General features: G+C 34.6%; 2 protein-coding genes across 4 annotated transcripts; one reads left to right on the forward strand and one right to left on the reverse strand.

Annotated features, from left to right (window-relative positions):
- Positions 1-7793: 7793 nt before the first annotated feature.
- On the reverse strand, positions 7794-19589 carry LOC115962954. 2 transcript variants are annotated; one of them, XM_031081840.1, is made up of 14 exons: positions 19482-19589; positions 19142-19243; positions 17270-18178; positions 16839-16939; positions 16618-16732; positions 16256-16333; positions 15972-16064; positions 15374-15457; positions 14153-14251; positions 12737-12799; positions 10957-10987; positions 9891-9937; positions 9340-9398; positions 7794-8320 (listed from the first exon to the last, which is right to left on the reverse strand). In XM_031081840.1, the coding sequence occupies exons 2-14, from the start codon at positions 19187-19189 to the stop codon at positions 8086-8088; spliced, it is 1962 nt and encodes a 653-aa protein (XP_030937700.1). In that variant the 5' UTR covers positions 19190-19243; positions 19482-19589; the 3' UTR covers positions 7794-8085. The 2 variants fall into 2 exon arrangements, with proteins under 2 accessions (XP_030937700.1, XP_030937701.1); XM_031081841.1 differs by lacking the exon at positions 19482-19589 and adding an exon at positions 19360-19467.
- Positions 19590-27609: 8020 nt separating this feature from the next.
- LOC115962955 (probable phosphoinositide phosphatase SAC9) lies at positions 27610-54257 on the forward strand. Of its 2 annotated transcripts, none has more exons than XM_031081842.1 (13): positions 27610-27777; positions 31547-32145; positions 34085-34217; positions 35740-36950; positions 38260-38367; positions 41370-41540; positions 45116-45355; positions 47608-48042; positions 49643-50485; positions 51104-51301; positions 52482-52934; positions 53035-53259; positions 53828-54257. In XM_031081842.1, exons 1-13 carry the CDS (start codon positions 27765-27767, stop codon positions 54107-54109), a joined length of 4911 nt encoding a protein of 1636 aa, XP_030937702.1. In that variant the 5' UTR covers positions 27610-27764; the 3' UTR covers positions 54110-54257. The 2 variants fall into 2 exon arrangements, with proteins under 2 accessions (XP_030937702.1, XP_030937703.1); XM_031081843.1 differs by having other exon boundaries at positions 34095-34217.
- The last annotated feature ends 6691 nt before the right edge of the window (positions 54258-60948 follow it).

Below are 60948 nucleotides of genomic sequence, written 5' to 3' on the forward strand. Positions count from 1 at the left end.
TCAACCTTACACTTTCCAATTTATTTAATGTATCTTTCTCTCATCTTTCTTTTCACAGTCACCAAAATTTAATGATTGGTGAATTAATGTCATCAAATATGGTTGCTAACAGCTTGAAGCAACAAATACCATGGCTTGGGATAGTATGTGATATTGCTTTAATGAGGATCTCTCTACCAACTATAGATAAAAAATTGTCTTTTTACCCTTGTAATTTTTTCCAAACCCTTTCTTTGATCTTCCTATTATCAAAGGAATCTTAAATATTTTTCATGTTGTTTCACTTCTTGAACCCATAGGTTGCTTCTGATTTATTCCTTTTATATCACTTCTTTGTGTTTTTAATTGAAAAACATGTTAGACTTCTCTCTAGTTATCTTTTGGCATATGTTTCTTTAGATTGTTTCAAATTGCCCAACATTCTTTCACAGCCTACAAAAGAGTAAATTGCTATTTGCAAATATAGAGTTATTCATCATATAATGTGATCCTATAAATTTTCCGCTTCATCTCCACATTTTAAGGAAGTCATGTAGCCATATGGAATACATTTTAGATACAAACAGAAGCCACACTTTAAATAAAAAATGCTACAAACACAATTTTTTTCACCAAGGTAAATTCTACTAAGATATCCTGAGATTTGGGTTATTGCCAACCAGGTCAAAAGCATTTCAAAACTGACTAATTTGGTCCCTAAAACCAACTTAGTCTCTAAATACTATTAGGAAAGTTAGTTATTTTTTCTCAACTGTTTTAGGGACTAAATTGGTTAGTTTTGAAAAGTTTTGAACGTAGTTAGCATTAGCTCAAATCTCAGGATATGTTAATAGAATTTACAATTTTCACAATATCTAAGATGGTGCATTGTGATTGCTGCAACATCACCTTCACATGAAATCACCACTAACATCACTTTTACCGTATAACAATCATAGCCTATCAACTAAATAGTTGTGAAAAAAATTGTAGAATATATATATATATATATATATAAATCTCGAGCATGCTATAGACACCTGAGCTTCCCACTTAATTAAAAAAAAAAAAAAAAAAAAAGTTCTTGCCTCTGGAGTGAGGAAAACATCATATGCACAATGGCACTAAGAAAGTTGGCGCTTGCTTCTAAAACGAGTTCGGTCCAATTCAGTCTAATTTAGTTTATGCCGATCCATTTCAGTCTACTTCAGTCCCTTTAGGTCCTATTTGATCCACTTGGTTCATTTTGGTCCACATTAGTCCACTTCCATCTATTACAGTCCATTGCGATCTACTTTGGTCCCTTCTGTCTATGTCAGTCTACTTTGGTCCATTTAGTCCACTTCAGTCTATTCAGTCTAATTCTACATATTATCATTCTTCCCATGTTCTGTACTCTTTTTTGTATTTTTGGTAAGCAAGCCCAACCAACCATACAATTGACATATAACAAAAATGCTATGGGTGAAAGCCCAAGAGTGGAAACTGTTCTGGTCCAATAGATTGCTTGGCCCATCAATGCACTAGCTGGGCTACAAACAAATGGGCCAAAACCACCTCTATTTCCAATCTTCTATTCTTCTTGTAAGTGGGTTTGAAGCCTACTACAAGTTTCATGAAATTTTTCCCTTGGACAGATTCTATAATTATGAGCCTATAACATATAAGTTGACACTGTAAGCTTTATATTTTATTGACTACTCATTCTAGCATTTCTTCTTCATATCTATCAAAGGTCTTTGCATCTTATGGAAGGTGTTCAATTTAAGATATTACCTTGAAAGATGAATGCTTTTTAGCATCCATCTTATGTAAGGTTTTGACAGATCGTATAATAATGAGTCTATGGCATATTTTGATACCATGCATCGTAAGCTTTATACTTTGATTGGCAACTCATTTCAGCATTTTTTTTCTCCACCTTTATCAAGGACTTAATTATTTTGCATGTTTTGGAAGGTTTTCAATTGGACATATTACCTTGAAAGATGAAGGACTAAACATCCCTTAGCACCCCAAAATTTTCACATATACAACTGTTTCCTATTCTCTAATCTATAGACTCCCTTTTCCAATCACCCAGCTCAAGAGTGCTTTTCCATGCATAAGAAGCATTGCCACTTAGTGTAGCTTCAAGGAATGTACAAGATGGAAAATACCTGAGTTTTACCTCTACAAAATGAGTATTGTATTAGTTTTATTCCTGGCTAATTAACAAAATAAAAGCTTTGATACCCCGAAATCCCATTCCTCTTTGCTACTTAATTTGATTAAGGTAAACTTTCCCATTTCAGCATGTGTATCTTTCTCTCATCTTAAAGCAACACAACATGTGTTGGAATAGCTTGTGCTACTTCTTTAAGGAAGATTTCTAGGGATTGATGATAAACTTTTTTTTTTCACCCTTGTAATTTTTTTTTTTCCATATGGTTTCCTTGATTTCCAAAAATATTTTCATTATCTTTTTATAAAAGAGGGAATATCTGTAACTTTTAATATTGTTTCACTTTCTGGACACCCCAAGTTAATTACTTTCTGTTTACCTCCTTCATATAATCATCTCAAATGTTTTTTTCGTATTCTTTCAAGATTTCTTGAATTATCCAACATTCTTCTACCATTGTCCAACAAAAGAGTAAATTGTTATATGCAAAGAAGAAATGTGTAATTTGTATAATACCATTGCCAAAATATTATTGTAGCTTCATCACTTTCACATAGTCCACTACTGACACCATTTATTGTTACCAGTAGCATTGTCTTTTATGGCTTTGGCAGTCAAAAATTCCTCCACACTAGTTACAACAAATTCCCCAGAAATAACCATTCAAGTTGAATGTGAAATACTGGAAAATTTGTAAGCAAAATGTCATAGCGGAATTTAACTTATGAAATATTGATTTTGCAGAGATTTGGGAAATAAATTTTAACACAAAAGATACTTTGCTTTGTTTTGTGATATAACACATTGGGAGAAGAGTGAGAAATCAAGCAAAATAAGCCATATTTCTTTTAATATTAGGATTTGATTTTTCACAAGGTATTTCAGGAAACCTACTTTACAAATGATGAAATATACAATTACTGATTCTACAGAGCTACTAATGCTATGTTATTAGCTGAGCATTTCGAACAAAGCCCTCTTGAGTCCTGACCTCCAACCCCAAGAAGATGAGAGGATTAATGGAATTGATCTAGCCACTGTCATAGATGCAGATAGTCTATGCCCCCATTGGAACAAAGAAATTAATAAGCCACTTAGAAAGCAAACAGTTTGCCAATTCTCCATGCAAAAAAATCAGCGTACCTCATTCTAAATTTGATAATGAATTGACATGGGAGCTTAGATAGACAGTAATATTTTATTGCCTAAGTGTGGCTTTTTATGATGAGCAATTTGATTAAAACATGTACGTTGTCGACTGTGAAAGATGAAAATCGTACACGATTATTGCACATCTATTGGACCTTAGCAACTATTAAAAATTATGCCACAGTAATCACTAGTTATAGGACTTAATGGCTATACCTTGCAACAGCATTGGTGATAAAAACCACAGATGCGATTGTTAGAGCGACCCTCACTAGTCACTACCCAGAAAGTATTATGTTTGGCTTGAAATAAGTTAATGAATTTAAATTTTAGACTAACTTCCTCATTTTCATTAAGAAAACTTTTCTTCATTTGAGACCAACTTCAATTGGATGTCAAATTCGTACTAAACCAAATGCATGAATGATAAAAAATTTTCACTAAAATGGCGTGAGATTGGTTCAATATATATATCCACATGAGTATTCCTTTTAAATTTGTCATTCAATTGCCAGGTACGTGCAAATTGGAAGGTTGCTTAAATTGATAATTTGTCCGCTCTTCATAAATAAAGGACCAAAAGAAAAAACACAGAGAAGTTGACAATGCTAATGTTGTGTTCCCCCCCTTTATTTATATATATATATAAAATAATATATTAAAAGCCAAAACTCAAAGAAAATCTAATTAAATTTCAATTGGATTCTCAATGTGTTAACAATGCTAATGTGCAATTGTGATTATTATTAATTTTCCTCATGCATATGCATAAGGTCACAAGTTAGAAATAATTTATTGTTGAAACTTTTCTTGGACTGGTTTCCTTCTCCAAGTTGTCCGAACATGAAATGCATACTGGTTCCTCTAGCCTTCAAGAAATTAATAACCAATTATAGTTATAAACAATTCGTCAAATATGGAACGAGAAAGAAACAAACATGTATGATTAAGAATAAATAAACACTTACCCGTTGATGGCCTGAGAACCATATTATAGGATACACTCATGATATTCTATCATAAACAATGATCTTTTCTTTGGACCATTAGAATCATTAACACAAAAATACTTGCGACCAAAAATCTCTCTTATAATTGGGTAACTCATAAAAAATATGAACATTTTCAAAAAAGAGGGGTACTCCATCACTATTTCTTTTGAACTCACAAAATTGTTATTCTTTTTCTTTTCTTTTTTGAGAGAGTACAAAATTTTTATTCTTATATTGGACTTGAAACCCTTGGCCTTGGGTTTATATAGGCATAATAAATATATAAATGCTTTCTACACAGTATTTGTTTGTAAATATTAAGAAATATCTTCTTCATCATCATTAATTAATACAGGATATGTTCAATTCTACCTATTATCATTCGGAATACCCATATTTTGTAACTTTCTTTTTTTTCTTTTTTCTTTTTTTGGTAAGCAAGCCCAACCAACTATGCAACAACTAATAAACATTTGTGTTTGCATTAATTCTTGACATTTTACAAAGATATCGCTAAGATTATTTGTTAAAATTAGTTTTTTTTTTTTTTTTTTTGAGAAGAAAAAATTAGTTTGCTAAAATTAGTTGATACACATAATTATTACTATTACATTTTGCAAATGCTCACAAATGTTTTTACTTGAGCATATGTAAAAGGCAAGTAATCTTGATTCCTTTCTAGATAAGGCCTTCTTGATATTCCATGGAGATATTGCAAAGATCACCTACTAAAATTTGTTAGGATTCATAATTATGAACAAATTTTGGAAATGCTGACAAATTTGTTCTTTCTTAAGCATACGTAGAATACACGTAAACTTGATTTCTTTTTAGATAAGACCCTGCATAAGGTTTATCAAATAAATGCATTCCTTTAAAGACTTTCCTTAAAAACACTAATAATTTTTTTGTTTTTGGAAATATTATTTTATTCTTTATTTTTGGATGGTGAGCCTATGTGTTAACGTAATGAGTAACATATGGCAAAGAAAAGCTAGAAGCCTAGAAGTAAAAGCCAAGGAATGAAAACTATTTTGGTCCGATGGGTTGCTTAGCCCATCAATGCACTCGCTAGGCTAGATACAAATGGGCTAAAACAACCCCCATAAGCCTCTTAAGTAATCTCAAACAAGCTATATACACCTAAGCTTTCCACTATAATAAAATAAAGCCTTTAGCCAATTCCTAGGTGGCCTCCAAAGAACTAATTAAAATTCATGATAAGATGCTGGAGTTCTTGCATGTGGAGTGAGGAAACCATCATATGCACAATGGCACTAAGAGCATCCACAGCAGTGGAATTAAAATTTTAGTTATTTAGCTCCATCAAAAGTTACTTTATCTATTTTACCTACACATATGATGCAGCAGTTGATCTATTTTAGCTTTCAACACAATAAAATAATATAAACATCACAATAAAATAATATATCTACTACAATAAAATAATATATTCACTACACACAACCATCACAGCCACACACACAACCACAACCACCACCACCACCACCACAGCTCACTATAAAGAAAAAAAAATCAATCAAGCCCACACCCACCAGACCTACTAGGCAACACCCACACCCACCACCACGAAACCCAACCGAGCCACCACCACGAACACACCAATCTACCCATAAACCCACCCACAACCCAGCCACCCACCGATGTCGATCTACCCACACAACCACAACCACTGACGCTGATCTACTCCATTCCTCACTAGGTAATATATCCACTGATGTCGACAAACCCAGCCACCCACCAACGCCGATATACCCACACAACATGGGTCTATGGCATAGCCGGTGGTGTGGGTCGGTAACCTGGGGGTGGGCTAGCAGCGATGAGAGGAAGTTGAGAGAAAGCTGAGAGAGTTGAGAGAGAGAGGTGAGAGTTGAGAGTTCTGAACGAAAAAGGAATAACAAATAAATAATATTTTAATAGGAAGTGAGAATAAAAAACTATTTTATTTTTTAGCTCTCAACTACAGTGCACACCTATCTATAGATGTGCACTGTAGCAATGAAACTAAAAAAAAAATAACTATAGCTCCACTGCTGTATGGTTATTTTTGTGTTTTGGTGGAGCTAAAATAGCTATATAGCCTTTTAACTCCACTGCTACAAGTGCTTTAAGTAAAGCCCACAAATATATACAATTAGAAAACACTTTAACATTTAAGAAAGTTGGTGCTTGCTTCTATAGTAGAGAGATTATCTGTCTGGAATGCAATCTATTTAGTCCATTTCAGTCTACTTTAGATTATTCAGTCCAATTTGGTTCACTTTGATCTATGTTGGTCCAATTTGGTCCATTTTGGACTATTCGGTCCATTTCTGTCCATTTTGGACAATTCGGTCCATTCAATCAATTTCGGTCCATTTCGGTCTATTTCTATCTACGTCAGTCTATTTAGGTCCATTCAGTCCGTTTTGATTCACTTCAATCCAATTCAATCCACTTCTGTTCATTTTGGTCCACGTTGTCCATTTCAGTCCAAATCTCCACTTTGGTCCATTCAGTTCAATCCGCTCCACTTCGGTTCATTTCAGTCCAATTCAGTTTACTCCGGTTCATTTTGGTCCACTTCAGTCTATTTGGTCCATTTTGGTCTAATTTTGTCTATTTCGGTCCAGATAAGAGTTTCATGGAATACAAAACGGTCATCCAATAATCACGAGTATATGAGATCCTTTGATTGGCAACTCCTCGCTCAAGGATTTCTTTTTCACATCTATTAGAGCACTTACTTTTTCATCTTGTGGAAGGTTAATAATTGGAGACATTAGGTCTAAAGATGAAGGCTTCAACATCCATGTATTGCCTCATATATTTCACACTACACCCTTTGCATATTCTCCATCTACTACCTTTTTCAATTACCCAACGTGTATCGAGCTGCTTTTTCGATGTGTAAGAAGCATCACCACGTATATGGTAAAAAGTAAATAATAAGCATTAGTCTTCAATCTTGTTTGACTAACAAATTAAAAGCATCGGCATTCCAAAACCCCATTCCTCTTTGTTGCTTTCATTCGCATAGCCACTCCAAAATTCATAATGTGATCTTATGAATTTTCCTCTTCATCTTCACATTTTAAGGAAGTCGTGAAGCCATATGGAACACAATTCTACAGACACAGCCTTTTTCACAATATTTAAGGTTGTGGATTGTGATTAATGCAACATCACTTTCATATGATATCACTACTAAAATTACTTTTATTGTATACCAATCACAGCCTGTCAACTCAACAATTGTGACAAAAAAAAAGTGTTGAATTTGTTATATATGTAGAGACTTACTAGTATAAGACCTGTCTCTAGACAGGCTATATATACCTGAGCTTTCCACTAAAAAAGAAACAATAAAAATAATAATAATAATTCCTTCTGGTCAGTTCCTAGATGTCCTTTAAAGAACAAATCAAAATTCATGATAAGATGCTGCAGTTCTTGCTTGTGGAGTGAAGAAAATATCATATGCACAACGCTGCAAATGTATAATCGGTTAGAAAACCACCTTAGCATTTAAGAAAGTTGGTGCTTGCTTTTAAAGTATAGTTTATCTGTCTGGAATGCAGCCAAGTTAATGAAATGTCAAAAACTTGCTTCACTGACAATGAAATGTACAAGGTCACCTTAAATTTCACAAAAGAAGTCAATATGCAATTACTGGTTATTAATAACTCTATCCAGTCACTGAAGTTAACTTGGATTCACTGATAATACAACTCAGCTCAATTCTTGCGTTTGAATGTGAGGCTCGAATTGATGTACTGTACAAGAACCATCTCAACCTTATGCTTCCGATAGATCTACATTCTCAGTAACAGGAATTGTTGATTCAGGAGATGGCTCTTGGATACCTTCGGTATCAGATGGTTGAGATCCATGCTTTGCAGCAGCCTGCAAAACCCGGTTTTGAACATCTAAGGATGAAGGGGATGTTGGTAGTCCAATGCGGTTTGTTTCCAATTTTCCAGCAGCCCATGAAAATGCCTGAGCTCCAACTCTGACAGGAGCAAGCAGCAGCCTTCAAGAAAAATAAGATCTTAGTGTTAGAAAATTATTCAGTCAGATGATTTTTCTTGATAAAACATACTGACAGTAAACATGTGCCGCAAGGCATGACCCTGGAAATAATTAAAAAAAAAACATATTATGTGGTTAGACCACTAGCATTTTGAGAGCTGCATTTCTCTATTTTATTTTCCTCACACCATTTTCAGCAGAATCTTACTAAGGAGCTCATTTTGCGAGAGCAAGCTTGAACAAGCACTAGGCAAAAGGAATAACATTGCCCCAACAAATAAATATTTGAAATCTAAGACTTATTCACGCTGGTCCAAGCACAAACAAATTTAGTAACATATCATAAAACTTACATGCAAGAATATCAATATGCCTTTTCTATCAGCAATGTAGCTTGCTTGGAAAAATTTTGAACAGTCACCATCAAAAAGAAAGTTTGCAATGTTATGAAGTTACACTAATCCATTACATAATCGAGCTTTCACTTGATTTTAATTCTTAATATTATATAAATTATTACAAATCCTAAAAATAGAATGAGAAAAAATAAATTATGATTCTGACATTAATTCAGAATTCCATTCATTAGTGAATAGATAGGATTACTGTTGAGTCCAATCCCAATTTTCAGTGTACCAAGGCAAACTTCTGGCATACATCAAATCCTAAGTCGTGTCTATGTAAATTACAACAGTAAGCACAAAAGATAGCATTAAATAATACACATTAAACATTCATAGATCCAGACTGCCTAATTAACAGCAGAATAATCTGAATCTGAAAACCAAAATTTGGGTTTTAACATAATATTAAGAAACATCCATCCCTCATCAATAAAACAGTCCAAGAAGGAACAAGAGATCCATATGTAAGATTTTCACCACCTTGTGATTGATTCTATAAATAACTATGATTCATCTAAATATACATAAAAACAGGATATCAAATAAAAAGGAATTAATCAGTCTCTCTGCTATCAAGATAACATGATCTTATCAAGCATTATGAAGTAGGATTTACCTCACATCTTGCTTAAAATCTTCAGGGCCCTCATAAGAAGCAACCCGCCGAAAGATGGTCTGGTAGAGTTGCAATAAACCCATCAATAAGGAAAGAAAAAACCACAATGCACAAGGTTTAGGAAACTTAACAGAATTTTAAAAATATTCTTGTGTGTGTATATATATATATCAGACAAATAAGCACCCAGAATCTGAGCCTACCCCACAAAACACTAACAATGGACATTTATTACATTCAAGCTGAAGCAGGATCCATGAAAAGATGTGCTCAATGGCGATTTATGAATTATTGACCCTCCTAGTATAAGCAAAAATGGACCATGATATAACTAGAAGAGCTTCCTCATATTACTATGTATGCAACAAATAACTCAACAATGTCTGTAGATAGGAAGAAAACAAAAAACACTTTAGCCATTGATATGGGCATGCACAACAATACATACATACATTTTTAAACAAGATTTTCAAAATGTTTCATAATTTTTCCAACCTTAATTTGGAAAACAAATTTATATAAACATTCATATGGAGAAGAGAAATAAGCACCTGACCCAGGCCAACAATGCCTATAAGTTGTAGTGTCTTCTCCCACTCTGAGGCAAAGTTAACTTTGGTTAGTAGGAAAAGAAAGGTAAACCAAAAAAAGTATATCAGAGAAAGATTTGAAGATCATCTTAATAGAACCAAGTTCCCTAACAAGAAGTCAAGGTCAAGTTGAAGAAGAATGATATAGATAAGTGTTAAATTACCGATTGTCCTAAAAGTTTAAGCTATTGGGATATGATAAATTTAATCATTTAACCACATAATTCTAACACTCTCCCTCACATGTGGGCCAAAACTACCTTTTAATAGGTGAGGCCAAACATGTAATAATTTAAATAGAAGGTAGAGTGCAGGAGACACGAACTGAACTTAGGATCTCATACTCTGATATCATGTTAAATTACCGATTGTCTCAAAAGCTTAAACTATTGAGATATAGTAAATTTAATCATTTAACCACATACTTCTAACAATGAGCATCAAGAATACACTATCAACTAAGCTTCTTTTAATTTCTTTCTTTCTTTTTTAGGCTAGTATCAAGCACTCAAGCTACAAAAATTCCAGTTGGAACTAGGTAATTATCTAAACAGAAGCCACTCCTTAAGTCAAGTAAAAGAAAGGACAAGCATCCCAAACAAATGATTGCCAATAACCACCAATAATTATTCAACAAATTCCACAAGTACTATCACTATGAGCATGGTTAGGGGAAAAATATTAAGGAAAATTTTTTTTTGAAAATGATCGATTAATATTTATTTATTTTTGATAAGTATGATCAATTAATAATTTGATTAGTTCATGAGACCTATACACATTTACAGAAGGCTATCTACCATAGTCTGGGACCAATAAACATTCAAAACCCACTTACCCAATAGACGTAACTACCTTGGCTCTTACATTTTGATTTGTTGGATGAAACCACAAGAAGCATTAACTCAAGAAATGTCAAAACATGTATGCCAAATATTACTACTTATGTACAAACCATAGACTCAGTAAAGCATATCACATATAAATTGTTATTAAATTGTAAGTTTCATGAAAAAAATGTACACACCTAGTGTTGCATAAAGTGCCACAATGGAACCCTGTAAACACAAAGTCGTCACATTGGTTAGTGAAAGATGAACTTGAAGAATTCACGTAATCAATTTCACATGAAACCCATCATTTTTTTAAAGTAAAAGATTTATTCCATTACCCAGCAAAAAAAGGAAAAAAAAAAGATTTATTCCATTGAAACTAACTCATGAGCGATACAAAGCACAAGAGAGCCTAGAGAATTGTAATTATAGAATTCCAAGCAAAAGAAATCGAATTAGAAAACTTTGTAAGATTCCCACTGTCACTAATACGCAGGATAGATGATCATCCACAGAACGTTTACTAAAACAACCCTGCCAAACAACCAGCAATTCAAGCACTCTAGACAGCATCACCCAATGTACTCCAAAGATACCAAAAACATAGCCCCACAATGCATAGGCCAAAAATCTCATTGAAGTAACAAATGATCCACCAACTCCCCACTACTTCTACACATACAAAACCAATTACAATTGTGAATCCTCTCTTTATAAGATTATTATTCATCAAAATCTTCTCCCAATTTGCTGTCCACTGAAAGCTACTCACCATGGGGCTTTGGCATGCTAAATTTCTCTCCATAAAAAAGATTATCTTCCTTGGGACATGCAACACTCCATGGTAAGAACAAACATCGAACACCCCAATTCCTCTCAAATTCCATCCCAATCTATCTGGACCCAAACTCCTAGGCAAACATGAGTAGAGTAAACCAAGCATGGATGCAACACCATCCAATTCCCAATCATTAAATTGTTGATCCACTGAACATCCCAGTGGCTCTCCCAGCCTTTGGCACTACAAACCAAGTATGAAGATACTAAAGCATTCTAGTCAGGTGCCAATGTGTACAGAAGCGGATACTTTTCTATCAGAGGTTGATCCCCACACCACCTATCATCCTAAAAACGCATTTGTTCAACATTTTCCGCTTCAAAGCACATGTGGTAAGCAAATCTGTCCCACCCTACCTAATTATCTTCCATAAGCTACACTCCTGTGTTCTTCACTTTGGTTTCATTGTCCAACCTCCCCCATCCACCCCATATGTTGAAACCATAACCTATCTCCACAACTAAGTCTCTTCCTCCACAAACCTCCAAAGCCACTTCCTTAACAATAAAGACACCTAATTTATGCACCCCCAAACCACCACTTGCAATTGGGAAACCCACTGCATTCCAATCCACCAAGTGAAACTTGAACTCATCCCTTGATCCACTCCATAAAATATGCCAATGCAACTACTCTAATTGATTTGACACATGAGACAGGAAAGTAATCATTGAGAGACAGTAAGTCGGAATCTAAACAATGATTGTTCAATTATTAACAAAAGAACTCATTTGCATTGGTCATTTAGTCTTAGCTGATCGTAGAATATTCCATTTAATCTTAATCTATCACACAACAAATCTTCCATAAATGTAAACCTAAAATCAACCAAAGAATATCTGGACAACAGAAACACATGATAGATCATATCCTCAAGTTAACTTTTTTCATTAGGTGGATCATGGATAGAGCTTGTTAAAGATGAGTCCCAGCTCATCTACATGCACGAGAGGTGGAGGCCGCATGCTTTGAAAAAAAAAAAAAAAAAGCAATTTACTGATCATGTTCAATTTATCCCTTTGGATTTAGGAGATAATTCTAAAGGTAACTTCTATTGGAAGAATAAGACACCTAAAATGGAATTTAATTGCAATTAACCAATAACTAAGCCACCATACACAAGACCAGAATTTTACCACACCAAACCCAAGAACTTGCACTGGAGAAGGACGGATTTCCTCCAGGATTGCCTCAGCTTCCTGAAATGACCCAAGTATGCATTAGTATAAAGTTTTTTTTTTTTTTTTAATAGAGAGAGAGAGAGAGGAAACTGTAAACAACAAGCACTGTTAAATGTTAATAATATAGATGTGTCAAACAGAAGAAAATGAATTGGAACTTTAAAAGAACCTATCAAAAAAAAAAAAAAAAAAGAATTACAACTTTAAAAGAATATGAAATAATTAAATCCTACAAAAGCAACATATTGACAGGTAATGCAGTTTGAAAACTAGTCTACAGGGGCAACAACCTGCCCCTCCTTAACATTTGACGACATGCAAAACACAGCCACTTCTCAAAAACTATAATGAATTTTAAACTGAGTCTTCCAGAAAATTATAGGAAGCAAATAAAATATTTCATTTATCTCTTCTACCCATATTTTCATATCAGTTTGATATCTGGAACACACTAGTTTTCAACATTACATTACCCAGGATAACATCTTTGATGCTTCTTTTGCTGTATAGCCACTCTGCCTATAATATAATTACTCTAATAGCAACTGCTTAGTAGCCGTGTAATTTTGGATCTAGATTCAAAGACTCACAATCAAATTTAGTTATAAATCAGGAAAACAATTTACACTGATCAGATAGCCTTCTTAAGGCACTGCATACACCTCTCAGTATTCGTTGGAGAGATTAACCCCACCAAATATTGTATGGATTTAACTTTCATTCATTTCAAATTCCCTCAAACTTGAGTGCATATAGGAGTAAAAGGTTAAGTCATATCAAGAACAACAAAGAAATTGTTGTAGTCTGAATTTATCACTTCTGAGAATCCCTCATGTTTCTAAGAGTTCATTAATCCCCACACCTTATTTATGCCAATTGATAGCCTCACATCAGTCACATTACTCAGTATAAAGCATTACTTCTTTTATTTTTCTTTTTTTGATCGGCAGTATAAAGCATTACTTATGAACAATGTATGGAGCCTATCAGATATAAATAAGGTAGTTTAGGGGTGTCAAATATTATAAAGCATTAAAATAAAATTATCCAACCTATGTTTTTCATTAACTTGGTTTTTCCCCCTTTATTTTCCAAAATTTATACTAGCTGACCAATGGCACTCCAGTAGATAAAAAATTTATCAGTACCAGATTTCATCTATCAAATGTGAATATCGGTTGATCCTGGGATTCTAGCCATAATATAGAAATTCCAATCAAATAAAAGGACTCACAGAAGGCACAGTGCCTAGGATTTGAATCTTTATACTTTACATATTGACATAGGAAAAAAGGCACTCAACAGGATATTATATCTCTCAAGGAATTTACTATAGGTTAAGAAAGTAAGCAGCAGGAGTGAAAGAAACACCTCATTGAGTACAGCAAGTGTCGTCTCTGGTTTGAGATCCTTAACACGGAGACCCTGCTTTACCCAAGATTGAAAGCCACCTTGGACCAAGTATGGTTTCTGTCATGTAAAGCAGCAACCAAATCATTAGTATACAGTACGATTATTAGCAATTTTCAAAGACCAATGAGTTAATTTCCTACAGCATAAGTTTCTTTAATGATTCAGGTACTACCAATTTTAGTTAAAATGATTTCCCACACAGCAGGAGTATTTGACCATTTTAGGACAAATGAATTGAAGCTTCATCTTGCATTTAAGTTTCTTGAAATATAGTTTCTTGTTCTTCTTTTTTTCTTTTTTTGATAAGTAAGATTTTTTTTTTCTTAAAAAGACTACTTTCTACAATAAGCACACAGCCAAAAGAAAACAAAAAAAAAAAAAAATGTGCAATAAGAAAGAGGCTCTATAAACATGGGAATGGAGTCACTAGATGTAATTCCCATGTATTGGACCAATGAAACAAAGAGACTACAAATAAGGCCAAATGCTGGTCCTCCAAATCCTCAAACATACGTCTGCTATGCTCCCTCTAAATAATCCACATCAAACATAATGGGACCAAATTCCAAATACCCGAAGAATGCTTACCGAACCAATTCCTCCACCCAAACTAAAGGTCAATCACTCTCCCAGCCTCCCAAGTAAAACCCAAGAGATCCCAAATGACCTAAAAGCAAAGCTCCATAATTGATAGGCTACCCTGCAATGGAACAAAAGGTGATCCCTTGCCTCCCAACTACTTCAGCACACACAACACCAATCCACTGAGGTATAAACTCTCCTCCTAAGGTCATCAACAGTGAGAATCTTCCCTACTCCGCCATCCAGACAAAGAAATAAATTCATCTAGGAGCCATAACACTCCAATTTTCAAGAGACACTGAAGGAAGTAGATCCACCAAAACATAGTAATAAGAACATATATAAAACCCACCATTGCTCTTCAATCTCCACCTCACCCAGTTTCTGCCTTCATTAGGAGAAATATGAGAGTCCAAAAGATGAGTAAAAGCAGCCACCAACTCCAACTCCCAGGAGGTGGGGGAATTTAATTTTCTTGATGAAATAACTCTTTCATTCTTCTTTTCTTTTTACTTGGCTACTTTGATATATTCGAATACTGGAAAATTTAGAAATACTTTTGTTCAAGTAGAATCTTGAAAAGTTTAGAACACTTGCCTTAATCCCAAGATTTCTCAAGGACCTTGCAATGCCTTTGGAGCGAGTACCATCAGCATCAATGACTATGACCTTGGACCTGTCCTACAGGTAGTAGAAAAACAAAATTTTGAGATATCATTCCTCAAGCCAGATCTTAACAGGGCAAATCACAAGAAAGTGCGCGATAAAGGAACCTTATGGCACCATAATAAATCTATATTCTCAACACCATCCATTAGATTCAGTTGTTGGATAAATTACTAGGGGGATTTTTCACACATTTAAAGCATCTTATGGTTATCACTTTGTTCATCTGCATCTTTCTTTCATATTCATCATTGCACCTCCTTAGATTGTTTATAATGAGGGGAAAAAGGCAAGGAAAACATTGATTAATAATTCAGAGCCTAGAGAACCACATGGTAGTTTGAGGTTATAGAGAAGTAAAGATTTGTAATTACTTTATGGTGTCCATAGTGACCAAACCATGGGGATAAAGCACAAAGTTTTTATAGGTCCAAGTCCAAAATGTTATTATGCACTTTTTATTAGGCTTCCCTTTAAAAGTATTAAATCCCACAGTGTTAAGCTATTGAAAAATATCAAGGCGGCATACCTGAACAATCTTCAAATTTCGAATGACAGCAGCAATTAAGGTGTCATCCAGTTCTCTTCCACTCTTTAATAACTTCCTTACAGAGTCATCAACCTGAAATTAACTAACAGTAAGTAACCTACCAGCTCAGCAGCAAAGGGAGTGAAAAGCTGCTGAAATCAAAATATTTGTTTTCATTTAGCCTGTCATTAGTAGCAGCAACACAAAGGTACTGGAATTTCAGTCTTCCTCATCACAAATAAAAAATTTCTTGATACGTCTTCGAAAAAACATTTTGAACCAACCTCAGGAAGAGCTACACTAGCATAACGAAACCGAGCTGCACGTCGAAGATCAGGTATACCATCTCGTTCTCTTAGAACCTTCAACCAAGAAAAATCCCAGCACAAAAGATCAGCAGGAAATTCAACATTCAGAAACTCATAGAAGAAATTTTCTTAACCCTAGGATGTGGAAAGATCTTCCTTTCATTATACTGAAAGAGCTAAAAAGGAACCATGAGTCTCTAACAGCAGACCTAGCGGGGGATAAAAATGAATTTTAACATGTTTTGAGAAGTAAGTGAATCTGATTGATTATTAGCCTGTTTGATGGAGAACCGTGAGTCCTAAAAAATAAAAGGCCAGAACAAATTACAGTCTCTTGCCTCAGGCCGGACATCAATGAGTACAGCATTCTCCTTCCCAGTCAAGACCTCCAAAGTTACTTTAGGAGATAAATCTCCTGAGTAACCACTGTATGTCCACACCCAATAAAAAACCCTGCACATATCTGATAAAAAGTATGAATTTCCCATGCAAGAGATTAAGCTATTCTCCTAGTGTAAATAAATAAAGAAATCTTTTGAGCACAAAAGAATAGTCATACCATAAAGTGGTTGAGGTGCCAAGTAAAAGAACAAATGGAACAATTGGATCCGAAGGATCCAAACCTAAATTTTTCTCCAGCCCCTCAATAGCAATATAAACCTGTTCACAGTAGATAAATTCAGCATGTGATGTATGAACACTATACTGATATCAAAACAACTTTGATCATTTTTTTTAAAATAAAATTATTAGGATGTCTAGAGCAAAAGTTATGACTGATGCCCTGCCCACCAGAAATCAACCAGATAATCCAAACCATTTGGAACTTTTTTGGAAATCATTCTCTATTATTTAAACTAACATAGGCCATATGGCAATTTTCCATTGAATCTGAATTATAGGAAAAATGAGCATCTCACAATATAAAAAATTGAATTATCCAAAAAATTAAGCTATGAAATGAAAGTGAAAAACAATGTATGAGAATACCTGTTGAAAAGCCGTCCTGACTGGCCTCAAGAGTTCTATTGCTCTCTCTTCAGACAAATTCAGAGTATCCCTAATGTTTGGAGGAAGCATCTCCTTAGCAGACCCATAAGAATAAACGATAAAGGAAGTCCCATTTGTCAAAGAATCCTCCACTGCCACAATTGTACGCCTCAATACATCAACAGCAACAACAGATGCTTTACTTGCAGCTTCCTTCAAGTCACTTGAAAAGCTTGTTAATCTATTACCAGCCAATTCTCTGCCTTGATCAGCAGTTGAAAAAACTCCACTAATGGCATTATCCACTGCAGCAGTAGACCTTTTAGTGATAGATGTGATTGATGAAGTAATTGCATCTAGAGAGCTTTTCACAACATTTTCTCCCTTATTTACTGAAACACTTAAGGACTTATTAACACCAGCCAGGAAATCATCAATACTTGTTTTCGAATTTAACAATGTATCGTTATTCATGTCTAGAGAGTCAGATACAGAGGTTGAATACTCTGGTGTCATTTCAGTAGTTGATATGGTTTCAGGTTCTACAGGTCCCAGTAAAATGTTTGAATTTTGAGGTGACTGCTCCATCAAGTCCATGAATTCCTCTTCCACTGCAGCTGTGCTAGAATTCTCTATATAATTCACTTCAACCCTTCCTAAGAGGCATCGCTCATTTATTGTTCCAATTGAAGAACTCCAGACGTTTGAAATCTTGCATCCCAAATAATCTGATTTTGTAAGGCAGGAGTGACTGTTAGAGTAGAAAGACTTTATAGCTTGTGTTTTAAAGATTTCTCCACGGGATTGATTTCCATTTGGCAAGCCTAAGAAAACACTGTCTTCCACAATACATCTGAGCTCAAAGTCCTTCTGGAGTGGAGACAACGATCGCAGTCCATGTAATGAAATCTGCATAATCCATTGTTTTAAAAGTATATCAATAAAGAAGATTACACAAAAATGCATCACATAACATCATGCAAGGCTGATTTATACGTGCTTGGCCTTGGAAGTCAATGAAGCTAAGAGTGCCTTCATTTGCTTCTCAAGAGCAGAAAAATTCTATTTGTTTTGAATCCTCTAACCAATTTTTTTTTTCTTTCTTGAACTTTCAGATGAAAGATACAGAATATTTACATATGCACATTTTAGCTCTATTAGCTCACGGTATAAAGAAAGCTGGTTCAAAATTTTCAATATGTAAACATAAAGTATCAAGAAAACATAAGTTGACCCACTCATTTGATCCAAATTTCCAATTCATAAACTTCTTGTCAGCAGTCAAATTTTAAAATCTATGTACATCATTATCCTCAATTTCACTCCAACTCCAATGCTATTATAGTCTCAATTTGTTGGATTAAAATTAGTTTCAAGGAAATCTTCTGACGCATCAACCGTTCATTTTTGCATCTCTACACATGCCAGACATATAATAGTAGACATATCAAACATGAGATATATATATATATATATATATATATTCCTGATAGTAGAAGACATGTCCAACACATACCATCTGAAACAATATAACAAATGGTGCTTTTTAATAGTAGAAAATTCTGCCACATTAAAATCTCTCACTAATACAGTAACAATATGAAGATGGTAAAACCATCCATTTGACCAAAGTATATTTAACGTTCAATTATATCGGATGAAGGAAAGGGCACCCAATTTCACTTGTACAGAAGTTAAAACTCTAACAACTTGGATGATTACTATTTATGTGTGTGTGTGTGTGTAAGATAAGCAAAGTACTTACATAGTTCAAACTTCATAAAATCAATAAAAACAAAGATATTAATGACATTGATTGTAAATATTTTTACATAATAGCTAGTCGTTTATATTCAATAAATAAAGTCTCACCTGAGAAAGAGAAGCACAGTTTGAGGTGGCCGAGCAAACAGGCAACATTGTCACATCAACTTGAAATCAATACCGAAAAATTTTCACCAAGCTCTCATCTTTCTGCTTAAAACAACACAAATATACACAAAGATCACCAACAAAGAACATCAAACTCAAAATTGACTAAATACAATCACTTAGAACTAAAATCAAAATGACCCATCTTAGTTTAACACCTTAAAGCTTAATTCTTGGACTGGGTTTCTTATAATTCAATCTACAGTGACAGCCAAACAGACAAATAGTGATGAAAGTTGAAGAATTTTATAGAAAAAATGGGTCTGAAACTTGTTCTTACTTGGAAGTACAGTGATCTGGAAAAAATGGGTTTCAATGTTTTTTTGTCAGACACAACTGTCCAATGAAAGATATACTAGTGGATATGAGTATGACGAGGAAAATCGTGTGGCTTGACTAGGCCGTTAGCTTTAATCTTCCATGGCTACTCTTTGCCTCTCGTTTTATTCTTGTGGGGACAGTTCTTTTGTATTTGATTATCTTTTGGAGGTTTTCAAACGGGGCCTTAAAAAATTTTGGGAAATTATCTAAAAGGCACAAATTTATTATATACCATATTTTAAATTATAGTGTAGAATTTTAATTTTTTTCAATTAAAGTCCAGAATTAAGCAATCGTTTATGTTTCACCTTCTATCAAAAAAAAAATTATGTTTCACCTAGGCAAAGATTTTTCTTTAGAAACAGAGTTTTATCTCCCTACACTCTTTGTTACATACCAAATTAATTTATGAGTAAACTCCAGGTAAAATACAAATTCATTTTTAATATTTTTCGGGTTTTTTCTTATCCATTACGATCTAGAATGACAAATGTTAACAAAGCTTCAAATTGAAATGATTTCATAAGTTTGAGACTTTAATTGACAAAGTTAAAATTTATGAATTTAATATTAAATATGGTATAAATTTTAGCTATTCTTATATAATTTCCCTTAAAGTTTTTGTATTCTAATTCATTTCTCCACAATTCTTGTATTTTAAATATAACATAGAATTTGTTTTACAGTGGTAAATAAACAAAGTTCTTTATGGGTAGCTTGAACTCCCGCTCAACTCAAGAAAAAACTTCTTTATGGTCATTTATTTAGTAAAAGTCAATATCAAGCTTATGTTTAGGAGAAAATATATTATGAAGTAGTCTCAAAATAATTTTTCTCAATTTAGATTGACTATTAAAAAATCCAAATTCAAACATAATAATATATTTATGAACAAACTTTCTCTACGCACCTGTGGAATCCACATACTAATCTATATATCCAATAAAATATTATTGAGTGGTATAACAAAAATTTGTGAAATATATATATAATTCTTGAATTTAAATTTAATTGTGGTTGAAGAAAGATAACATTATTGCATAAAAAAATCCACTGCAAGGCAAGCTCATATTTTTTTCAATTGTCATTGGTGGTCACTAGGTGGTGAGGTTATATGGTGGTAAGTGGGGGAGGGGAGAAGAAGAAAGAGAGGATGAAATGATAATATCTTTAATTGTATTTCATTAGATTTTAATCTAAAAATAAATATTTTATTAAAAATAGGTCATATGCATGTCACGTGGTGAGCTTCCATCCATCACACATTTCTCAGACCTTTTACGAGTCAATAAAACTAATCGATGGTATAGTGGTCCCTTGAAGACTTTTTTTTTTTTTTTTTTTTTTTGTGTTGCATTTTGTTGACCACATAATTAAATTTAATTGAGTAATCTAAAGAAACACATATGGAACTTATTTAGAGTCTACAACCTTGATGAGAAATGATCTCAAGAACCACCAAGGGGAAGGTTTTAATGTTCAAGCCTTCAAGGGACTATGTTCACTACAACCACTAAAGTCATTTTAAAAACTTCGAAGGATTTATCTATCCTTCAATATCACCATTAACACTCCTACCCTACACCAATGTTGATTGGATAAGAGACCCTACAGACCGACGTTCAACTATTGGACTTTGCTTTATGTTTGGGGATTTCCTTATCCATTGGTGCAACAAATCAGGATACTGTGGTTCATTCCAACACATAAGTTTAGTATATCTATTGTGACAATCGGAGAGCAATCCAAATTGCACAACGATGTTATTCGTGAATGTATCGAGCACATTAGAATTACCTTCGCTTTGTTCATCACCACCTTACACTTATTTCTTCCCATTTTCAATTGGCTAACATCCTCACGAAGCCACTTCTATTAGGACACTTTAGTGATTTTGTATCCAAACTCAAGTCAATCTCTTAACAATCTACCATAAGTTTAGAGACACAAAAATTTTTACAATTGTGAAGATGACAAGTTGTTATTGGAAGATAAAAAAGCAATGTCAGTAGTAAATCTAGTTAAAAAGTGAAAACTAATAAAAGTTTGTTAACTCAATTATTGTGAAAATTATAATATATAGTATTACACATCAAACTAACATGACGAGGGGCTATTAGAATACGAGCTCAAGACCCCAAGGCCTGGACTATTGCTTGGGTACTATTGTATTGTTATTGTACTGTGATACTGTTTATCCTATTTTGTATGTCTATATAAAGGCATCATCATATGTAGAATTCTACAGAATCTATACACATTTTTTTTATTTTTTTGAGAAACAGAATCTATACACAAACACAAGCACTGAGTCTTTTCATTAGCAATAGGATATTGTTGCTTGCCACTCTTTCATATTTCTAAAGCCTAACACTTAATACAGCAATATAGTCCAAATCAACAAATTTGGCCAGGCTGATAAAATTCATTTGAAAATTGTTAAAATGTAGTTTGCCATGGGCAAAAGCAAACACAGGTCCCATACAATACAACAAAGAAATTAGAATCTCCTATAACTTTAATATGGTCCACTGGAGTCCATGTAGAGTGAATTAGATCAATGGAACTTCCTCCAATAAATAGATGATGGAGATATTTCATCTAAGCCTCACCAGAAGATGTACAATTACCAAGATCCAATGTGAATGTTCCATTCTTCTTATATTTCTTTAAGCAAAGGAAGAGACCTAACAACAGAACTAACTTACATCCACCCATAAATTTATTTAATTAGCTAATTTGCTTTAAAACTTGTTGATTGAAAACATTTTTGATCCATTCAACTTTGGGTCTGTTGTCAAATTGGTATGTAAGGCCTCAATTTTTAGTCTATTTGATTCCTAAAATTTGCGTTTATTGTCAAAATATGACTGAATATCAATTGAATTTTGTGAACAAATGATAAAATATTGTTCCAACTTTTTTTTTTTAATAATTTAAATGAGGAGATTTTTAAATTTAACTCACACGTATGACGTAATCAAAATTTAATAAAGTATGTTTTTTTTTTTTTCCTGATAACTGGATTTGAATAAAAATACTGTGGGGCCAGAGAATTTGTGGTCCCGGCCCACTTCTCGTTAGGACCCAAGGCCCGCGCTGAAGAGAATAGTTGCCTAGAACAAGTATTAAAATACCAAATAGCCTAGGAATGCGGCCAAGGATGACCATGTCCTCGGCATCCCAAGGCCTAAAAGGGAAGAACGACACGTCATCAAAGGCAACCTCCAAAGCGCTCTCAGAAGAAAAGGCGAGTAGAATGGGACACGCACGGGGGTACAGTGTGGGATTGATTCAAGGAGAAGATGTCACTTCCGCATTGAATGCGCCAACAAACATCCTAGCCACATTGATGGGAAAAGACCCCTGAACAGTGTGATTTCGGTTATTGCAACTAACAGAAAGTGGGGGGAGGCGGCTGATGGGATAGACACTCGAGTAGGTATCTGCCTGATTAACAGATGGAAGATCAGGATCAACTAGGAAGGGATATATAATGTAAGGGCTAATGCGCCAAAAAAGAGGCTGGAACCATGGTATCCAAGTAGAGAGAGGAAAAGTAAGAACATGAAACTTCATGGACAAGATCCATGGACAAGCTTAGTTCACCTCTGCGCGTCCACCATGAACACCATGACTAATCACTGCCCGGTGATTAAGGCCTAGCCTTTCAGCCCACACTCTACAAATTATATTGTTTGGGCCCTTAACGTACGAACCCAATACCATTTTGGGGTCATTACAAATTGAGTCCTTACAAATAGCTGTCATGCATTTAATGTGGCAGCTGTAGTCCCTTCATTGACATCCTACACTTTCTTCCCTCTTACGGGCTTGTGAGATTTGTCCCTGCTACTAACACTCGTTGGGGTGAATCTTTATTGCTAGCAGGGGGCGTGTTTGAGCCATATTTGGCATGTCCGAGGAAACATTTCTCCTCGGACCACCTTTTAAACAAGTTTGGGCCCATAAGAATTGGGCCGGGAGCCCTTTTGATACCCATACCTTCTTCTCGGACGTGGTCGAATTCTATATGGGCCCAAAGCCCATTGTATGTTCTGGGGACTTTACCCCTACAAACACCATTATGTTTTATATTTAAAAGTCAACCCACCATTTACACAAGTTAGATAATAAAATTAGTAATAGGTTTAATTAATATCACTATTTTTACCCCTCTAAATTTAATAGAAAAACTATTTACAAAAACAAGAACAAAAATGTCCCACTACAAAATGATTTATTCAATGCATTTGAAAATTCCAAATCTAAACCTTGGAATTTGAATACAATACAAAATTACGAACATTGCGTTTAATACAAACAAAGATCAATTATTATGAACCAAAAACAAAAAAGATATCATCCTAATTGCAAACCAACAAAAAGAATGGTACAAATTTCCACATCTATTTTAAGTCAAACACCCCCCCCCCCCCAAAAAAAAATTTCCATATCTATCAAAAAAATAATTATTTATAGGCATGTTATAAGTAATTAAATTATTTAATTACATGAGACTATTTGTAAATAAACTAATTGGACATTATCATAGTCCTTGAGATGCATTGTATGTGATTTAGTTACAAAAGATATAAATCACAAGTTCCTTATAAACTCAAAAATGTAATTCGTAGTCGGTGATGAAATAGGGCGTTTCATTTGTGAAGACTATAACATGTCAACTAAGATAGTTTGTCTTGATCATGGAAGTGGAGACTTCTAATTGATATGTTGATATGTCTTAAGTGTGTAAGACACATTGAACTAGACCGCTGTGAGATTAATTATTCAATTAACGACTATCATCTGAATAATAAATCTCACGACTTCTATTTTCATAGACTCTCAATCTTGAGAGGTTTGTGAACTCGATCATGAAATGTAGGTTACTTTAATATATCAAGAGTGAGATCTAATTTAACCGTCAAAACCTCAGTATATTGGGTAACAACAACTAGTGTTGAGGGAACATATATTCTCAAAATGGAATCCATAACTCTTTCTATAAAGACACCAAATATCACATTGAGATAAGTTTAATGAGAATTAGTTATTCAGGGCCGACCACTTTAAGAAAGAGTTACTAAAGTTTATATTCAATGAAATTAGATTTCATAAATATGAATAACTAAAAAATTAAACTAGGGACTCGAGGAATAAAATAATTGTTTACAAAGTAACAGTTTATTATGACTTTTTTCACTATGAATGTTTTATGGAGGGGTCAAATGATATTAGACTAGAGTTTTGGGATATAATTTATTACTAAGGCCTAGAATACAATTATATTTTCATAGTAGTACTTGTTATATAATTAATAATAACTTTAAACTTGTCAAGAGTTGACAGATAAGTCTGAAGCCTATTGGAGTTAGATCCTTATTAGTCCCTTTGGTTCCATCCCAAGCCACACACTTAAAGCCCAATTGGGCTGGCCCAAAAGGCTAACTCAATTAGATAATCAATTATTTATTTAATAAGAGTTATTAAATAAAGTAACTGCTTAGGCACTTATTCAGTTTTTAAACAATATTACACATATTTCCATACACTTTTTCACCCATACTTATTTTCAAAAAATACAAACAACGTTATTAAAACAACGTTATCAAACGGTAGTTTATCTTAGCAACATCTTTTGAAAACACTTTTACAAAAAAGAAAACCATCGTACTTAAGAACTAATTGAGAGACTACTCATCTTGGGCACTATGTGGAATTAGAATGAAGATTGAAGGTCTTCTCAAATCTTGTCTTTGAATTTCACTACATCAAGGTACGCTTTCTATTATTATTATTATTATTATTATTTTTTTTTTTTTAATTATAGAATTCAATGTTATATGTTATCTCTTATAAATGAAGTAGATCTTTGTGTTGCTTCCGCTGCTTGTTTTGTATGAGATGCAAAACAATGTTTTTCCAACACAAATTTGGCCAGGCTGATAAAATTCATTTGAAAATGGTTAAAATGTAGTTTTCCATGCAGACACAGGTTCCATACAATACAACAAAGAAATTAGAATCTCCTATAGCTTTAATATGGTCCACTGGAGTCCAGGTGTAGAGTGAATTAGATCAATGGAACTTCCTCCAATAGATAGATGATGGAGATATTTTATCTAAGCCTTACCCGAAGATGTACAATTACCAAGATCCAATGTGAATGTTCCATTCTTCTTATATTTCTTTAAGCAAAAGAAGAGACCTAACAGCAAAACTAACTTACATCACCCCCATAGATTTATTTAATTGTCTAATTTGCTTTAAAACTTGTTGGTTGAAAACATTGTTGATCCATTCAACTTTGGGTCTGTTGTCAAATTGGATTGTAAGACCTTAATTTTTAGTCTATTTGATTCCTAAAATTTGCGTTTATTGTCAATATATGACTGATCAACATCAATTGAATTTTGTGAAAAAAATGATAAAATACTGTTCCTACTTTGGTTTTTATTTATTTATTCAAATGAGGTGATTTTTAAATTTAACTCACACGTACGACTGTGATTAAAATTTAATAAAGTATGTTGTTTTTTGTTTTTGTTTTTCCTGATAACTGAATTTGAATAAAAATATTATATTGATAAAAATTCGAACTTTATAGACACTCAGCACATGTGCTTAGCAGTGGTACACTCATGGTCGCTCCAAGGGCTTATAAACCATGAGTGGGGCGCATCTCTAACCGATGTAGGACTAGGGTGTCAAGCCAATATCGGCCAAAGTGCCTGAGGTGAAAATTCCAAAGACCACACTCGGGGACAAGAAACAAAACATTGCGGGCTTGGCTCCCCAAAGAGGACAATAAGCTTGCGGAGTAAAATACCCCACATAAGTATATTCTTAGGTCATTTATACACACTATATATATGTATTTTTTTATATATATATACTATAGGGCTATACCTACGTAATCTTAATTGCAATAAACCTATTATTATAAAATAAATATTTTTTTTGAGAATCATAAAAATATATATAAAATAAGCTAATAATTTTTTTTTGAGAATCATAAAAAACATATAAAATAAGCTAATAAGTAGTAACTTATATTCAACTATTATTGCATTTAATTATTGGATGTATAGTATGTGCAATAACAAGTGTATGCGAAATATTCTCTAAATTCCAAAGGTACTATTAAAGGCACAAAAATTTACAACATCTTTTGTAATTTGTTGAGGTTTCAAGTTGTAAAGAGTGTATTGTCACTTTTATACAAATTCACAAACATACTCTTATTTTACATTAATTACTAATGACATATTATCTAAATAATTGTCTTTTTTTTGTGTCATTAGAATTAATATTCCAAAGTGTTAAAAACCAAATTAAGGACTTGGACTTGATTAGTTGATCTTAGAATATAGTTCATAAAACTGTTTTATATAAATATGAAGAATATTCATGAAAATGATGTTTCAATTTTTTTTTTCTTGGAAGGAAAAATGAAACACAAATTCAAACAATGATTATTTGAAAAAAAATATTCAATTGGTTTTTTTATTATTGAAATATGCTAAAATTATTAGGAATCTCAATATAAAAAGCTTATAAATTGAAATGTAACTGAATGTGATTAATTTTTTTTTCATTTACACTATTATGTTTTATATTTAGAAGTCAACTCACCATTCATACAAGTTAGATAATAAAATTAGTAATAGGTTTAATATCACAATTTCCCCCTTAAATTTAATAAAAAAAACTATTTACAAAAACAAGAACAAAAATTGTCCTTCTTCAAAGTGATTTATTCAATGCATTGAAAATTCCAAAACTAAACCTTGGAATTTGAATACAATACAAAATTACGAACATTGAGATTAATACAAACAAAGATTAATTATTATGAACCAAAAACAAAAAAAAGATATCTTGCTAATTGCAAACCAACAAAAAAGAATGGTACAAATTTCCACATCTATTTTAAGCCATAACCCAAAAAAAAAGAAAAAGAAAAAAAGAAGACTTTTCCATATCTATCAAAAAAATCGAAAAAGCACAATTAAAAAAAAAAAAAAAAAACTTAATTTGTAATGTATTTTACCAATATCTCTCTTTCTCTCTCTATCTGAATGTTAGTTTTACTTACTTTCATTTCTTGAATCTCTCACATTCAATGCTCTCTTGTCTCTCTCTCTCTCTCTCTCTGCAAATTCTTTCGATGATTGAATTGACATTTCAATCGTAAATCTCGACGGTGCTCTCCAAGATTTTCGATTCTCGCGAGCACATGGACTCTCCTGGTTAGCTTCTCTGTTCTTCGTTTTCCCTATTCTTTTTGATCTTTTTTGAATTCTCAGCCTTCAATTTTACACACTAATTATCTCCGAACCAGTGTTTCTGATCTGTGTGTATATATATGTGTGTGTGAATAATTGTATGTATGATTAGGCGTGTATGTATATGTGTTTGTATATGATCAGAGAGCGAAGTGCAAGAAAAGCCCTAAGAATGAGAGTATTGGATGGTTAATGCGATATTTGCTTGTTATGTGCATTGATACGATCATTTGGATCCCAAAGATCTGCTTTTTACTGTGGCATTACTGAAAACTGGTGTTTTTGAATGCGGAGTAGTGATAACTTGTTTGATGCAAGGTGCGCGGAAAATGGCACGATAATAGTAAGGGTAGGGTGGAGGGTTTGTTCGTGCGTTCAAGATCAACTGCCTGCTTGCGTGCGTGTGTGTAGTTTAACAATGATAATTAGAAGGACTTCGATTAACGATGGGCTTGTATGATCAATGGAGTTGACATTTGGGGTGCACGTGGTTGTAGTGTCGTGTTGGTATTAGGGAAAAAGCTTGTTTAGATCCAAAGACACAGTGGAGATTAAAGTATCTCTAAAAAGTTTGTTTCAAGATATACTTATAAAAAAAAAAGTTCGTTTCAAGAAAGATCTAAATGAGAATGTGGTGTAGGAATTTGTGATGGACAAAGATAAGGTTTATGTGATGTGTGTGTGTGTATATATATATATATATATATTGTGTTTTCATATGATCATTTGGATCCAAAGATCTGCTTTTTACTGTGTCATTACTAAATGCTTTGTTTTTGAATGTTGAGTAGTGATAACTTGTATGATGATATGAGCCTGTGGCTAAATGGCATGATAATAGTAATGATATAATAAAAAAAAGCGGGGTGGAGAAGTTGGTTGTGTGTTCAATACCAATTGCGCGCGTGTGTAGTTTAATAGTGATAATTAGAAAGACTTCAATGAATGATATGCTTGGTTCTTCGAAAATTGCTGCTGAATGAAAGAAAACATGTTGTGTTTTTATGATCAATAGGGTTGACATTTGGGATGCACATAGTTGTAGTGTTGTGTAGGTATTCGGGAAAAAACGTGTATATGACCAGATCAAGTGCAAGGAAAGCCCTAAAAAAGAGACTCTTGAATAGTTAATGTGATATTTGCTTATTATGTGCATTGATATAATAATTTGGTACCAAGGATCTGCTTTTTTGTTGTGGCATTACTAAACTCTGGTTTTTTTGAATTTGGAGTAGTGATAATTTATTCGATGCATGGTACACGGAATGAGCTCTGGCTCAGATGGCACGATAATAATAATAAAAACGGGTGGATGGTTTGGTTGTGTGTTCCAGACCAACTATGTATAATTAGAAAGACTTCAATGAATGTTAGGCTTGGTTCTTTGAAAATTGTTGTTAAAACAAAACATTTTGTGTTTGTATGATCAATAAAGTTGACATTTGGGTGCATGTAGTCTCAGTGTTATGTTGGTATCGGGGAAAAAGCTTTGTCTAGATCCAATCACACAGAGAAGATTAAAGTGTCTCTAAAAAGTTCATTTTAAGAAAGATCTAAATGAGAATGTGGTGGAGGAATTCGTGATGCTAGGGATGAATGTTAGTTTTGATGGCTCTACAGTGGTATGTGTTGGAGAAATTTCATGTGGAAAAATCAGTGCAAGATATTTGTTTACAACTTCTTGCATGGAATGCAAAGGAGGAAATGTTGAGCCTTCTGAATGATGGTGGTAGTGGTAGTAACAATAGTAATAATCATCCTTATGACAATGGTGGCAATGAAAATTGCTGCTGAATAGAGTGGAAACTTTGAGGAGGACCCACTAGCTTGTACAAAATGCAAGATACGATCACATATAATGTGTTTACTTGCTCATCTTGGACTTTTAATGTAGACCATGCAGCGCAAATTACCCTGTACTGTTGGTGCAGGTGATTTATAGAACAAAGAGAACAGTTTCAGTAAGCAAGAATTTTGGCATTTTAGAGAAATATTTGAACCATATGAGGGCATGCAGTTAGGGCATATGCTGTCTAGAAGAGTGTTTAGCCTAAAGTGGATAGAGATAATTATTGGGGCTGGTGAGAGTCTAAAGTCTACAAAAACATTAGGATAATTAGATTCATGAGCTATAGAGAATAAGAGAACAGGATTATTCAAAAAATGAAGACAAACATCCTACCTTTGTAAATGCAGCAACTCTCTGCAAGACCTTTGGGGGAGTGTGGAATGAAGCAGCAAGGAGGACAACCTAGTGGGACAAATACAAAATTAAAAAAGTGTAAAATAGTGAGTTGCATAGTTATTCAGCAGTTTGGAAAGCTTGTTATTTTCTATAAGAAAATTTTGTGTTTTGAGAGAGAGAGATAAGATGGTAGCAACATTCTTGGAACTACCTTAGGGGAAAACCATGCATGGCATTGATACACGTATTGTGGAAATTAGACCTAAAGAAAGAAAACAAAGACATCAATTATCGCAATATGTTTTTAGGGTGTTGCTTAGCTTAGTTACTAAAGTCTCTTGGCTTTGAACTAGAGACATAGGATCTAATATTGCATTCAAGAAGGTGGGAGTGGTTTCCTTATTTTGAAGTCTACAAACTTAATTGGTCTCCAGATTCTCCACTGGATCAATGCTAAACTGTATCAATTTATTTGTCCAATATCTATTTATGTATATGCACAAATATTGAACATTCTATACATAATTAAAAATAAAGAAAAAATTGGATTTGGCCACATGCCTTCACTGAATAGTACATTTGTGGATTCGTTGATATGCATATTTGAACATATATAGAGGCATAGGTTCCAAGGTAAATTGTCTTATCTTTGAATAAGAGTTTTGGAATTCTAATCTCATCTTCACCAAAAAACCAATTGGTGTCTTGGCCTAATATTAAAGTGCAATCATTATAAAGTGGACGTCATAGGCTGAAATTCTATGTATTCATAAAAAAAAAAAATTATAAGGAAATAGTAATTTACATTAACGCTCTATCTGTTTCGATGGAAAAGGTTTTCCACATTATTTGATGTTTGGTACAGTGGAAAATGGAAGTCAATGGAACAAGTTTTCTATGGGCAACCGTCAACAGAAAACAAGCCTAATAGAGCAAAAAAATGTTTTTTGAAATGTTACGTACTCTATAAACCAACGCAATTAAACCCTGCACCACAAAAATTGTCTCACTGGCTATTTCTCCTTTCCCTCTCTCTCCTTTCTCTCTCTCCCCACAAACCAACCATTGATCGCCGCTTATCAGCATTGATCAATTGTAGACTTTTTCAATAGGAATTTTTGGCTCAAGCCATTCGCTTTCCCTCATATTTTTGGGCAAATTCCAAATTTGGGGTTTGTTTTCTGAATGAAAGTTATTGTTTATATTTTTATTTTACCTACCAAAAAAATAAAAATAAAAATTATACATGCAAGTTCAAAGGGCTTTTCTTTAGAAAGGTTCCTTACGTTTTCAAAAAAAAAAAAAAAGAAAAAAGAAAAAAGAAAATAATCCCGTGCAAGTCAAGCAATAAATATGAACATAGCTTTGTCTTAACTCTTAACTAGGTTTTTCTAATTATTAATGTAAAAGGTAAAATTTCTTCCACTCTTAGTTATCTTGTTGCATAAATATGACTGATTCACTGATTTCTGTAACTTCCAAAAACTTTTCAGATTATGACTAAATCCTAATACTATGCATGCTACCCACCCCTTTTTCTTATTGCAGTTGGGGGCTTGAGGGATGCATCTATTATAGTTCTTACATTGGACACTGGTGAAGTACATATCATTGCCAGCTTGTCTTCCAGGACTGACACTCAGGTCATATATGTTGATCCAACAACTGGTGCATTGTGCTACAAAGGAAAGCTGGGTGTAGACATTTTTAAATCTGAAAAAGAGGCTTTCAATTGCATTACAAATGGATCACGATGGCTGTGTAAGAGTGTGGTATATGCCAGGGCGATATTGGGTTATGCTGCCCTGGGAAACTTTGGTTTGCTTCTTGTTGCAACAAAGTTAACTGCCAGCATTCCGAATCTGCCTGGTGGAGGGTGTGTATATACGGTGACTGAGAGCCAGTGGATCAAGATATCACTTCAAAATCCCCAACAGCAAGGAAAAGGAGAAGTGAGGAATGTTCAAGAATTGACTGAGCTTGATATTGATGGGAAATACTACTTTTGTGAGACAAGAGACATCACTCGGCCTTTCCCGAGCCGTATGTCCTTACAAAACCCTGACGATGAATTTGTTTGGAATGGATGGTTTTCACTGCCTTTCAAAAACATTGGGCTGCCACAACATTGTGTCACTCTGCTACAGGTTTATCTTCATTCTTGGTATCTTCATATTGATGCTTATCTGATGTCTGGTTTTTAGGTCTACCTCCTCTACATGTATTGTATAATTTTCTAGTCTTTGCATCATATGCCCATCATAGCTTGTTTTATTGTATGTACCATGTAGTTTTGTAGACACACACACAAAGAATGTGTTAGGTGACCAACTATGAGTTAGTTTACACATTCAGCATTTTATTTTTTGCTAAGATACACATTAGGAACTTAACTTTGTGGGATGAAGTGCTTTACTTGAATTACTTTATCTCATTATTTTCTTCTTGTAAGAACAATGGTAGAGGGTGAGGCCATGGATTCAAGATCCACTATGTGCATGTGTAGTACCAATAATAAAATTGATAAACAACATGTTGTTAACTTTTGATTTAGGGTTCTGCAGTACCTAATGGATTGGTCTAGGTGGAAATTGATGCACTGTATATTATCTCTCTCTCTCTTTGTTTTTAAATGAAAATAACCTGGATTGGCATATTTTCCACTGGAGGATTAGAAAGCCTAGGTGAGATCCAGTTTAGCCACATTTTTTGTCCTCTATTTTTTCTTTAAATGCAGAGGCCAGTACAAATTTTAAATTCTACTAAGTTAATTTTTGGATTTTGGACCTAGTCTGTGACATGGAATAAAGAAAAAAAAAAAAAAAAGAACACTGATGTTCTGTTTCCAAATGCTTTTTGATCCAGGACTTTATTGCTTCATTATTTTTTTTATCAAGAAAAAAAGAAAGAAAACTGATGTCTTTCCAATGACTGTGGAGTGCAGAATGAGGATGATGAGATGACTTTCCTGAGCAACTCTTGGCCACCACACACGGTGGTTGAATCCCCCACAAAATTCCCCTATGGCCATTTGAAACTCATACTGGAAAATCATAAGGCTTGACCACCACACATGGTGGCTGAACCAAACAAAATGATGACACCCATCTAACCCATACTCAAAATCCATTGCTAAATTTTAACCAAACCATGCCAAACTGCCACAACTAATTGGTCAAACCACCATTTAACCCAAACCCATCAGCCCATCCATTGATCTAGGGGAAGATCTAACCCAAATCACCCAAGATTGAACCATTCGAGGAGAGAGAGAGAATTGCTACGGATTTTAAATTTCATTCTCGTCAGCTTATCCAACGATCTAGGTGAAGATCCAACCCAAATCACCCATGATTGAACCATTCAGAGAGAGAGAGAGAGAGAGAATATTTAGGGATTTCAGATTTCTTCCTAACAATTCTCTCTCTAACATAAATTCACCTAAGTTCATGTGGGTAGCATGTGAACTTATTTTTCTGATTTGACTTTTTTTCTTTTCTTTTCGTTATTTCTGTTTGTTGACACATAGGCTCCATGTCATATATTTAACAAACATTAACTCATGTCATTTAAAAATTATTTTTTATACAAAAAATTTGCCACATCAGAAATTTTCGTTATTGAGTTAACAGTGAGGATTTTGTTGAAACAAGGGTTTTGAAAGTTGAAACAGGGGTTGAAGTTTAAGGATCAAATGTGTAATTAAACCTACTTTATGTTTAATTATGAAGCTTTCAGTTAGCAATGCTTGTTTGAGTAAAAAGCACAAGTTAGAAATCAGAAATCGCTTAATTGCTCTATTACATTCAATTTATGCTGAAAATGTGATATTATAAAATTTTTCTTTCTGAAATTTACTTTGAAAATGTTTCTCATCCACAAATCATTCTCACATGAATGTAGTTAAGCAGTGGCTTCTCTTCTTTGGTTGTTGTCACTATTAAAAGTGCGCTCTAAAGGTCCATTTTTTTAATTGAAATTTTATTTTGTTTTGTTTTTCTCCCCAATTCACTTTCACAGTGATTTACCTTATAGCATTCAAATAGAGAACTTATGTGGTGGTTAAGATATGATATTAATGTGTAGGGGTTTGCAGAATGTCGAAATTTTGGAAGCTTAGGTCAGCTAGAAGGGATTGTTGCTTTGACAGCTCGTCGTAGCAGACTGCATCCTGGTACTCGATACTTGGCTAGGGGTCTAAATTCATGTTTTAGCACAGGTAACGTGAGTTATTAATGACTCTGGAAAACAAAATTGCATTTTTTTATTTTTCTTGTTGGAATTTTATAGATTCTTCTGTTTCTCTCTCAGGTATTCCCTTTAGTACACTTCCTGTGTACTTGGGAACTACCCCCTTTTGGGAATTTTTTAGTAACATTTTATTTATTATATAAAAAAGCCATGTTCTTCTGTACCATGCTGAATGGATCTGCCAACGAGCTATAGCTCAATTAGCTCCCCCCTTTTATTTTTTTCTTTTTTTTTTTTAAAGAAAAAAGAAAAAAGTAATGATATTTTATTAATAGGAAAGATTACTTCATGCTCAGGATGATGAATGCAACTACCACTTCCTCCTCCCATAATAATGGGATGGAGTGAGGAGTGAGGTGGGTTCAAGACCCACTGGGTCGTGTGTAACTTACCAATAAAAAAAAAATGCTGAATGGATCATTGTGGGATACTTGGTCAATTATGCAACTCTTTTTCTGACTGCCTTTTTGGTTTAGTCTTAACACTTAATGGATAGGGGCACACACATAAATTCCATGCCATTTAATTCCCTCCCATTTTTAATCCAGATGTAACACACATGTCATTTAAAAAATTAAAAATCCAATGATCTTGAAAAACCAAATAAGCCATAAAAATAATTGCCATGCGTCTCAAATTTGGTAAAAAAATTGGAGGGAATTGGAGGATTTAAATGAGAGGGAATCTTGTCCCTAAACATTTGTATTTCAGATGCACTAGGCTATCATGACATAGTAGGGTGGCTACTATTAAGTTATGCCAGAATATGCGAGAAAATGTTTTCTATACCTCTTGACTTGTCAGTGAAAGATTCAATTGTTGTTACAACTTTTACCTTTAGATCTTTACTTGGCCCATATTTGTTTAGGGAATGGCACCTATTTATAATTTTATGATGTGCAGTGTTGAGATTAATAACTTAATGATTTGATTTCTACTGAAAAGAACAAGTTAATATGGATATGCTCTGGCTTTTTTATATTGGTTGGCATGGAGGAGTTGGAGACAAAAGGAGATGTTCTACATGGAAAACTGCTCCGTTTGTTCTTTGGGGACTGTTTGGACCAAGAGGAGTGGTCGTGCTTCTGATGTGAAAGAGGCACCTGTGTATGAACTGAAAGTTGTTGCCTTTGTTATCTGCATTTTTTTTTTTTTTTTCCTAAAATAAATTCTGTTCTTGTAGATATTAAAAAGTCTTTTCAAGTTTATGTTCTTGTGAGTCTCCTCTGTACTTAAGTAAAAAGAAAAAAAAAAAAGAAGTTTCATTCTGTACTTGAGTGAAGGCATTTTGCCATTATGTGCCTCTTGGGACAAGTGGCATTGCACTTATATGTATATCTGATCTCCTCTCTCTCTCTCTCTGACTCAATATCTTTTTAAAGTTCTATTGCAGGCATTATATCATTTGTTTTATTGCCTTCACTTATCTCAGCTTTTTATTGTATTCCCCATCAAATTCTTTGAACTTAAGAAGAATATGTATTTGACAGGTAATGAAGTTGAGTGTGAGCAACTTGTATGGATCCCCAAAAGGGCTGGTCAGAGTGTTCCGTTTAACACTTACATTTGGAGACGTGGAACCATTCCAATCTGGTGGGGAGCAGAATTGAAGATCACTGCTGCAGAAGCAGAAATATATGTTTCAGATGATCCTTATAAAGGAAGCTTACAGTATTATCAGAGGTTGAGTAAAAGGTATGATGCTCGAAATTTAGATGTAGGTGTTGGGGGGAGTCAGAATAGAAAAGCTCTGGTTCCAATTGTATGCATCAATTTGCTTAGGAATGGAGAAGGAAAGTCAGAGTCCATTCTAGTTCAGCATTTTGAGGAATCTTTGAATTATATCAAATCAACTGGAAAACTCACTTATACTCGCATCCATTTAATAAATTATGATTGGCATGCCAGTACAAAGTTAAAAGGTGAACAACAAACAATTGAAGAATTGTGGAAACTTTTAAAAGCACCCACTGTATCTATAGGCATTTCTGAAGGGGATTATTTGCCTTCACGACAACGGATTAAGGATTGCAGAGGTGAAATCATATATAATGATGACTATGAAGGTGCCTTCTGCTTAAGATCACATCAAAATGGAGTGATACGTTTCAACTGTGCTGATTCTCTGGATAGAACCAATGCTGCTAGTTATTTTGGCTCCCTCCAAGTTTTTGTGGAGCAATGCAGGCGGCTGGGAATATCTCTTGATAGTGATCTGGCATTAGGTTATCAGTTGAATAATTATGGTGGATATATTGCTCCATTGCCACCGGGTTGGGAAAAACGATCTGATGCTGTGACAGGGAAAACATATTATATTGATCATAATACTAAGACCACAACTTGGATGCATCCCTGCCCAGATAAACCTTGGAAGAGATTTGACATGACGTTCGAGGAATTCAAGCGATCAACAATACTTTCACCAGTATCTCAGCTAGCTGATATCTTTTTGCTGGCTGGTGATATTCATGCGACACTCTATACTGGTTCTAAAGCTATGCATAGCCAAATCCTTAGCATATTTAATGAAGATGCTGGAAAGTTTAAACAGTTTTCTGCAGCACAGAATATGAAAATTACTTTGCAGAGAAGATATAAAAATGCAGTTGTGGATAGCTCTCGTCAAAAGCAGTTTGAGATTTTTCTTGGAATGAGGCTTTTCAAGCATCTTCCATCAATTCCCCTTCAACCCCTGAATGTATGTTGCTCTAGGACTTTTCTGAATTAGGTGTAATATTATTCTATTCTTTTATATCCTTATGCTTCATTCATGTACTTGGTTGTTTAGGTTTATAACTGCATGAATTTGCTTGGATAGATGGTGATCCTTTGTTAATTTTGTAAAACCTTTTAAGCTCTAGCTTAATTGGCATCTCCTTCCCTTGCAAGTTCTAGGTGGAGGTTGAGGATGTGGGTTCAAACCCACTGGATACTTGTGTAAATCACCTTTAAAAAAATTGTAAATTTTTTATCAACCCTCTTTTTATGTATTGTTTCTCTTACTTTCCAGAATTTGTTATATGTGTTGAACTTTATGATTAAATAGTCAGCAAATGCTGATTCATGATGTCAATTAATATATTTCCTGTTGTTGGTATGTTGCTGAAACTATGTTGGAGACAGGCTGTGGATCATTAGTTATTTTACATTTTCAATTTTACAGAATACATCCATTAATATTGCTTTTTTTTTTTTTTTTTTTTTTTTAATATTTAAAATTTGTCTTCTCTTATTACTCCATTAAAAGTCTATAGACTCTGAATCTATTATTAATATTATATTATCTTTTGCAATAATTACACTGCTGTTTTGAAACCTTTAAAGGCTCATATTATCTACTATTCATTCTAGAACTTTAAATTGCATTGCTACTGTAAAGTTCTGTGGAAATTGGTGCTGATGCGATCTACAGATTATAACACATGATTTGTCAGACCTGCTCGTTACTTTTGTCTCATTGATAGTTCTTTTTTCCCTCCTTGCCCCCCTCCGCCCTCTCTTAGATACTTGCTGCCCACTGAAATTGGTAGTGGGCTCAAAAAATACTATAAGTTATATTGATAAGTTCTTTTGTAAAGCTGTCTACTAAGAATAGTTAAATTTAATACTTGTTGGATTTAAGATTATTTGAGGCCCCTTTTAAACTTTATCTCATCTGGAAAAGAGAAGGTTGATTTTTGTGAGAAATGCTCTAAACTTGGTGGATTTGGCCTTTTACTTAAGTTAAGTTAGGGTCTCTGCCACAAACCTAGGCCTTGGAAGTTCCTTCACTAGACAAATTTGTTTTCCAGATGATCATAACTTAGCCTTTGACTTTAGTTATATGTTTATCTTTCAGATACTATAATGTTGCTTCTAGGAAGCTAGTACTTTCTGGAAGTTATTGCATGAGAATATTTGTTGCTTGTGAGCATTTTTTCCCTAAGACATATGGATCTTGTCTACTACAAACATGATATAGCTGTTAGGTGTGAATTTACAATTGTATAACATGATAATCTGTGCAGGTACTCTCACGACCATCTGGTTTCTTTCTTAAGCCAGTTCCCAGCATGTTTTCGACTGCTGATGGTGGAGCCAGTCTTTTGAGTTTCAAAAGAAAAGACCTAATCTGGGTATGCAAAATATATTTCTTTTTATCACGCAGGAATTGTTTTGATTTGGGGCTGATAGAAGCACATTCTCATGAATAATAATATTAAACATTCACACAAGACAACAATATTTAATATGGTTCAGCCAACTCCAAGCCTACATACATGGCAACGCCAACCAAAATTCATTATCTTGATATGGATTGTAATCACTCTCAACCAAACTCATAAGACTCAAAAAAACAACACTTCCAAACACAAACAAAACCACATGGACACAAACTCACAATCCAAAAACTCCAATACACCCAATAATGCTCTCACACGAAATAGACAAATTCTCAAACTACTTTTTGAAGAAACTCGCTCCATGTTCTTTAAAGAGTCTTCTCTTGTCCCCATGTGGGAGGGCCCTTGGGCTAAAGTTACCAAACCCTTTGCAATAATGCCTATTTATAAGGCTTCAATTCTATTCCTTGATGGACAAGGAATACCCAATTACTCATTCAATAAAGAACTTTGTTACACACCAAGGAAAAAAAAAATCGTTTTCTTAAATACCAAGATAGAGAGCGAAATTTTCAACCAATAACAAATTGCCACATCATACCACTATGTTTGTATAGTGTATCCAATTGCAAAATGCCATGTGCTACTTAGTGGGTCCCATTCTCATTATCAGAGGCCAATAGAAATTTTCTAAATGTCACTAAATAAAAATTCCAAAGAATATCCAAGAGCCAATCACATGTTGACATGTGCTGATAATTTTATTTAAAAGAACACAAGCAATCTAATTAAATGCTGTCATGTGTTATTTCAAAGTAAGACACTTTAGCTAATCAAATGTTGCCATGTGTCCTTTCAAGAACAAGACTTAAAGTCCTTCCATTTGAATCATGACACATCATCAATCAAAATCAACCATATGCCATTAAACCTCCTTAAGACTCTTATAGATAGAGGGTCTTATTAGTCTTGTAGGAGCAGATTTAGAAGTCTCAAAGCTCTAGATAGATTTAGAAGTCTCAAAGCTCTATTGGAATCTAGCTCCTAAGTGATGCGGGAGGCAATGAGGAGACAGACTTATTATATTTTATTTATTTTTAAGTATCAAGGGAAATTTTGTAATTGCATGATATTTTGGAATGGCTATGCTAACAATCCATTAGATCTTCTTTTGGGTTTTATTTAAGTTTGGTTACTTAGTTGGGCTTAGTAGTAAAAGCCTAAGGAGTCCAAGTCCAAGTCTTATTAGGGTTTTAAGAAATCCTAGTTCAACTTGGATTAGGTATTAGTTTTCTATTTAAAGAGTTGTAGTACTTTCTATTGAGGTGATTAATAATGAATGTTTTTAGAATTTAAGAGCTCTGAAACTTTCTTTTATGGTTTGTGTGATGCAATCTTCTCCGAGGTGTGATGCCAAGGAACCCTAGGTGTGATGCTTAGGAAGTTTAGGTGTGATTCCTAGAATTTATTTATTTTCTTTAATTTTACTATTCACGGTTACTGTTCATATCACTGTTCACAGCTACCTAAATCTTGATTTTCACCTTTATTTCATTCCTAAAGTCCTATTAAACCTTGTTTCCCCTTGTCCTACGTCACTAAGCCCCCAGAACTTCAACCAAGCCTCTAAGAACTTCAACTATTGAAATTTAACGGATTCAAGCTCCAAGGACCTGAAGAATACATCAATATCTTTTAATGTGAAGAACATTCATCCTTCAATCCTTAAAGTTTATTGGAGTCAAGCACCAAAACTTCCAAGAACTTCAAGAATTTCAACCTTCAAAGCTTTGTCAGATTCAAGCTCTAAAGCCCTGAGGAATGTTCAAAAAATACGCTAATAACAAGTCTCTAAGTCTCTACCAAACGCACAATCAGAGATTTATCACAATTCCATTGAAAAGACCTCTCAAACCCTCTTCCAATCAAAGTGGAGGACCTTTTGTGTTTGAATCGAAATTGCATCAACACAATACTTGAATCGAAGACTTTTTCAATTTTTCTAGGAGATTGAACTAGAGGATTATTTTCTTGTAATAGAATAAAGTTACAGAGAATTGTATCCATTCAGTCTTCAGTACAAAAATATATTTGTGGAGCATTTTTAATTGTTTGATTTCCAAACTTGAAATTTTGTATTTACACCTTCTATGCCAAGAAAGCCTAATAAAAGTCAAATTAGGAATTTGAGATAATTGTTAGCAATTTCCACCTTGACTCAAATTCAGTCAAGCAATCTGCATTCTTGCAAGAACTCCACCTTAATTCAAGCTTTTCTTAAAAGAAAGACAACTATCGTTTTCCATCACCAAAGCCAAATTTTCTCTCTCATCTTAAACCAAATTTGAAAATGTGACCATATACCTTCATACCAAGATCAGTCTTAGGTTTTGATATCAATTTTTTGTGATTTAACTGTTAACGTGGTTCGGCCTACTCGAATTCTACGTCCACAGGCAACGTCAACCAAAATCCACTATCAATGATATCGGTTGCAACTACTCTCTCAACCAATCTCACAAACCAAACTCAAACTTACACAAACAACACTCACAAACCTGACAAACAGAAACTCACAATCCCAAAGTCCCAATACACCAAATAATTCCCTCACACAAAATAGACAAAAACTCAAATTACTCTTTGAAGAAACTCACTTAATGTTCTTTTCTAAGTCTTCTCCTCTTCCCATGTGGGAGGAACCTTGGGCAAACGCTATCAAACCATTTGCAACAATGCCTATTTATAAGGCTCCAATTCTATTCCTTGATGGATAAGGAATACCTTATTACTTATTCAATAAGGAAATTTCCTTCCACACCAAGGTAAAATAATTTTCTTCCGTGCCACTAAAACCTAAATCAAGTCAAATCAGGAATTCGAGATAGTTTCCAACAGGAACATATATTGCAACCTAAGAATGATATTTCAAAGGAATTCTTTGTGTATGATTTTAATTAAAATACTGTCCATCAGTAATAAATTTTTATGGAAATATTTGTTGTGTTTCACAGGTTTGTCCACAGGCTGCAGATGTGGTTGAACTTTTTATCTATCTTGGGGAGCCTTGCCATGTTTGTCAGCTTCTTCTCACAATATCTCATGGTGCAGATGATGCTACTTATCCATCAACAGTTGACATAAGGACAGGCTGTTGTCTAGATAAGCTTAAACTGGTTTTGGAGGTCTGTATCTCTCTTTCATACATCTTGCTCTTTAAGACTTTACGTCCATGTTTGCCCTTGCAATTTACTGCCATATGAGGTTGAAGAGATGGTCTTATTTATATGTTTAAGAAGAGGATAAAGGATTTTTTTTTTGCCCTTTTAGTTCGTCTTTTAAGTAAAAATGTGCTTTGCTGTAGGGTGCACCATTATGGGAGAAGTTCTCCCATTGTCTAAATTACTTTCTTGTAAGCACGAAAATAATTTCAAGTGATGTGGGTTTGGAAGTAACACAACAAACAAGAAAAGGCAACATGGCAAATTCTAAGTCCCAAATGCAGTAAAATAATCCTCTCATTTGCAAAGACATCTCAAATCGATGAGGTGTTCACAAGTATGAACCCAGATAATCGTTGAACTAAAGCTTGTAATAAATCATTTTAATCTGTAAAGACTTGAGTCACTATAATGTAGGGCAAACATTATGTATAAATAAGAGCTTCCTAAGATCAAAAGTCATTTGCCTAGGGATTTTGGAAAAGAAGATAAACTAGTATAGAAGCAATAAGGTCTATAATGTAATCAATGGAGTATTCCTGCGCAACACACAATCTGCTGATAAATCATTGTTTGAATTGTGCAATTTTTCCTGACAGAAATATTATATTGAAATCCAAAAGGCTTTTTGAAACATACTCCTACAGTCCTACTGTAATTGAAAAATTATTACTAAATTAAGAAACAACATTTTACCAACTAATTGGAGTCCTAACTGAGCCCTAGAATCTGATTTGGGCATACAGGCTTGAGCTATGAACATCTCCTAATGATAACTGTACTTTTGATTTCAGGTATACTTTAACCTGAGGATCTGAAAGCTAGTAGGTTCAACCATTACCTAGCATCTGCTTATATGTTAGACTTAGACCTATCCTGGGAGAATACGGTGCACTTTTATGTGGATGCAATCTTCATTTGCTTCATTAAGCCAGTCCAACCACCTGCCTGTTAGGCAGGATGATGCTTCCCCAAGCCTTAAGAGGGGGAACGGGTTTGAGTAGCAGTGTAGGATTTCTAACTGTTTAAGTCCGCAACAACATATCATTCCATTGAAAAACCTGCTAATCCTTAGTCTTTGCTTTGTCTAGGCCTCAAAATAGGCTGGGACTTATGACTCATTCATACATATTGAAAAATTACACAGGAAGTTCCTCTGGGGTGGCTTAGGAGATGAATTTAAGCATCACTTGGTCAGTTGGGATAAGGCGTGCTCTCCTATTGTTCATGGGGGGTTGGGGATTAGGAAGCTAACAACTTTTAATTAGACGAAACTGGGTAAGTGGTTGTGGTGGTTTGGGTTAGAGGAGACAAGATTATGGAGGCATGTAATATATGCTAAGTTTAGAGAGGAATGGGGTGGTTGGACATCCAATACTAGTAGGGGTACCCATGGGTATGGTTCGTGGAGGAGTATTAGGATGGGATTGCATAAGTTTTTGCAGTGTATTCAATTTGATGTTGGCTCTGGGACTGGATCTGCATTTGGCATGACTGTTGGTGTGGTGAGCAACCTTTGAAGGTGGTCTCTACCCTATTCTTTATGATAATACCCCTAATTGGAAGGCACCAGTGAAGTCTTTGTTGCTGAGGCACACTTTGGGGATGATGAGGAGTTGGGATGTTAGATTTATTTAGGCATTTAATGATTGGGAGTTACATCTGGTGAATTCATTCTTCCAACTTTTAGATTCTCATGTACCACCCAATATAGGGGATGGTGATCAGGTAAGGTGGAAACTTAAGAAGAGGGGTTTTTTTTTTTTTTGATATTTTGTCATTCTATAATACCCTAAGGGGCTCCAATGCTACTCCATTCCCTTGGAAAGGTATTCAGAGGGTGAAAGCACCACAGAGGGTATCCTTTTTTGTGTGAATGGTGGCTTGGGGTAAATTTTTTTTACATGTGATAACCTTATTTAGAGAGGTTATGATTTTGTAGTATGGTGTTGCATGTGCTGATGTAGTGGGGAGACAGTAGATCACCTTTTGATTCATTGTTCGGTTTCTTATAATCTGTTGAGTTGTCTTTTGGTGCTATGGGATCCATTGGGTCCTAAAGGGGAAGGTGGTGGATTGCTTGTTTGGATGGTGGGATTGGGTGGGTAAGCATTCGTCTACTATTTGGAATATGGTTGTTTTGTGTTTGATGTGGACTATTTGGAGGAAAATCTAGGAGAGAGAAGAGAAAGTAGAAGAAAGAGAACAACTAGGAAAATCTAGGAATCATCCATAGGGTTTTAGGGCATCACAACCTAGAGTGGTCACACATCAAAAGTACGGTGTCATAGTTTTTTCTTGGTTCTGTGTCTTTTTGATTAGGAAAATACAGTTTGGGCATCCATTTGAGATTGAAAACATGACATCTAAATTACAGAATATTTTTTTATCATTCATTCAAATTGAAGTTCTTTAGGAGACCTATCATTTTAGAGTTATCCTCTTATTAATAAAATTCATTATTACATTTCAAAAGAATCATTCCTTAAAAAATTTTTTCTTTGTTATTCATTGACTACCAATGCCTGGAAACAAGCAAATAAGGGGTCACGTAAGCCTGCTATCCAAGTTAAGACTCATATTTTAGGACAAAAGGATAATTAAAAGAAAACATAGGGAAATGGAGTACTTGCCTCATTCAACATTAAACACTCAAAGGCTCAAACTCTGAAGGTGAGTATCTAAAAAATTGAAAAGAGCCAAGGAAGAATTGAAGCACAAATGAGCTGACAGCCAATACTTAACAAAAAAATAAAATATTAAAAATCCTTGGGTCAATACATACTGTTGACTAGGAGAAGATTAATTTATTTATTTTTAGTGAATAAGCATTATCTATATGCCTAAGAGACTGTGGGTTCTACCTTATTTAAATACTTAAAAGAAGTTTCTTTGATTGTTAGTACTTAAAAAAAGACATTTCTACCATAATATTAGAGGAGTTGTAATTAGTATGATGTATATATTCTTAAGAGCTTCCAAGGTGGTCCCAACTTGAAACCACAGTTTTTCTAGAATTGTCGATAATACTGGACATATTCTGCAGAAATTTTTAATATGATGTCAGATTGTGATTTATGACATGCTTTAATACACATTGTAGTAAAATTGAATATGGATTGGCTAAAATATGAGAAATAGATATGGGTTGGTTAATTAATTTCTAAGGATTGTTGTAAGTAACATGGTAAAAGAATGGGATTTTGTTTTTTGTTTTTTTTTTTTTGTGCGCATGAGTGGCCCCAATAGTGGAAAAGTATAAAGATGAACAATGAATGCTTGAGAAGTTATATGTAGCTTGGCTATTAAAACCTAGGCACATCTGGCACTTCCAATGAACAGTGCCTATATACTATATTATGTACTCAGGTTTTTGATATCGATTCATGATGCAACTTAGGTTCTCGAAGCAGTGTATAACTCTAATATCTGTAGCACCCCCCCACAAACACGCTCCTTCTGCCTTTGATTGATTTGGTGTCATCACTTTGTATCTATTATTTTATAGTTTCTAAACCTACATTGAACTTTGTTGACAGGCTGCTTTCATACCTCAGTGCGTAAATGGGACAAACCTCATCATACCCTTACCTGGGCCAATTAGTGCAGAAGATATGGCTATTACTGGAGCAAGTGCACGCCTTCATGCTCAGGATACATCAAGTATTTCATTTTTGTATGATTTTGAAGAACTAGAGGGTGAATTGGACTATCTTACTCGTGTAGTTGCACTCACATTTTATCCTGCCGTTTCTGGAAACCCTGTGACTCTCGGTGAGGTAGAAAGCAATTTTAAGATATATATTAGTCAATGTGTCAAAAATCAAAAATCCTATTTTAGCCTGTATATGTATATGTGTGTGTTATATATATATACATTCTAGTTTTTGGTTTTCATATACATAATGACTGCACTTTTAATGTAGCAGTACATTATAGGTTGATATGCATTTAGTTTTAGGTTTTGGAAGATGGTGTTGGTGCTAATTACATGGAAACTTTAGGAATGAAGAAGGTAGGTATGAGTCTACATGGCATTGTTTAAAATCTGTCATTCTGTTGTTAATTAGAAATATTGTCAGAATATGCTGTTAAAAAGTTCCATTGGTCAAGTTTATTAGATCTATATTGTTCCCATAGATTGGTCTTGAGCTTATGAAGTTGAAGAATGTGGTGTGCAGTGTGCTGATATGTCAAAATCACATTTATTTTCATGCTAAAATCTTCTTCTGTGACACTGCATGATTCTGACTTGTGCTCATTATCAATCCAAAAGGATCAGGTTCTGTGGTTTTGAATTCTGCTAAAGAGAAATATACTAAAGTACTAATTTCTTTCTCTTGGCATTTTTGTAGAGATTGAGGCCTAGATCCTAGAAAATCAGAAGTTATTATTTGAGCATTGTTGTTTGTTGCCAATGCTCCCTCAGATTAAAAAAAAAAAAAACTGAAGGAAAAGTTTTTATGTGTTTTTAGAGAAATCAAAATGTATATTAACTTGTTGGATACTATGTATGGTGTGGTACCCAGAACAGCTGTGTCGAAAATTTACTAACTAAGTATAGGAATTATGTAGATACAGTTAGTTGCTAGTTCTAAATCATGTATATTCTATATTTAGTTCGTTTTATGTTCATACCTGAAGTGAGTAACTCAAACTTGATTCTAATGCCTTTGACAAAATATTAAAATTGTGAAGAAATTGTAATGTTGAAAAAGATAGAACAGGCTCATTTTAAATGGTTGGATGATGTGTTATGACGTTCATAAGTGACATCAGACATCACTGATGTGTTGGCATGATTTAATGTTTTAGTGTCAACCATCATTATGTTTTTCTTGGTAAGTTACACACACAATCAGTGGGTCTTGAACTCATGATCTCGCCCTTCACCTTGTTCTTTTTTGGAGAAGACGTGGCATTTGGGCTAGAGCCCATTGGCCAGTAATAATCATTATCTTTCTTATAGGCTTATCACTACTTACTTCATATTGAAGGTAAAACTTGGAAAAATGATACTAATGAGATATAAGCTCTTCCTTATTATGAGTCTCTTGTTTCCACCTAAGGGGAAAGCTCAAAGCTCCATTTCTCTGATGTTGTTGCTATGAAAAAAAGAAAGGAAAAAAATATTTATTTTAAATATTTTCTGTAGTATTATTGCCCCATAGCTTTTGAGCTGGGGTCTTTAGTGTTTTGTTGGTTTGGACTTCATTGGGTTATGCCACATAAGGTAATTGAGTTGTTTGAGTCTTAGCAAGGCAAATTCGGGCGACATCGCAATATAGATTTTTGGAGACTTGTGCCACATTGCTTGATATGGTGTATTTGGAGTGAAATAAATGATAGATGCTTTGAGGGATGCTAACTGTCCTTGTTAGAGATTAAGTCCTTTTTCTTACACTCTTCTTGTATGGAGTGTGGCTTTGTCACATATTTCTTGTTTTTCCTGTGCTATTTTACTTGATTGTTGTAATTTTGGTTCTTGATTTTTGCCCCCACAGTATATCCCCAATGTACTTGGGTTGACTATTTTGCTTAATAAAATTTTTCGTTACCTATCCAAAAAAAAAAAAAAAAAAAAAAAAATCTATAGTATTTTAGCAAAAATTTCATTGTTGATAAAATTTTCAAGTTTATACTTTTCCTGATGTTTGTGCATAATGGAGAAAGCTTATTCAAATTGCCATCATCGCATTGTTTTTTCCTCAAAGGTTGAATTTGTGGAGGAAGTTTGACACCCATTGTGCGACCCCATTCTATTAGATGTCATATTGACAGTTAGGGATGTGCTTTTTTCTTTCTTTTAATAGATCCTTGGTAATTTTTTTTGGTGTATGTAAACCTCCTTTGATTCACTTGATTTATGATCTTTGTTTACAAATTGGCATGGCTGGACAACCTTAATGAGAGAAGATACTTTTTTTTAAACCTTTTTCCTCATCTTTTTTTATTTATTCAATATGCTTCTCCCGGGTGAAGTTTACTGTAATTGTTGCTGGTTAATTGTCTGTACTGAATTTCATTGCAGATCGAGATCCTTGGAGTTTCGCTTCCTTGGAAAGGCATATTTACTAATGAAGGCTCTGGTGCGAGATTAATTGAGCTGGCCAAAAAAAGTCAGAAGGAAACCAACCCCTTTATGTCCACTTCAGAATCTAATCCATTTTTGGGCATTTTAAAAAATGAAAATGTGACACCATCAGTGCAACCAAGCGCTTCTACTGACCTCTGGGCAGACCTTTTGACTGGAGAGGACCCGTTTTTGGAACCCATCTCTCAACCAGCAATAGGAAATGTTGATAATGAGGGAAGTGACTTGCTTGATTTCTTAGACCAATCTGTTGTTGAATTTCATGGTGCTCAAAATGATCATTCAGATTCTTCATCACAAGATGTACGACCTTCAGATAGTAGCTCCCAGCAGTACATTACTTGTCTGAAATCCCTTATGGGGCCAAATATGGTATGTTCGTATCTATTGCATGTTGCTTTGAGTCGTTATACTTTTTAGTTCATCTGATTCAATATTTTGTTGATAATTAGTTGTGCTTCTGCTTCAGTCTAATTTATTTGGTAATTACATTTAGTTTCTCCTCATTGTATTTTGATAAAAGCAGACATCTACTTCATGCTGTTACCCATCTTATTTTGAGGGCTTTGCTGGGGGCTAAATTCTATGACATATCTGACTAAGCCTTTTGTCACATTTTCTCTTTTGCATGTTGTTATGATTCTGAGTTTAACTTCAGTTATTCTAATATATCAGGATCTCAGCTTGTTTCATGTATTCATTCTAAGTTAACTTCTCCGATATTTCGTAATGGATTTTTATTGAGTTATTTTATTGTAGATAAACTCAACTAACTGAACAAAGCCTTAATCCCAAGTTGACCAGGCTTGGCTCTATTATGCCTTAATCAACTAAGGCTTTATGGAATTAAGGTTATAATTTCTGTTATTTCTCTGTTTAGCGTATTATTCACTGCCTTTTAGGCCTTCCACTAGTCCTTTTCACTACCACCTGAATTATTTTTACTTTTTCTCATTGGTTCAATAAAGGGTCATGGTTGTGCAATGTCAAACCATCTTAGTCCTTGTTCTATCTTTCCAGGTTTCCCATTCAGTCATCCTTTCATTGTCATTTCAGCCACCCTCGTGTTATGGATATGTTGTTTTGTATAGCTTAACATTTTTTATCTCAGAAACATAATTGTTCTTATGGTATTCTTATAAAACTTTCTATTCAATTTGATGGGTATATGGTTGCACAACACCTATGATGCATTTTTTCACTTTATCCACTTTGCTTTAATGAAATATCAACCTAATATATAAAAAATGCATATTCAGGAAATAACTAATATTCTATTGGCATAAAATCATTCTCAATCTTAATCTCATGTTGCGGTTAATCTACCACAACTCTCCATTGTTTGGGCTTGGAACTTGCTATCTTAAAAGAATAAGAGCTACACATGCCATGTGCGGAATAACACGGCTATGTTTTTGCATGTAAAGCTGAGTTTTGGATATGTTGTCTTCATGGCAAGGTCATTATGTTATCTGTTGGCATAAATTTCATTTTCAATCTTAATCTCATGGTGCAGTTAACCTACCACAACCCTCCATTGTTTGGGCTTGGGATTTGCTATCTTCAAAGATTGAAAACTACGCTTGCTATTTACGGAATAACATGACAATTTTTTTGCATGTATAGTTGAGTTTTGGATATGTTATCTTCTTTGAGGTCATTATATCATTCCATGACCTGGGCAGTGTTCATTCCATGTCTTTTTCTTACCCCCCCCCCCCCCCCTTTTTAATTTTAATTTTGAGATACTGGGAACTTAATTTTTTAGGTGTAGCTTTGATACACAGTGAATTTTAGATCTCTTTTTTTCAAAAGTTATTTTAACGTATTGAAAAAAAAAATGAAAAATGGAAAAAAAAACTGTATTCATGGTTTTTTGAGAAATATTAGAGCTTAATAATGGGTAGGTTTCATGTTTTTAAGGTAAACCATGGGGTAAAAATTGACCTATTTTGACAATGCAATATTACAGGAAAGGAAACTAGACTTCATAGAAGCTATGAAACTTGAAATTGAACGCTTCAGGCTGAATCTTTCTGCTGCTGAAAGGGATAGAACTTTGTTATCAGTTGGAATTGATCCTGCTACTATAAATCCAAATTTTTTGCTCGATGACTCTCAAATAGGAAGATTATGCAAAGTTGCAAACACCCTTGCACTGCTTGGTCAAACTTCCCTTGAAGACAAAATTACCGCTGCTATTGGTCTTGACACTACTGATGATAATGTAATAGATTTCTGGAATATTGCTGGAATTGGGGAATCTTGTTCTGGTGGCCTCTGTGAAGTGCATGCTGAAACCAAAGCATCAATACGTACATCCTCATCAGTGTCATCTGCATCATCTGCAGGAGGTTCACAACCTGTCTTGTTATGTTCTCAGTGTGAAAGAAAGGTTTGTAAAGTTTGTTCTGCTGGCAGAGGAGCTCTTCTGCTTGCGGGCTCTATCTCAAGGGAGGTTTCATACAACGGTGTATCTAGCCAGAGTGGATCAAGCCATGGCAGTCAAATTGATTTCTCTTCAAATCGTTCAGTAGCACTGGATGGTGTTCTTTGCAAACAATGCTGCCATGAAATTGTGCTTAATGCATTGATCTTGGACTATGTCAGGGTGTTAATTAGTTTGCGAAGAAGTGCCCGTGCAGACAGTGCTGCATATAAAGCTTTGAACCAGGTGGTAGGATCATCCAGGAGGGATCATCTTCCTGAAAGAACTCAGTCTTTTGATTCCCAGAGAGCTGTTAAAGTCCTAAGACATTTACTTAATGGAGGGGAATCCCTTGCTGAATTTCCTTCTGCCAGTTTTTTACACTCGGTATTGTCCTTTTCCATTCTATATTTTTGTTGTAAGTGTTCAGCACTTGATGTGTTTTCATTGTAAATGGTTTATTGTTGTGACAAAATATTTCCTCTAAATAATATTTTCTGTTTTTTAATTGCTTTATTATGGAAAAAAAGAAAAAAGAAAAAAAAAGACAAAGGAGTGTTTTAAGTAAAAGCAAAAAACAGAAACAGAAACTTTACTTTTTTCTATTAAGTGACTAGAAAGTTCCTGCTAGTTCTAGCAGGGTTGTAAAAAATTGAAATAATGAGAAGAATGTGTCCATGTAAGTGGAATACAGATTGAGATAAATGACTATTTATTCTTCCCTATGCTCCATGAGAAGAATGGAATCCTTTTGATTATTTGATAGTAGGTTCCTTTGGAAGCTGAAATGTTTCCTTTGGAAGCTGAAATATAATCTTTGAGAGGTTCCTTTGGAAGCTGAAATATAATCTTTGAGTAGGAGCTCTTAGCGTTTATAGTTTATCTGTTTACTACAAGGCAACATGTTAGTATAAGAGAACAAGATTTTATGCTGCATTTTGTTTATAGCATTTTGGCCCTTTAAAAAAATTCTCCTGATGCCTAACTCTGTATTATTAACTGCAGGTTGAGACAGCGGCAGATTCGGCACCATTTTTGTCATTGCTTGCTCCATTAGATTCTGTATCACAGCATTCATATTGGAAAGCTCCTCCAAGTACGACCTGTGTTGAATTCTGTGTTGTTCTTGGTACTCTTTCTGATGTCAGTGGGGTAATCTTGCTTGTTAGTCCATGTGGCTATTCAGAGGTTGACACTCCCACGGTGAGTGTACTTCTCTGCTCACAATTTTCTTCTTGTGCAATGAATATATGTAGGGTAAATTGTTGAAATGACAGTCCCGTAATTCTATGCACTCAACAAGAAGTCTAGAAGGACAAGAAATTGGTATTTAATCTCAATTGTAGTGTACTCCCTTGTCGCTGATATCAAGATAAATTTTCTTTCCCTTGTGATTAGTAAGTTGCACAAGCACTTGGTGGGTGGATCTTGAACCCATGATCTTACCCTCTACCTAACACTTGCATGGAGAGCTGGTACCAGTTTAGCTAAAGCTCATTGGCTCCTCCCATAATAATGGGATGGAGGATGAGTTCTTGGGTTCAAGACTTAGGAGGTGTGTGTTACCTAACCAATAAAAAGAAAAGAAAAGAAAAATATACTGAGCTTGAAGATAATGGCCAATTAGTTAACATAGAAATTATTGTTTGTGAAATAAACCTTGATAACACTGCAAACCTTGAGATAATATTCTAGAGGATGCACAAAAATCTAGATTCTTGCTTCAAAATTTTCTTGATATATCCCAAAGAGGAATTGCAAAAACAGTTGACTTTTACCATTTATTCAATCAAATAATTAATTGCAAATTGGTAAGTCTGAAAATAAATGAATTGCTTCTAGTGTATTAGTGTCCCGCCCCCCACCCAAAAAAAAGAAAAAGAAAAAGAACTGCTAGTTGCAAAACACCCAGACTCCAGGTATTTAGACAAAAGAAAATCACATCCCGTGTAGCTTAAACTTTTGAGAAATTTAGTAACTTATCATGGTATCTGAGTAGGTGATCTTGAATTTGCTCTACCTCTCATTTAAGAGTTAAAATCCCACATGTTGAGTCTCACCTATTAAGGGAGGAGTCTAGGCCCTGATGTGATAAGGAGTGTTAGAACAATGATTAATTGATTAAATTTGCCATTTTCTAATAGCTTAAACTTTTACTACAATCAATAATTTATCATGTTTATATCCTTATTGTTGTGCCAGCAGTGTGCTTGCATCATTTTCGAAATTTTTTCCGCCAATAGAAAATTTTGTGCTTTGTAGGCTGTGTGGCTTTCTTAGGGTTAATTCATCTCTTATATCTTATATGCATTACACCAGTTTTCATATATTCTACTTTGTTTTATGCTTTTCTTTGACTAGTTGCCTCTTATGGTTATTACAGGTACAAATCTGGGCTAGCAATAAAATACACAAGGAAGAAAGGTCATGCACGGGAAAATGGGATGTTCAATCTCTAATCACTTCTTCACCAGAGTTTTATGGACCAGAAAAGTTGGGTAGAGAGGATAAAGCACCTAGACATGTAAAATTTGACTTCAGGAATCCCGTTCGGTGCCGCATTATTTGGATAACCCTACGTCTACAGCGACCTGGTTCAAATTCTGTTAACTTTGGGAAAGACTTCAACCTTTTGTCTCTAGATGAAAACCCTTTTGCACAAGTAAATCGTCGTGCCTCTTTCGGAGGATCAGTTGAAAGTGACCCTTGTCTTCATGCCAAAAGGATTCTTGTAGTTGGAAAGAAAGTGATGGGGCTCACATCATCACCTCAAGTCCCTGACCAAGTGAATTTGAAAAACTGGTTGGAGAGACCACCGCGATTAAACAGATTCAAGGTACAACTAATGCTTCTGTGCTTTTTCTTCCATATTTCAGTTCATTATTGGACTTTGTACGGTATGCATTGCAACTGACAATCCTCTTTTATTTTTCCAGGTTCCAATTGAGGCTGAGAGGCTGTATGACAGTGATCTTACCTTGGAGCAGTATCTGTCTCCTGCTTCACCTTTGCTTGCTGGGTTTCGTCTGGATGCTTTCACCACAATAAAGCCTCGGGTTACCCATTCACCCTCATCAGATATCCATGATACATCATTGACATTTTTGGAAGACAGATATATCTCTCCAGCTGTGCTGTATATACAAGCATCTTTTCTCCAGGTATTTTACTGGGTCTGCTTTCTTAAAGTGCTATTAGGTTATAGCCAGGATTATCCTATGTAGCTCATTTACGTAGCACAGTGGATTTGAAAATGTTGTTCTATTTCTGTTTATATGTTTCCTTTTGTGCTTATATATAGTAGGCACTTTCATATGCTTCCTTTGGTCAGCCCTTGGTTTCTTTGACCAATCTAGTTCTTTCAGCATGCAATTTTTTAGATCTTGACAAATACTTAACAAAAAAATGACATTTGCCTCTCTTGTTGACAATTGCTTTCTTTTTATGGCTATCATAATGATCCAATAATATGGAGTGGTGAGTAAGGTTAGGTGTTTTGAGTCCCTTGGCGTTGGAAGTAAGTTTACCAGGAACGGGAGTAAAAAAAGGCTTGGGCCTGATGTAATTATTCATGAATAGTTCTCTTATCTCTTTGCCTTGTGTTGATATTCCTAGCTTTATGGCCTGAAGTCTAGTTTCTCTTTTTCACATGAAAATAATCTAATTAAAGGCTCAAAGTATGTGAATTGCAATTTCAGTGAGAGCTTATTTAGAACGATAATATCACAGGAACCTAATAGCATGGTAACAATTGCGGAATATCGACTGCCAGAGGCTAAGGCGGGAACAGCAATGTACTTTGATTTCCCTAGGCAGATACAAACCAGACGAATTTCATTCAAAATTCTTGGAGATGTTGCCGCATTTACAGATGACCCTACAGAACAAGATGATTCTAGTCTTAGAGCTCCATTATTGGCATCTGGGTTGTCATTATCTAATAGAATTAAGGTGTATTACTATGGTGATCCTTATGAACTTGGGAAATGGGCTAGTCTTTCAGCTGTTTGAATGGTTATTTAGACACACGTAGAAAAGGGTTAGGGGATTGATTGGGATTGGTTGTGGTTGTTATATAGTTCATTTTTTGTTGTTGTAATATCAGTATGTAACATTATATTCATTGATGTAATAATATCAAAGTCGTGAAATCAGAGTAGCTTGTATCTTCTGTCAAAGGTAATTTAATCTGCACTTTTTTGACAATAGCTGTTGGAATCCCAGATTTTTGGAGTTTTGGTCCAAAACAAACCCGTAGATGTGGTTTGCACTTAAGGTCCCGGTCCCACTTATATTCTGGGGGCCACTTACTGGGTAGGTAGCATCATGTACTGTGTACATGATCGGTTGAATGCAACCAATATCATATCATTCCACGACTGTGTGGTTCCCACCAACTGTGAGATATTGGTTGCATACAATTCATCAAGAAATGTTTTGTCCACAAAAATTTCGCAACAAATTTTAAGTAACAGATTGTTACGGATTGTTATTGGTGAGGTAAAAAAATAATTTTAACAATAAACCTATGATTTGTTGTGATAATATTGTGGACATAGCACTTCTCATATATTATAGATAAAGTACAGATATTTTATTACGATTTATTATTTTGAGGAATGGTTGCATACAACACACATCTCACATGGACTAAGCATGGGGCCTGCCCATATGTGAGAGGAGGGGTATTGTATGCATCTGTTACACAAAATACCACTTCTTCCTCCTTATGATTCCATGTTCTCCCTAGATTGTTTTATTGGTCGATTTGCACCCGAAGATGAATTGAAATACAATAAACAATTTTTCCTTTTGTTTTTTTTTTTTTAACTTTTAAACTGGATGAGATGAATGAAGTAATTTGTAATTTAACATTGGCCCGTTCAGCCATTCACTACAAAACTTCATCGCACCTCCCTTTTCTTAGGTAGGAGATATGGGAAGGGGACAGGGAATGAACTTGTTCTTTGGAACATAGGTTGTGATCAAATATGAGAATGAGACAAAAATAAATGCATCACAAAACTAAACTAAACAGAAACAAATTTAGCATTGCTTGCTTAAATTTGGAGGCTAATCAGTTCATAGGCTCGTATTAAAGCTTTTCCTGAAGGGAACAGCTTCACATTTCCACATTCTTAATTACTAAATAAATTTGATTTCTACATAAATCTCCCATAGTTTTCTTTTTCTTTATTTAAAAAAAAAAATATTTGGATGAGCTTAGTTTTACTTATTTATTTAGTGCGAAAAATTAGTCGTATGATATCTTACCTAGAAAAAGTGAATTTTTATTTAATTTTTAAAATTGTACTTAATAAATAAACAAAAGAAGCTAATAGAAAGAACAAAAAAAATCATCCAAAGGGGGCTCACAATCAGAAAATTAGCAAAATATAAATGTTACATTTATCCCTCACCTCACTATCTACTTATAAATTTATTTTTTCTTTAAAATCACAATTTATTACTTTCATATTATGTATCTATGTGTATATATTTATGTATGAATGTGTGTGTATATATATATATATATACTCAAATTGTAAAAATTAAATTGGGATATATTATTATTATTATATACTATATTTGGGCAATCCAGAGAACAATCAAAATCTTGAAAGACAATACATGAAGTAGACAATTACTACCTTAGACTTGGGTATACTTGACGATAAATTAGATGATGACAAGCCATAAACAAATATTATTGTCAACATAATAGCAATAATTTATTTAACTCCCAAGCATGACCGGAGGTATGAGGGTAACTACTACATTCATATACCTAATTTCTAACGCAAAAATGAGTATAAAAGTCATTCAGCAAAAAAAAAAAAAAAAAAAAGAGTATAAAAGTCTATATGTGTATGTGAAAGCAGCAAAAGTCAAGTGTCATTGTTTATTTTATATTCCTAATTTTCTTAAGTATCATTGTTTTTCAGTCACATTGCTTTCATCCCAGCCTTAATTTGTTTTTTCTTTTTCTCTCCTTTTTTTTGGAAAACAAACAAGAATAATGCTACATGTACAAATTATTTTACAAAATTTTTTACAAACTGCTAATGTGGTGAGTGATTATTGGTAAATAAAAAAGTGATATTAATGATGAGTCTAGATGAAAATCAATAAGAGGTTGGCCACATCAATATTTTGTAAAAATATTGTAAAATGGTTTAGTGCCTGTAGCATTATTGAACAAACAAAGCAAAAACAAACATGATTGAAAAACAATGATACCGAAAACATGAATTCAAAATACAAGCAAACATACAATCCCTAAAACGTTGAACATGCTAATCTTGATCTTAGAGTTCTCTCTAAGTTTGAACAATAATATAATCCGAATAAGTTCTCAACATGTAAAGGTCATATCTAATGAATAAATTTTCCCTTTTTTTGTGGAGTTTAATAGAGGTAATTGGTAGAGAGTTTACCTTTACTTCAAATAAAGAGATTGTTTTTGTATTGACTATTATGTTATCTGCTTGAATTTTCATTAGACATATTTTTTCATAATATTACAAAATTTGTCTAGGACATATTCTACTTGATCTGGTCAACTTGTGCACTAACTTAGAAAATTTTAACCTAGACTAGATAAAATATGCCCTGAGAAGTCTAACCCTTATTCAATAGAGGTCATGTCATTAGTCATTTCTTACCGATCACCCTTGAACCCTGTAAGGGGGTGGGCTGTGCTAGTGGTATTGGGCTGCCTCCTGCTACACTAAGCCCAAGTTTTCTGGATAAGAGAGTCGGGACCGGTCTAGCTTCAACTTAAGGTGGTTCGGCTTGTGCGCAAACTAGGCCAAGTCTGCCAGGAACGTGTTCACGGCAGGCGGAACTGTTTCAGACAAATTGTGGCAGGCAAACATAATAATAATAGAATAAATAGAAAATATCTAACCACTTAAATGGGGAAATGACCAAATAGCCCTTAACATCAATTACAACAACAACACTATTTGTTTTCCTTTTACGGAAGAGAGGGAAAAAAGAAATAACAAAGAAACATCAAATGTTCACGGGTTAATCGGAATACCGGAGGAATTCGACCGGAAATTCAATTCGCAGGAGCAGAACCACAAAGGGGAGAACGTCCCTCCTTAAAGCAGTCAATCTCTCAGGAAAGAATCCTGCCGTAGAGGTTAACAGCCCTGAGGGAAACGGGCCTGAGTGGTTTTCTGTGTAGGTACTTTCGAGTTTTTTCTTACAGAGGGCCGGGTTTCATGAGGGAGAGAAGGGATTAATCTACCGGTGCATGCCCACCTTTCTATTTCTCACTATTTCTTTCTTTCTTCTCATTATGTTTTCCTTTTCTATTTCTTTTAAGTTTTCTATTTCTTTCTCTAAGTTCCGTTCATCCTCCCCCCTTCTGTTCACGGCAAGATCCTCCTTTTATAGTGCCTGTCGTGACCCGATTTTACTGTTTTAACCCTTAATTCCCTTTGTTTGGTCTGGGTGTACTGGCCGACTATCATTATTCCATTTGTGTGTCGCCCTCCCATCGCCAGACAAGGAAGAGTATTTTGTTTGCTAGTCTGTCGTGGCACCCTTTCCTGCCACGGTCTGGGTTATTTCTCTCTCCCTATCCCTCATGGCATGCACCTAATGGTTCCAACTCAGCTTGCCTCTTTTGGGTAGTAAGCCATCCCAGCATGACACCTCCCCGAAAGAGCTTGAGCCGGAATCATAAAAATAGATTTTTCCCCTCTCCCCACCACCAAACCGTGCCCTCTTATCCTCTGACCCCCCGACCTTACCATGCTCTGTATTGGTTGGGTACATGCTGGTGGTGCCTGGGCCTTGCGCGTGCCTTTATTCCATATGTGTCCAAAACTTGCTTGCTGCTCATTCGTCTGCCGTGGTCTGGAGGCTCGCCGTCCGTGTTTTTTGACCTCTTATGTGGGCTATTCTTTGTTTTCCCACTCCATTCAAGAGCTGGGCTTTGTCTGATGATGGGCCTTACATTTCTTTGGCCCATCCCTTGGTTTCCTTTATTTCTTGCAATGTCGTACTGTTATTCCTGCTGTAATAACTTAATCCTACTGTGCCTCTTTTGGGCCAGCCATTTATTCCTTCTCTCAATGGCTTGGCATGGTCACTGTTTTAGCTTTTACTTATGGGCTCCTATATCCTTTGGGGCTTTCCTTTGGGCATCCTTGGCCCGTTTGCTTTCTTTGAGCTTCCTTGGCCTTTTTGCTAATTTCACACTCCTATGGGCTTTTTACTAACTTCATTGGGCTTCCCTTGCCCAATAACCTTATTCTCATCCTTGGGGTTTATGGGCCTGCCATAAACCCCTTACTTTCTTAATTTGCATTACCTTGGGCCTGCGGTGGCCCTTTCTTGCTTTTCTACCTCATACACTGCCCATGGGATGCTATTTCTTTTTTTCCGGGCTTCTTTGAGCCCACTTGTCTCTTTAAGACCCATTTGTTTATTTCTTGGGCCTGTGATCCATTATTCCTGTTGCTTGGGCCTAATGGTTTTTCTGTCTACTTTGTCAATTCTTTGTTGCCCTCGTTATTAGGCTTTCTTTCTCACAAATGGCCCTCAACAAACCCTAAACCCTAAACCCAAAATATATAAAAAGCCAAAAACCGTTGATTGAGGGGGCAAGGTGCTCATTGTCATGCTTGAAAAGGCAATGTTTTTTGTTTTTCCTAATGTTAGAATAATTTTTCAATGTATATTTATTTAAAATTCTTATTATGAATATCTTAAACATCAAAACAAGTTTACTTTTAAGCATATTACCCATAGCCATAAGTCTTTAGACACTTTCAAAAGTAAAATATCAATTTTAGGATTGGCCACCTCGGTAATTCAATGATTTCTAGTAAAACTTTAGCTGTTTTTTAATTTTAAGTGAGAGGGGGGGGGGGGGGGGGGGGTTGTGATTCCTAGTTCTTCAATGAATGATAATTTGAAGAAGAAGCTCAATATGGATTGAACACAATTAAGATATTCTAAAAATGTTGGCTAATTCTCAAGAGAGTCATAACTCATTAGCATTATTTGTTCTCTTTTACGAGGATAACTAGGGTTCAAATCTCTTCTCCAATATTACTATAAATATCAAATTATCAATGAGAAATGATTGCTAATGGACAAACCGTGGCCAACCTAATAATTTAATAGCATGGGAATTTTGATCTTTTCATTGAGATCAAGTAAGGATTCACCTCTCTCAGCCATACATTTTTTAAAGGAAAACAATTGATCCCAACCATCCAAAAGTTTCCAAGGGCATGCAGTTCCAGGTACCATAGCTAACCATCTTTAAGGACACTAACAGGAGGTGAAGTGGTGCTAAAATAAAAACGAAGAATAAAGGACTCATTCAAGTTGCACACATCGACAGACTGAGAAACCATTTCCAAATAAAAACTAAGTAATAATGAGGAAACTAGGGCTCGACATTGCATGTGTCCTTATAACGCATTCAGAAGGCTGCCGGCTTCAAAAAGAGAAGAAACTATTTAGAGTCATAAATAATTACTGAAATAATCTTTGATATTTTATAATCAACTAAAAATATTCTTAATCCAAAACAACAAATAACATCTAATCCGATACCAATTCAAAGATTAATTAGAGTCATGTGTATAAGTATTTTTTTAGCACTATGAAGTAATTTAATTTCTCTATATTTAACAAACCAAAAACTGAAGGTACATTTTTATTTTTTTTTGACACAAAACGATAGTAGGCTATATTCAATTAATATCACGATGTACAATGGGAAAGAGAAAGGAGGGGCATTCTTCTAACCAAACAATAGCCTTTTTATTCTCTTTTACAGCACTAGCTAGAGCTAAAGCAGTACGGTTACATTTTAAAGGAACAAAAACAAAGGATATACTAACAAATTATTCACATATAAGCTTAATATCCTCCAAAATCCAAGCCACTTCTAGAGAGTGGAGTGCAGATCCTATCTGAATTAATGAAGTCCACCGGCTCAGCAAAATTACTCTCAACAATGACCTTGGAAAAGCAAGTGTTTTGACAAAACACAAAGGCCTTACGCATGACAGCAGCTGCTGTCCACAGTGAGTGCAGCTCCTTCCTGACACGCTCACAAGATGCTGCCAAAACTTCCCTTTCTGAATTACGAATTAGAAAACCCACACCAACTGAAGCTTTAGACCGAGACTGTGAGAGAGTAAGGTTTAATTTGAAAACTGAATCTGAAAGAGGAGGAGGCCATTTCCTGTCAGGTGCTGTCGGTACCGTTAATCCATTCTTATTAACCTCCATTAACTCCATCACATACACCGAAGCTCGACACTAAAAACCATCTGAACAGGGAGTTTTGTTTTCAAAGATGAATTTGTTTCGACAGTTCCATATCATCCAAAGCGCTACACACAAAATTTCAAATTCCAGAGAGTGCAAGGGAAAAGTGAAAAGAGTTCCTGAAAGGAGCTTGAAACCAAACGGCTTGAGCAAAGGAACATTCCCAGAGGAGATGACTACATGATTCCGTTGCATCTGAGCAAAGCACACAGGAGTAAGAGCTGGATATACGTTTATCAAAAAGCTTGGTACGAAGAGGAAGACTGTCAGTACAAGCTCTCCAAATGAAGGATTTGATCTTCGGAGGAATCAAGGAAGACCGGATGATATTCCAAAAAGAATGCCTACGACCTGAATGTGAAGAAGATGCCAAGTTGCCAAAGGAAGCATTCTCCAACTCCTTTTGAAGAAAATAAGCACTACGAACTGTGAAGTTTCCAGCCTTATTTTTTGTCCAAATCAGTGAGTCAGGAGGCAGTCTGAAATTTACGGGGATAGATTTAATGATGTCAGCTTCAAAGGGATAGAAAACAGAATCAATC

This window comes from Quercus lobata, chromosome 10, assembly GCF_001633185.2.
Source record: "Quercus lobata isolate SW786 chromosome 10, ValleyOak3.0 Primary Assembly, whole genome shotgun sequence".
In the NCBI taxonomy this organism is placed as follows: Eukaryota; Viridiplantae; Streptophyta; class Magnoliopsida; order Fagales; family Fagaceae; genus Quercus; species Quercus lobata.

Bases quoted from the DNA above. Each gene is read 5' to 3' on its own strand.
- LOC115962954 (XM_031081840.1), bottom strand. From the start codon at position 19,189: ATGTTGCCTGTTTGCTCGGCCACCTCAAACTGTGCTTCTCTTTCTCAG. The intron at 14,252-15,373 runs GCAAGTGTTCTA...TTTACATGACAG, and splicing joins TGAGAAATCTTGGGATTAAG to AAACCATACTTGGTCCAAGG. The intron at 10,988-12,736 runs GTAAAATTCTGG...TTGTGTTTACAG, and splicing joins AAGTTCTTGGGTTTGGTGTG to GGTTCCATTGTGGCACTTTA.
- LOC115962955 (XM_031081842.1), top strand. The intron at 34,218-35,739 runs GTAACGTGAGTT...TGTATTTGACAG, and splicing joins AAATTCATGTTTTAGCACAG to GTAATGAAGTTGAGTGTGAG. The intron at 48,043-49,642 runs GTATGTTCGTAT...GCAATATTACAG, and splicing joins CCCTTATGGGGCCAAATATG to GAAAGGAAACTAGACTTCAT.